This window comes from Lithobates pipiens, unplaced genomic scaffold (genome assembly GCF_037356315.1).
Source record: "Lithobates pipiens isolate NorthernLeopardFrog02 unplaced genomic scaffold, aLitPip1_a1.2 Scaffold_3, whole genome shotgun sequence".
In the NCBI taxonomy this organism is placed as follows: Eukaryota; Metazoa; Chordata; class Amphibia; order Anura; family Ranidae; genus Lithobates; species Lithobates pipiens.
In genome coordinates, this window is record NW_027507790.1 from 38076924 (window position 1) to 38149012 (window position 72089).

At 42.1% G+C, this 72089-nt stretch overlaps 1 protein-coding gene across 8 annotated transcripts; it reads right to left on the reverse strand.

Moving 5' to 3' along the window:
- Positions 1 to 862: 862 nt before the first annotated feature.
- Positions 863 to 55267, reverse strand: MSI1 (musashi RNA binding protein 1). 8 transcript variants are annotated; one of them, XM_077461455.1, is made up of 16 exons: positions 55131 to 55267; positions 52712 to 52752; positions 52415 to 52496; positions 52242 to 52326; positions 38443 to 38484; positions 37635 to 37727; positions 33855 to 33903; positions 25639 to 25721; positions 22733 to 22850; positions 18989 to 19048; positions 18422 to 18502; positions 18066 to 18122; positions 8138 to 8194; positions 7671 to 7825; positions 4617 to 4678; positions 863 to 2316 (listed from the first exon to the last, which is right to left on the reverse strand). In XM_077461455.1, the coding sequence occupies exons 1-15, from the start codon at positions 55187 to 55189 to the stop codon at positions 4637 to 4639; spliced, it is 1104 nt and encodes a 367-aa protein (XP_077317581.1). In that variant the 5' UTR covers positions 55190 to 55267; the 3' UTR covers positions 863 to 2316; positions 4617 to 4636. The 8 variants fall into 8 exon arrangements, with proteins under 8 accessions (XP_077317581.1, XP_077317586.1, XP_077317584.1 ...); XM_077461460.1 differs by lacking the exon at positions 18989 to 19048 and having other exon boundaries at positions 7671 to 7804; XM_077461458.1 differs by lacking the exon at positions 18989 to 19048.
- Positions 55268 to 72089: the final 16822 nt, after the last annotated feature.

The window sequence follows — 72089 nt, forward strand, 5'->3', positions numbered from 1 at the left end:
CCATTTGATAGGCCATACACATAATGTTAGAGCATACATACCAGTTCTTAACAGAACACAGTGGAGGAGATTTACTAAAATTGATGCACTCAGAATCTGGTGCAGCTCTGCATAGTAACCAATCAGCTTCTAGCTTCGGCTTGTTCAATTAAGCTTTCGCAATAAAACCTGGAAGCTGATTGGTTTCTGTGCAAAGTTGCACCAGATTTTGCACAGATTAAATGAAATCCAACTGATTAAATACTGGGCCTTGTACATAATGTATATGGTAATAAATAAAAAAAAAATATATATATATATACTACTATACACCTTGAAAGTTGTTTTCCCATTTGTCTTTCTTTAGCCTGGGTTCACACTATTTCGAACACAGACATCACATGTGATTCACACTGCATTGCTGTACAGATGACATGCGATGTCTGTGCAATGCAAATTCAGCCATACAATTTGTATGGCTGAACTCGCATTGGATTCACACAAAAATGCTGCAAGAACCTTTTTTTTTCCCGCTCTGGAATCGGATCGCATTGGGTGTTCACCATGCATTTCGATTCCTGTCTGAATTGAAAGTTCGCATTGCAATCTGCAAACTAATCTGGGGGTGTCATTAACTTTGTATTGACACCCGCAGTGGTTCGAAGAAGGCAGTGTGAACTGCCTGCGGGAGAGATGCGATGCGGGAGAGATGCGATGCGGGATCCTGCACTGGAATCACTCTGGTTCCCGCGTCGCACATGTGTGACCCGGGTCTTAATGTCTGGCTGTTTACACTATGAATTTTTGTACACAATATACATATATAGAAAAAGGAAATGAGATGGAAGCCATGTTTTTCCAAAATGAAAACAATAACACAGAGTAAAATTCAGAATTTATTTTTTGTTTTGTTTTTATTTTTCATTTTTTTTTTTGCTATCTTAAAAAAATTCCAGTTGCAGTAACAAACATTATTGCTTTGAACTTGCAATACAGCATTGTATGCGCTCCTGTTCACAATTAACTCTTTATGTACCATCACACATTTTCTCATGGAGGAGATAGTGACTACACATCCGGGATTTGGAATGTTTTTTTTTTTTCCCCAACTGTAGGAATGTACCAGAGTGTTTGGATATCCTTGACACTGCAAGGATTCTACCTGACTGCAAATGTTGCCAGGATATATAAATATTAAAGTCTCTTTTAGACTATTGGGCTAATTTAAGGCAGAGTAAAAGCAATTGTGATGTGCAAAGTGCAGTGACACATACTGACCAATCAAATCTCCTTTTTCTCTTAGTTTAGAAATAGTCAGAACAATAGGTAACAAACAATGGTTTTTGACTGGTTGCCATGGGTTACTGTACATCACTTTTTTCCTGGTTAAATCAGCCCACGTATGTATTATATAACTAAGAGTCTAATGCATTGACAATGCTTATTATCACAGTCAACATTTTCTTCTGGTTTCCAAAAGAAACCTGTGCTATGTACGCTTGTCATAAAAACACACACCTTCCTCCGTATTACCAAGAAGGGTGGCACTCAAAGAGTTAAATTGTGCCAAGAATGTAGCCGGCGCTCAGCGATCTCCTGCGCTGATGACGCACCAGCTTATTCCAGTGGACAGAACTCAGTTGTAGCAAAAAAATTTATAAAAAAAAAACCTGTCAATCCATTCAGGTTTTAGGAAAAATATTGCTAAAGTATGGACCCAAGTCGGCAAAGGAGAAGCCGGGGCCAGAAAAGACCTGGAGGTGGCAGAGCAATCAGTCTGCAATATTTACATATTTTACAGAGGAAAAAAAAAAAAAAAAAATCAAACCAGTTTTGAGAAAATTAAAATAATTTCTGTTCTACAAATAGTTTTTCATTTAGCAAAATATACATTTGTCTTGTTCTTGTGCATTGTCCACTTCATGTCATAAAAGCCGAAATTTACATAAAAAATATTTTTTTTTTTTCAGTTAAAAATAAATGAAACACATTCCCAGACAGCTGGACCATATAATCCCTTCCCTCCCTCCAGCATGTTGTACCGGAATTTCCCAGCAACCCACCAGAACAAAAATTACCTAGTTATGAAATATGTTTTCCTGACATCTATCATGGAAACACAAGACTAACAATGAGAAAAAAAGGGAAAAAAAAAATGACGAACAAGGAAAAAAAGGAGAAGAAAAAAACATGAAATAAATAAAATGTTCTGGGGTGAAAGGAAAAAATATGCAGGAGGCACCAGTTACTGTGCATGAACACAAGGTGGCGAGTGGCCATCTGATAATCTGAGAGGAGAGGGACAGCCACAGACATGAAGAGCTTCCAATCTGAAACCTGTAGAGAGATTTGGAGTCATAGTTACATTTTACATTCCTAATAAAAACACTACTAAAATTCACCCCAGATCTACCTAAACCTGTACTGGTTCCGCCCAACATTTAAGTCAAACTATACCCAGTCCAGCTGGAGGTCTGATTTTCTGGAATGTCCAACAAAATCTAATCTACGACTAGGAGATCCATGACTGTGAGTGCTAGGAGTTATTGGTAAAGACTTTAAATTGATTACTTTGTCTAAGTCTGACTCTTCATTTGGGTCAGAAGTCTCAGGATATCTGATGTCTACCAAGCTGTACATTCAGACTCATACAAAGTTAGTAAAACTAAATACCAAAACAAATATAACTCTTTCAAAGTAGATTTCTCTGTAAATTTTACACTGCCTCCTATATTTTTTTGTAACCATTTGAAGTCCAGGTCTATTCTGACACTTCTCTCTCACATATAAAAATCTGTATTTTTCTTTGGTAGAAAATTACGTAGAACCCCCAAACATTATATATTTTTAAGCAGATGCGCTAGAGAATAATATGGTGGGTGTTGCAATTTTCTTTTGAAATGCAATTGTTTTTGAAAAAATACACTTATTGAATGCATAAAAAAAATATATAATACCCAATTGTTTAGTAAAATATAAAAGATGGCGTTATGCAGAGTAAATAGATATGTAACATGTCACACTTTACAATTGTGGAATGGCAACAAACTACGTACATTATATTATCCATAGGCAACACACATTAAGGCCCCTTTCACACTGGGGCGGTGCGGGCGTCGGCGGTAAAGCGGCGCTATTTTTAGTGGCACTTTACTGTTGTTTTAGCTACAGTATGCGGCTGCTAGCGGGCAGTATTAACTCCCGCTAGCGGCCGAAAAAAGGTTAAAACCGTCGGCGGTATAGCCGCGCTGCCCCATTGATTTCAATGGGTAGGAGTGGTTTAGGAGCGGTAAATACACCGCTCCTTCACCGCTCCAAAGATGCGGCTAGCAGGACAGTGAAACTGGAGTGAAAGGGGCCGGTTTCTTCAGGCGCTATTTTTAGCGCTGTAGCGCCTGAAAACCGCCCCAGTGTGAAAGGGGCCTTACACAAGAGGTCTGATGCTAGAATTATTGCTATTGATCTGATGTTCACGTCGATATCTCACATGTGTATTGCGATCGCTGTTTATGTACTGACGTGGGACAGACGCGTGCGTTTGCCTTTACACGTGAACATTTTTAAAATGTATTTCTTTAATTTACATTTTTTTATTTTTACACTGTTTCTTTACATTTTTTTTAATCACTTTTATTGCTATCACAAGGGATGTAAACATCCCTTGTGATAGCAATAAAGTAAGACAGGTCCCCTTTACTGAGACATCTGGGGTCTATTAGACCCCAGATCTCTCATCTGCCCTTAAAAGCATCTGATCAAACCAAAATTGGTTTAAACAAGATGATTTCCCAATCCAAAAATTAATTTTTTACATTCCACCCAAACCGGAAGTGACAAAATACTCGTAGCTTCCAGTCTCTTAGACCATAGAGATGATCAAGGATGTTTCAGTCCACGATCAGCTCTATGATCAGCTAGCAGAATTGCTGGCTTCAGTCCCCGGGCACACCGTTGGCATGGGAGGGCCCAGAGAGGCACCTGGGGGTGTCAGGAGGGGTGTAAAAGCAATCTAGCTGCTAATTAGCCACTCGCTTTTACATAGTAGAGCATCGCCGGCCCCAAAAAAATAAAAAATACAGAGGGCAATGACTGTAGCTGTATAACCACTCAAACTGCCACAAAGTACCAGTATGTTGTTTGGCAGCAAGTGGTTAATAGATCACATAGCTAATCCAACCCAACCAGCTGAAAAAATATTTTAGGGAGAACACTGTATTTTTGCCATCTCAACAGCAGATCTTCCTCCCTGAAGAGTGTGTATGCTACATCATTACTTTAATACTACAGTACTTGCAGAGGGGTATTAATTCACTATTCACTTTGCTTGGGTTAAATCATGGTAGGAGATAAAAAAGGCACAGTTAGTTATAAACTCTCCTGAAAACTAAAAATGACTACTACTTCTATGATTCATGGGGCAAATATTTTCATAGATATAGCTCAATTACTTTCCAGTATTTCTAAAGATGATTACTGTTAAAGGCCTATAATGAGCCTTATTTAGCTGAAAATGGCTGATTATGTAGCCCATTGTAGAGCAATAAACTGAGCAGAAAAGTTAAAAACAATATTAAATGTGTCTTTTACTGTGTAGTTACTGTGTTCCTATGAGCATGGAATTATATGATACTACTTACCTTCACTGTGACCCATAAATTCAATGATATCCATTAGTGAAAGCCGTGGCAATCAAAGGTCCCTGCACAATAAAAGCTCTTATTAAAAATCACATTAAAAAACTATCAATCTAAAAAGTATGTATTGAGTAAGACAGGCATGTCCAAAGTCCGGCCCGCGGGCCAATCGCGGCCCGCGGTCCGGTTTTGAACGGCCCGCCTGGTGTGCTGCGGGATCATGAGCCGATCCCCGTCACTGTGAGAAGCTCCGTCGGCTTCAAAAGTGAAAGTAAAGTGCAGAGGAGTGTGCTGTGCTCTCTGCTTCCCCCTACAGTGCAGTACCCGGCTGAATAAGGAAATGGAATGGAAAGGTACTGTACTACAAGCTAGATTCGTTTTAAAAAGGCTTTATTTATGTGTATGTGTGTGTGTGTGCATGTGTGTCTGTATGTATGTATGTGTGTGCATGTGTGTCTGTATGTGTGCATGTGTGTCTGTATGTATATGTGTGCATGTCTGTCTGTATGTATGTGCATGTGTGTCTGTATGTATGTGCATGTGTGTCTGTATGTATGTGCATGTGTGTCTGTATGTGTATGTGTGCATGTGTGTCTGTATGTGTGTGTGTGCATGTGTGTCTGTATGTGTGTGTGTGTGCATGTCTGTCTGTATGTGTGTGTGTGCATGTCTGTATGTATGTATGTGTGTGCATGTCTGTCTGTATGCATGTGTGTGCATGTGTGTCTGTATGTATGTATGTGTGCATGTGTGTATGTGTGTGTGTGCATGTGTGTCTGTATGTATGTGTGTCTGTATGTATGTGTGTCTGTGCATGTGTGTGCATGTCTGTATGTATGTGTGTGCATGTGTGTCTATATGTGTGTGTGTGTGCATGTCTGTCTGTCTGTATGTATGTGTGTGTGTGTGTATGTGTGTCTGTATGTGCATGTGTGTCTGTGTGTGTGTGTGTGCATGTGTGTGTGTGTCTGTGCATGTATGATTGCATGTGTGTGTGTGTCCATGTATGTCTGTATGTATGCGTATGTGCATGTGTGTCTGTATGTATGTGCGTGTATGTCTGTCTGTATGTGTGTGCATGTATGTGTGTCTGTATGTGTGTGCATGTATGTGTGTCTGTATGTGTGTGCAGCATGTGTGTCTGTATGTATCTGTGTGCATGTATGTGTGTGTGTGTGTGTGTGTATGTATGTCTGTATGTGCGTGTATGTATGTATGTATGTGCCTGTATGTATGTATGTATGTATGTGTGTGCATGTGTCTGTATGTGTGTGTGTGCATGTGTCTGTATGTATGTAAGTATATGCATGTGTCTGTATGTGTATGCATGTGTCTGTATGTGTGTATGTCTGTGTGTATGTGTATGCATGTGTGTTACTTTTAATCCAGACCTCCCCCCCCCATTCTTGTACCATCAGAACTGCTTTTGTGGTGCTTGTGTGTGTGATAGCAGCCAGGATTGCTGCTCCTCTGAAAAGCAATCCATATACAGATCGCTTTTCAGAGGCATTTGAAAGGTGGTAAAGAGGCATTATGTTGCCTCCTCACCACCTGTTTTAAGCCCGTAAATGTAGCATCACTATACCGCAACTGTGCAGTCTACACAGTTGCGGGGTAGTTGCAGTGCAGGCCCATTCACCCTGAGCATACCTCCAGCTGCAGCCACAGCATGTGTACACCCCCAGCTGCTCCCTCTGCAGCTAGAGGGGGAGAAGTTGGGGGTGGTAAAAACAGCTTAACCATGTAGTTTTACTGCCCCTCCAATAAGCCTTGGTTCACATCTGCATGGCTGCATGCTGTGTGTAGGGCAGCCCATGCATTTCAATGGGCTTCCATACCCACAAAAATGCAGGGAAAGAAGTCCCAGAGCTTTTTTTTTTTTTTTTTTTTATTGCGCTGCACCAAAAGCACCCCATGTTTCTAATGTGTGGGGTACCATTAAGACTTAACGGTACCCCTAAAGAACAGAGCATTCGTCTGTGTGTCGGGCAAACGAGCGCAACAAAGGCACGAGAATTTTTGTTGGGCCAGGTATGAGTGCTCGAATGACCGAATTTTAATGGTTCAAAGAATGTCAGGCAAAATGGTCGGCCCTCACACATGTTCACTTCATCGAATCTGGCCCTCTTTGAAAAAAGTTTGGACACCCCTGGAGTAAGATATGATACAAATTTACTGAGATATGACGAATATCATTAAAATATAAGAAACTAAATTCTAGACTTGGTTGGTACCATGTGCAATAATACATGGGTAGAATGTCCATGGTACACTGATCAGTGGGTCTGTTTGTTGGGATAAAAAAAAATATTTTCCAAGTTTTTCTACAGGAAAATGTAAGGACCGTACACACGATTGGAATTTTTGACAACAAACATGCAAATTAGCTAATTTAAGGCAACATCCGACCGTGTGTACGCTCCATCGGACAAACTTTTTCATTTTTCATATGACTTTTGTTGGCTGTGCGAACGGAAAAACTTTTTGACAACAAAAGTTTAATGGAGCAAAGTCCGATCGTGTGTACACAAAACCATCGGACTTTTGTACAAAGTACAAACACGCATGCTCAGAACCAATGCAAAAGATCAGACAACAATACAGAAGTTGAACAAAGGGTGGCGCCGGAGTAATTGAACGTCCTCTTTTAAAGTGTCGTCAGTACGTTTAAACGTCACTACGTTCGTGCTTGTTGCCTAAAAAGTCAGATTCTGTGTATGCAATACAAATTTACGGCCAACGCCCTTTGTACAAAAGTCTACAGTAAAGTTTGTACAAAGTCCGATCGTGTGTATGAGGCTTTAGACTCTCAGATCTCCCAGATTTGGCCACATCCCTGTACAGCCAAATCTGCAAGAGATCAGGACACCAAATCCGAGAAGCATCATGTATCCAAGTCTTGTCATGCATTTAATGTCTAGCTGATATTCAGGAAAAGTTATCTTTGAGTCCACCATGTTGCAACAACCAAAGCATTACAAGGCCTGGACATTCTGAGAGCATTGTTTATGTCTTTCATGTTTATACCAGTTCACATAATAAATCAAATCCACTTACCCCAAGGCTGTGTCCAAAGCCAGTGCTAGGTGCTGGACTTGCTGCACTGATGTAGCTGCTGACTGCCGATTCTTGATTGGCTGCGCCGTATAGTTCGGCCATTGGTCCTGGGCTGCTAGTTCCCAGAAAACCCCCTGTGCGGGTTGGAGTGGAGCCTTGTTTACAAAGTAAAAAAGTAGATCTTACAGAGAGCCCCCTACGCTCTGCCTCCTCCTCCCACGACTCTGTATACATTACCCCAGAAACTGTGCTAAACCATAATTCTTGTCAAAGGCTTTTTATATATATCTGCATTGCTATAGTACCTAGACCCCATTTATACACATTTCCAAAATCATTCATGGTCATAATTAAAGTGTAACTTCTACAAAATTGATTATTTATGTATACAGTTCTGCTGCTACCCAAAGGAGCCCTTATTTTACACAGTAAAGCTAAACTAATGATATCTTTAATAGGCTGATTACCTCTCACCACAGCTGCTGCTGCTGCCGCCACTGGTCCATATGCAGTCAGAGGGATGGCTGAAAAACAAAAGAAAACAGAACTTAGAGCAGAACAAGAGCAGGATCAGAGATTTAGCAAATCTTTATGCACATGCCTTAGATATAGAAAAATCTCTACGTAACAACATGCAAAAAAATAAAAAATAACAAACAACAAATGAGGAAACTAGTGGAGGATCTTCTATGAATAAACATGACATAAGCATGCAGTAATATATACTATATATTGATAATTTACCTACAAAAAAGACTACAGTTCCTCATACTATGCAGGTTTAAAGACTGCTGAATTACTGTAAATTGCTATGGGGATTGTGCCATCATATGGTAAATATAAAACCCTATGCTGTGACCCAAATAATTTAACCAGATGTTTTGTTTAACAGCGTTCAAATTAAAAGCATTTTAAATGTTTACCCTGGATTACAGCACATTTGTGCTGTTTATGGTCCATAAACCCTATTTAAAAAAAAAAAAAAAAAAAAAACAGAATCCAAGATAAAGCTATGACCTTAAGCCAGCCATAGACAAAGCATTTTTTCTTCCCTGCAATCAGAAAGAAAATCGGTCAATTCCCCCATTAGCGCAGTCAGTGTCGATGGGGGAATCCCTCCCGTGAAGCCATTGTGTTCTCCCGGAGAATCAATCAGCCTGCCCATACATGGTTTGAATCTTGGCTGGATCCTGCTGAACTGGCCAAGATTCGAGCCATCTATGGCCAGCTTTATTGTGTTTTCACTTTCCACTTATTAGCACATGCCACATTCCAATTTCTGGTAGAAGTGAAGATACAATAACTACCTACTGACCAGCACAGGTCACTTCCAAATAGTTGCCATCAAATAACAGACTGGCAAGTTTGATACCACTGCCAACTGAAGACATGGGTGTTTTTTTTTTTTTTTTTACATTTTGGACAGAGTGAATAAATAGAACACCTGTCAGGTTTACTGTCCCTGTGACCCCCGTTAGAGAGATTTACCCTCTATAATTTTCCTGGTGACCATTACCATGGTGAGTGAAAATGAAAGAAAATCCCCAATTTTGAGTGATTCCAATTACCACACAATAGTTCTGGTGACTATTTTTTTCTAACAGTTCCTGTTGTGGGTATGGGACAGAAAGTGAAAGGAACCTCCCCAATTGTTAGGGACTGGATTTTTAACCTGGGACCTCTGCTCGCTGAGCTACCTGAGATGACTCTTCTCACTGAGCTACCTGAGATGCTGGACAGCACCCTGTCTGATCCATTTGACAACCCTGCCTTGTTCCTTGACTTCTGCTGAATCTTGAATTCTTTGCTCCTCTCACGAACTTCCTGATTTAAGTCATGTCTCTACACTTCCTGTTTGCCAGATTATTGTGCTCTCTGGCCAATATCTCGGCTCTTGCCTTACCTGCTGCCATCCAAATTCTTGCTACCACTCGTTACTATCCTTTGGCTTGTTACTGTCTACGCTTCTACTACTGGACCCCAGCTTGCTCACTTCCTGGTGAGGCAATCCTGAGGACCATGACCTGGTACTAACATGCAGCAAAATCTCCACCATCATCTGCCAGGGTGACCTGCTTGTTTATCTACCTTGCTAGTCGGTGGGAGTCCCCATACTGCTATAGCTACTGGTTTATGAGCCTGACCCCTGATTGCGACACCAATGGGACATTCAATAGGGGTTATAACCCTCCATTACTCTATTTAAATTGAAAAAAACTAAACAAGTTTTCCTCTTTAGTTCAACTTTAACTCTACTGCATAGAGCAGCGATTCCTAACATAGCAGCATTCATTCTTATGACAGTTAAAAATAAATCTCTAGTATCCCCTGAAGATGTGCATGCACACGAAACGCATTGGAAGGAGCTCTTCTGTCTGCTGCCTTTCTGATGCAGCTTAAAAGCTGATGAGTGTGCAAAGGTGGTGATTTGGAGCAAAACGTGGTGTTGGATGAATTGTTGGATTATTTACCACTAAGAAGAGTCACATGTTGTGCACTTTTTAAGGTCATTCTTTTGTTGGTTATTTTTGTCATGAATATATTATTTAAATTTGGGATTTTGATTATATATTGTTATATTCATTCTTGATCACTTAGGTGCTGCACTTTTGTTTTCACACTTTATTCTGTGGTTTGTACACTTACCTTACTTGCTAGCTGCCTATGTATTGCACTTGTCTGATTTCAGAAGCTAAGCAGGCTCAGGCTTGGTCAGTACTTGGATGGGAGACAACGTTACTTGCTAGCTGCATAAATATTCCCTTTTTCCCTAGTGCTGACTATTCCTTTTGAGTAAAAATAAATTGTGACTTCAGTTCTGCCTCTAAAACTGGCAGCATTTCTGCACCTATTACTATATTATATTTGCTTTATTATGTCCTTCGCTCCCCTGTCCCTCCACTCTGGAAACAAACAAAATGCCCAGTACTTACAGGTATGGAGCATGTTACACACTCCCCTCCACCCACGTGACAACAATGGTGCTTGGTAATTGGGCCAGTGCTGTAACATCAAGGCACAGGGACAGTTCTCAGGCCTGTGTAATCTCCAAGTAACTTAGAGTTCACACAGAAATTTCTTGGTCCCAGCAACTGAACAGAGCAGCAGGGGAGAAAAAGGAAGGTATGTGCTGCTGAGGGGTGACATTACCTGTTGCTTTGCCATGCATGGGCAAATCAAAGGTACACTTTACACCAGTCATTCTTAACCAGGGTTCCGTGTAACCCTAAAGCCGCGTACACACGTAGCCGTCTGTCCGACGTACTTAGTCTGGCGGACGTCCGCCAAACTGTACTTGCCCACACACGGCACTTTTTCAGCGGACTAATACGGCGTACTAAGACCGCCGTACTAAGTCCGCCGTACTTTAGAAATGAACGGACTCGCCCACACACACGGAGGAAAGTCCGCTCATTTCGAGCGCGTCTCCAGGTAGGCGGGGCCCGCGAAGGAGACGTCGCTGGCCCCGCCGCCTGGTATGGACTTAAAGGGGAACCCCAACGCCGAAAAAAATCGGCGTGGGGGTCCCCCCCAAGTCCACAACAGACCCTTGTCCGAGCACGCTACCCGGCCGGCCAGAAAAGGGGGGCGAGCGAGCGCCCCCCCCCCTCCTGAGCCGTACCAGGCCGCGTGCCCTCAACATGGGGGGTGCCTTGGGGAAGGGGTGGCCGCGCGGCCCCCCCACCCCAAAGCACCTTGTCCCCATGTTGATGAGGACAAGGGCCTCTTCCCGACAACCCTGGCCCTTGGTTGTCGGGGTCTGCAGGCGGGGGGCTTATCGGAATCCGGGAGCCCCCTTTAATAAGGGGGCCCCCGGATACCGGCCCCCCACCCTATGTGAATGAGTATGGGGTACAATGTACCCCTACCCATTCACCTGTAAAATAAAAGTACAAAAAAAACACAACACACGAGATAAAATACTTTATTGCACAGCTCCGGGGGTCTTCCGTCTTCGGGGGTCTTCTCGCCAGACTCCTCCGCTATCTTCTTGTAGCTCTTTTGCTAGCGGAGGAGTCCGGCTTTCTTCCTCGCCGCCGGCCTCTTCTCCCGACTTCGGGGGTCCTGTCCCCCTCTTCGGTTCTTCTGCCGGGCCACCGCGCCTTCTTATAGCTCTTTTACAGGCGGTGGCCCGGTCTTCTGTCGCCGCTGCCACCTTCCGTTCTTCTTCTTCTTCTTCTCCTGGAGATGTTGACTCGACGCTCTCTCCGGCCACAATGCCAGGGACGCGCTGCGCGGCCACTTATATAGGGACAAGGGGCGGTGTCACATGGCTTTATGTCACATGGGTTGGTGTCACATGGTGACCCCGCCCCCTTACGATGTCACAGTCCCCATGTGACATCAACCCATGTGACCAACCCATGTGACATAAAGCCATGTGACACCGCCCCTTGTCCCTATATAAGTGGCCGCGCAGCGCGTCCCTGGCATTGTGGCCGGAGAGAGCGTCGAGTCAACATCTCCTGGAGAAGAAGAAGAAGAAGACGAAGAACGGAAGGCGGCAGCGGCGACAGAAGACCGGGCCACCGCCTGTAAAAGAGCTATAAGAAGGTGCGGTGGCCCGGCAGAAGAACCGAAGAGGGGGACAAGGCCCCCGAAGTCGGGAGAAGAGGCCGGCGGCAAGGAAGAAAGCCGGACTCCTCCGCTAGCAAAAGAGCTACAAGAAGATAGCGGAGGAGTCCGGCGAGAAGACCCCCGGAGCTGTGCAATAAAGTATTTTATCTCGTGTGTTGTTTTTTTTTGTACTTTTATTTTACAGGTGAATGGGTAGGGGTACATTGTACCCCATACTCATTCACATAGGGTGGGGGGCCGGTATCCGGGGGCCCTCTTATTAAAGGGGGCTCCCGGATTCCGATAAGCCCCCCGCCCGCAGACCCCGACAACCAACGGCCAGGGTTGTCGGGAAGAGGCCCTTGTCCTCATCAACATGGGGACAAGGTGCTTTGGGGTGGGGGGGGGCCCCCCCTTCCCCAAGGCACCCCCCATGTTGAGGGCACGCGGCCTGGTACGGCTCAGGAGGGGGGGGGGGCGCTCGCTCGCCCCCCTTTCCTGGCCGGCCGGGTAGCGATTTTTTTCGGCGTTGGGGTTCCCCTTTAAGTCCATACCAGGCGGCGGGGCCAGCGACGTCTCCTTCGCGGGCCCCGCCTACCTGGAGACCCGCTCGAAATGAGCGGACTTTTCTCCGGGGCGGGAAAAGTCCGCTAATTTCAAAAGTACGGCGGACTTGCATACACACGGCCGGATTGTCCGCCGAAATGCGAGTACGGAGTGCAAATTTTTGTGCAAACCGAAATTCTAAGTCCGCCGTACTGTCGGGTCAAAAAAGTATGCCGGAGGCTACACACGGGGGGATTGTTTGGCGGACTTGAGTTTGCCGGACTTTTCCACCGGATTGTTTGATCGTGTGTACGCGGCATAAGTTTTCTTTAGAGGATACAAAGGGGTTCCTTGAGCTGTGGCTAATTAAAGAGGAAGTAAACCCTGATAAGTTTACTTCCTCTTTCATTTCCTGCAAGGGCAAAGCATAATGGACTACTATGCATCGCATAGTAGTCCATTATGTGTCACTTACCTGACACAGGAGCCAGCGAAGTCACCGCTGTCCCCTGTAGTCCGGAGCATCCATCTTCTCGGTGAGGTCTCGCAGCTCCGCCGCTGTCATTCGGCAAAGCCGCGATGATGTCACTCCCATGCATGCGGACGGGAGCCGACGCGCGCGGCAGCTCCGTCGTTGGAAATGGCGCGCTCAGTGCGCCCGCGCACCGCTGTCTACGGCGCATGCGCCGTAGACGGCGGTGCCTGTCTTCGGGCAAATATCTCCTAAACCGTATAGGTTTAGGAGATATTTCTTGGACCTACGGGTAAGCCTTAATCTAGGCTTACCTGTAGGTCAAAGTGTGTTGTAAGGGTTTACAACCACTTTAACCTCCCATTTGACAGCTACTGTACATATTTCTGGGTCCAACGCTACTTGGCATAGCCAACTTCATAACACCAGGGATCTTTATCGCTGTCTGTAAGAGTGACATTTTGACTGCCCACTGAAAGTGGGTCATTCTTAACATTGGCCACTTATGGAAGGGGCATTTTTTCCCATTGACCTCCAATAATTAGTTTTTAGCAGGGGCTCCCCAAGACAGTACATTTTTTTCAAGGGTTCCTCTGGGGCAAAAAGGTTGAGAAAGACTGCTTTAAATATTTGCAACACGTTTTAGTTTTCATTACTGTGTAGCCAAGAGCGTGGCATTTACTGTACCCTGACTGCAAGATGCTCTTGAACCAACCAGTGATACGTTTTTAAAACAGTGTCAACTGCTGTCTCCAAGTCAGTTTGCAGCTGGGTTGCGAGGACTGCAGTTACTCCTGGGCAAAAGCAACAACTCTCGCCACAACTTCTAGGACTTATTCACATGACTAACTGTTAGCCCTTGTACACACGGTCGGACATTCCGATGTGTTGTCGGATAATCCGACCGTGTGTGGGCTCCATCGGACTGTTTCCGTCTGAATATCGGACCGACAACATTTTAGAGCTGAGCGATAAAATTTTCCCACAACATGATCCGATCGGACTTTGTCCGATCGTTTGTACAGAACTCCGATCGGACAAAGTGCCACGCATGCTCAGATCAAATTCCTAGACCAAAGCTATTGGCTACTACCCCGTAACGAAATAACGTCATCACGTTCTGAACGATCGGATTTTCCGACAACTTTGTCCGACCGTGTGTATGCAACACCAGTTTCTGACAAAATCCGCCGGACAAAATCCGATGGATTTGGTTGTCGGAATGTCTGACCATGTGTACAAGGGCTAAGAGTGTAGTAAAAGAGTGTAGTAAAGTTAACACGCAGTTTCTGCTAATAGAAAACCACACTGTATTGCATTTCCAGTAGGACTGCTAGCTCTGCCACAATTATGTTCATGATCTAGCATGCTTTAGCACACAGACAAGTTGCTCTACGCAAAGTTTGTAGTGTGAAAACTGAATTAGATTTTCTCATAAAAACAGCATATGTACATAAGACCTTAAAATAAATGGTGCAACTTTAAATAAGAGTATTTCACTAAATTATAGAAAGAATCTGCTTGGAGGCACTCAGCTGTGTGTAGATGTTATCTTCCACAAGGTCACTTGTGAGGAATGTATCCAAGACTGCTTCCTTTAAAACAGCGAAAACATTACTTTTTTTGAGGCTTGGCTTTCAGCTGATGATTTTGCACCTAGAGCATCCCGCTAGTAAACATTAAAATTCTTATTTCCACACAACCCTAATTATTTTTAATTTTTTTTAGTTTAGGGAAGCCTTTAAAACACATCTAAACCCAAGAACAAAAATGTAATGTATTGCAGAATACCAGTGCCTAGCCTAGATGTGTTGGCTGCATTCTTTTCAAGCTTTTTATCCTTTGTTTTCATCTGGTAACCTTACTAGTAACACATATCTTGCCCTAGAGTATACCTTCTCAATCAGGATTCAGTGGAACTCTAGGATCACTCCTAAAATGGATAGTGGTTCCTCGATCACTTAGCAATTTCCCTCTCTCAGATAAGTAACCGCTCACACAAATGATTTTTTTTTTTATCTCTGTAAGGGGCGCTTTTTTCACACTGACCCTTCTCTCACTGACAACCAGTAAAAAAAAGAGTCAGTCGCCCAATTGCCAACAATTTAAGAGCGTACTTTTCTACTTGAGTACCAATCTGGGTGGGAGGGGGGCTCTTCTCCACTATCCCCCAATTTCTTATAGGATTTAAATGACCATCAATGTAAGGGGGCACTACAATGTCCCCTAACAAGAGGGGGTGCTTTTATTCACTAACCATCAAGACAATGGGGCCCTTCTCTATGTCACAAAAGACTACAATTTTCATTCTGTGTTCCTTTTCTGGCCATTGTTAATCATTCCTTTTTTTTCCTATAACTTGAAATAATTTTGTTGTATAAAATAGTCTTAGGTGGACAACAAGCAGACAACTCTTTGTTCCTTTATGCTTATATATTACATATATTCTTCTATATTCTATATATAGCTAATGTACTGTGACCTGAAGATACAGAAATTAGTTTTTTTTTTTTATGGGCATGCATGTTAAAAAGGTTGAGAAAGGCTGTCCCACAGTGAACACGCTCACTTACCAAGCTGTATCTATGAAGGAGCATTAATGACACCCTAGAGCAGGAACTGTGTAAGCCCTTGTACACACGACAACCAAATCCATCGGATTTTGTCTGACGGATTTTGTCCGAAACTGGTGTTGCATACACACGGTCAGACAAAGTTGTCAGAAAATGCGATCGTTCAGAACGTGATGACGTTATTTCGTTATGACGGGACTACGTTCAGGCTAGTAGCCAATAGCTTTGGTCTAGGAATTTGATCATGCGTGGCACATTGTCCGATCAGAATTCTCCACAAAGATCCGATCCGATCGGATCATGTCGGAAAATTTTACAGCCCAGCTCTAAAAATTTGTCGGTTGGATATTCCGACGGAAACAGTCCGATGGAGTCCACACATGGCCGGATTATCCGACAACACGGTCCGGTCGGACATTTTCCGTCGGAATGTCCGACCGTGTGTACAAGGGCTTAGGAATACAGGACACCTCTCCCTTACCATATCTACATAATAAAGGGTAAAGATGTTCTGTATTTCACAGACCTGTTCAGAAAGATAAATCTACTTGAAATAACACACAAGTGTGCGCAGGACCATGTTGGATCTCTCAACCTGTGTTTTTATTAATTTTTTTGCACTTATTGAACTAATATAACCAAAAACTTTCAACTATATATTTACCAGACCAAAGGGGACTTTAATATTGGTGTTTATATACACTTTAAAAATATCCATCATTATCATTTTTATTTTACAGTTCTGTCCCCTATGGGACAACGTTTATGTAATACTTTGTCCCATATTTCAAAATGCGTTATATCCATAGTTACACAAGTGTGCACAGGACCATGTTGGATCTCTCAACCTGTGTTTTTATTTTTTGCACTTATTGAACTAATATAACCAAAAACTTGAAACTATATATTTACCAGACCAGAGGGGGATTTAATATTGGTTTATATACACTTTAAAAATATCCATCATTATCATTTTTATTTTACAGTCCCCTATGGGACAACGTTCCCCTTCCCTTTCTGCCACGGCCAATTTGACAAAAGCTATGAAGAAGTCAAAGATATAGCTTGTCACTTTTTCAAGACAAACAATGGCAAGAGGATTGCATAGACTGGCACACCCTCTTCCCTTTGCATTTTATTTGCTATTACAAGTGTTCACTTTGGACAACTTGCAGCTATGAATTAAACAGCTGTTGCTGAATTGGCCATGGCAAGAGGAAGGCAGGTTGGTACTATCGTTAAAAGGCAGAAAAGATGTAGCTGGATAGCCGCACTCCGAATTATTCAACTTTATTTCAAAAATGTAATTAAAATCATAGCATGTAGGCTGGTAAACAGACTAACTGCACAGCCGCTGACATGTTTCACACCGAACACGGTGCTTAGTCTTAGATGCTATGATTTTAATTACATTTTTGAAATAAAGTTGAATAATTCGGAGTGCGGCTATCCAGCTACATCTTTTCTACTTCAGTTCCTGTTGCAAACAGAGCCAGCACCCTGTGGGATTGTGGAGACAGCTGTTTTAGGAGAAGTCGTTACCTTAGAGCGGTAATTCTTTGTATTTATATAGTTAAAAAGCACTTAGAATCATAGGACAAAATACTACACGTGCTTACAGGAAACCGAATTGCAAGTTTAAAATTCTAATGAATGATCTTGAGTGGAGGTGAACTCCACTCAACCAGTTAATTAAAACATGTGCAAGGTAAGGCTGATTTATAAACAAGCTTTCAATATACTCTATTCTAAAATCCAGTTGTCTGCTTATGGCTATGGACAATAGGGAGTTTTTACAGATAATGGTCTAACATATGCCATTATCAAAGAAATATAAAAGATTATGGGACCTTAAAGTGAATGGCATGGGATAAGAATGGCACAGCAATGTCACATTTCCAGGTAGAGTTCGTCTCAAACCTAACCGGTAGCATTACATTTAACAGTATAAAAATATGTTGCATTAGAAATGTTTTGCTGAACCACAAAATACCACCAAAATGTCTACAGCAGAGATGGTGAAAGCATGTTTATGTACAAGCTCACATATTCTCAATCAGTAAACCATAAATCACTCCAGCATTGTAGAACGTTTTGCCTACACAAGTACAGAATTCAGAAGACAATCCTCCTCAGAGGCCAGCAGTGATGTGGCAGATTCAGTCCCTCCACATGGCTGCCACCAGCTCCTACTCTGCTCATCTTGTTCTCCTCAGCTGTGAGGTTTAGTAAATTAATGGGACTGACCTGTGAGTTCTGGGAGAACGGGGGTGCCCGGGAGTGGGGTTCTCTCTACCCGAAATTCTAAAACGAAATGTGAAACAGCTTAGGAGTGGCTAGATGTCCAGCCTACAGATGTGACTGGCAGTGAGTATGGAATAGCTGTTTAAAACCACCCACTGCCACTAAAATCCAAATAAATATATAGTATTGCTTACAAAACCATTCCATGAATTGGACAGAGGCTGAAGAGCAGAGAAGTTTTTAGGCTAATCTGCCACTAGGTTGACAACAATCCCAAGTTGCATCCCACCAAGGGAAGAAAGAGCATGCACATTATACAAATCGAATTACTGCTATATAATACTGTATTACTGAATTACCTGGAAACTGGTAAGTATAACCAGGGGCTATCCCTGTGTAGCTGCGACTGGCGTATGTAGCTGCTTGGAAACCAGGATATCCTGAGAAAATACACCAAAAAAAAAACAATCATTAAAAAGAGAAAACGCGTACCAGATCTTGGTTTTTACTAGAATAATGTAAATTGTCCAACTGATTACACTCTTGTCCTTGAGTCATTTATTTCCTACAATTTCAGATTAGGCTAGACATAAATGTTCCCCAATCTACAGCTGCCCAGAACACTTAAAGTGTTACTAAACCCAGGACCCTGCATTCACTATATCTGTTCTCCCATAGTACACAGAACATTGAAATGCAATTATTTTAGTAAACATAAGCTGCTAAATACCTTTTCTCATCAGCACTATATAGCTGACTTCTATCAGTGTCTGTTTAAAGCTTGTAGGAGTTTTCATTCTCCTCCGACTGTCCTATGAGGCTGCAGGACCTCTGACTTTATGTCTGGACAGTGCTGATTGGCCCTGTGCTGATCACATGCACCCTCCCAAATAGAAAATAAAAAAAAACTCTCTAGCAATACACACCAAACTGAGCATGTGCAGAGTGCCTCCAAGGCTCTGTTCTATCAGCAGATGGATTGGGGACTGTGGAAGAAGGGGAGGATCAGAGAAGACAGGATCAAATAGGCGTTTTACACAATGCAGAGGATTAACCCCTTAGGTTCCACAGTGAGTATAACAAGCATGCTTTACTGCATATACAGACTGATTTTACTGTTGTGGGTTTAGTAACACTTTAAGCTTAAAATGGTTGTAAATGCATGAAGGTAAAAAACTTTCAGTGTGCAGTTCCCCCCCTCAGACCCCCTAATACTTACCTAAGCCCGGTCTCGATCCAGCGATGTGCATGGGACCTGAGGCTCTCCCTCCTGCTTGGATGAGATGCAGCAGCAGGAGCCACTGGCTCCTGCTGCTGTCAGTCACAGCCAGTGATGCGGGAGGGGGTAGGGCTGAGCCACGCTCTCTGGGTCTTATGGACACAAAGAACTGGCTCGGGAGCGAGCACGCACAAATGCCTCCAAGCAAGCGGCTTGCTATGGGGGCACTCAGCAACGGGGAGGGACCCGAGAAGAGGAGGTTAGTGACTGCTCTGTGCAAAACCACTGCACAGAGCAGGTAAGTATGACATGTTTCTTATATTTTTAAATACATTTTCTCCTTTACAATCACTTTGAAGCCAAGCTCCATGTAAACAGTCCCTTCCTTTCCTGAATGAACACAGAGCAATAGGTACCAATCACTCCTGTGTTCATTGATCACTGCCCTACAACACAGCCCTATTTAGCCGGGGAGGAGACCCGGTCTTTGCCTGCTGCAGGTTTATATTTATTTAGTCCTCTTCCCACCCTTTAACTGAACAAGGAAAGGATCAGCAGAATACTGTTTAATCCATTTCTCTGTCACTCTTGTGCTGCTTCTCCCACTCTTTCTCTGAACTTTGCTATGCAAGCCGCACATTAGACTGCAAGAGGTTAATACCAAGTCAGATTCAGGTATCACAAAAATGCATTACTTGCATTGAAAAAAATCTGTTTAATGATGTACAGTGGAACCCTGGATTGCGAGTAACGTGGTTTACGAGCATTTCGCAATACGAGCTATTTAAAAAAAAAAATCCTGACTCGATTTGCGAGCGTTGTCTTGCAAAACGAGCAGGATTCAAGCCGCTGGGGTGTGCAGTACCGCATTTGGCCAGTGGTGTGGGGGTGCCGATGACGCGGTGCACCTGCACCTCTGGCCACATGCAGTACTGCATACACCAGAGCCCCCACACCTTTGGCCACATGAGGTACTGCATACACCAGTGCCCCCGCACCTCTGGCCACATGCGGTACTGGATACACTAGTGCCCCCGCACCTCTGGCCACATGCGGTACTGCATACACTAGTGCCCCCGCACCTCTGGCCATATGCGGTACTGCATACACCAGTGCCCCCACACCTCTGGCAACATACAGTACTGCATACACCAGCGCCCCCGCACCTCTGGCCACATGCGGTACTGCATACACCAGTGCCCCTGCACCTCTGGCGACATACAGTACTGCATACACCAGCGCCCCCGCACCTCTGGCGACATACAATACTGAATACACCAGCGCCCCCGCACCTCTGGCGACATACAATACTGCATACACCAGCTCCCCCCCGCACTTCTGGCGGCATACAGTACTGCATACACCAGCGCCCCCGCACCTCTGGCAACATACAGTACTGCATAGACCAGAAGTGGCTGTGGATTATTTGAGTTTCCATTATTTTCTATTGGGAAAATCGCTTTGATATACTGGTGCTTTGGATTACAAGCATGCTTCTGGAACGCATTATGCTCGTAATCCAAGGTATGACTGTATTACTGAATACAGCAATGCATTCATTTCTGTCTTTACCTGTAAGGAGTTCCAGTTAAAAAGGCCACACATTGTTACATTCTAATTGTAAAGTAAATTGTAAAAGTTTCTTTAGATTACCTAACAACCATGTAGTTAAACAGCTTACCTAAAGAATCAACTCATTCAGTCAGGTAGGCCATAGCACTACCTGTTAATAAGTCTAAAGGAGATTGTACAATCAGATTGCAATGTGTGTGTCTTACTTAGCTGATTGTAGTTGTACACCACCAGATCAGGGTATTTCTGCGGCAGGTATGGCCAAGTGTTTCCAAGCAGCCAAGGACATGAAGCCTTAACAAATGAATGACAGACTGACATTGTCTGTGGCTGTCTGAATGTTATCACACATGGAGTGATTAGCCACAGTTAGGGTCAGTTGTGCGTCCTTATACGCAGACAATTCACATCACATCTCTACCTAACCGCAGGCAACTGCCTTGCGGACAATGTCAGCCTGCCACTGATTTGTACAGGCATTCTATCTGTGGTTGTACAGAAACACCCGACCGTACCCGCTGCAGAATTACACTGGCCTGGGAGGCGATCAGCCCTAATCAGCCATGTGCCTGGGTCCTTATACCTCAGATCTGGGTGCCAGGTAGACAGTAGTATCAGCCCTCTATTGAGTACTACAAATCACTACACTAATGTCAGTAATGCTATAGGAAAGAACAGCATCCTGAAAGGCATAAGTTTACTGTATACATTAATTGATGCAACACTTTAAAATAAAAATTAATTATCTGGATAGCTTTGACACAAAACAGTTTCTAGCAAGGCCGTAATTTCTCTTCATTAAATATTAATGCCTTTAAATTAAAATCTAATATGCATGCACTTGGCAGATTCATATATAAACCATTTTATCATTCAGAATTTAACTATATAGTAGAGCCTGTAAACATAACCACAGTTAATTTTCTTGTAATGCAATTCCATGTACACATTTGTAAACTCTCCCTCTAGAAAAGATATATATCTGGGAATGTGGTCAGTCTCACTGCAGAGATAAGATCAGTTAGCAACATAGACAGACTATTGTTTTCATTCAGTCTGCCATGGCTCACAGGTTTATGTATAAGTAAGAAATAAACTGGGACTGCATATATAATACCCATATATCACTTCCCTTGTGTACATACATAGTATATTTAAGTTTTTTTTATCTAAAAGACAAAACATGTAAACGGCTATAATTGGCCATACCCTAATAGATTTCCCATTATGCTAACACCATGGATAGACTAATCTCCCTGTCCAGGCTATTGTATTCTAATAGCTGCAAAGGCCAGCTGTCAGAATACCTGAACAGTGCTTGCAGCTAATTTGCTGCAGGCACGGATCAGCTAAACATTTTTGGCCTGACACCTTTGACAAAAGCTGATTAAGTAAATTACTTCTGTCAAGCTGGCAGTGCCATGTGAGTGTGAAAGAGTCCTAAAAGTGTATGGTCAGCTTATGGATGCCCTTTATAAAAGTCAGTTTGTTGTAATATTCAGCTGTGACCAACAGGTGAAATCCTGGCTCCTCTTTTACAATTTAAAAAGTGTTACACCACTCTTACCTACAGGTAAGCCTATAATAAGGCTTACCTGTAGTTACTGTGAATATCTCCTAAACTTGCACCATTTAGGTGATATTCAATGTATCCGCATGTTCAGACGTCATTGGCACATGCGCACTGAAGAAACAGCTCACTCGTGCCGTCTCTTCAGTAGGTGTGCAGTGACGTAATCACGGCTCCAGCCAATCACAGCGCTGGAGCCCGCAAACACGGAAATAACTCCGGGAAAAACATGTTGCCGGTCACAGTGGTGTATGGGGACTGCATTAAACCACATTAAAGACTACTACCCCAACCGCCTTTTACAATCACCTAGCATGCCGATGCCAAGCATGAAAGCATCCATTCCATATGGCATCACTCTGGAGCGTCCCCGTACAGAGCCTGTTGGAGACATCACCTCCTTGGGTTGTGCCTTCTTACATTCAACCTAAAGGAGGAAAACACACCATATATTAAAAACATATCAGTCACATATGTAAAGGATAGCACTTAAAAAAGGGTCACTGTAATTTGTTAATAAACACACAACTATGCCCCTATTTCACCAATCAGCCAAGATATAGTACCAGTTTGGACACTTCTAGGCATAGTATCCTGCACTTTCCTCTACAAATTCCCCACTAAATGTTATGGATTCTGCACCAAACTGTATAAATGTTGAAAAGTGTTTGATATTCACACACTACATACACCACTCCACCTATTAGCTCTTTGTGGTGTCACCCGTTAAAACCTGCACCGCCCACTACAAAATAAGTTATTGAAACTTTACATAAACAGGTTCGGCATCGTAAAGGTCAATTAGTCATTACTATAGTGGAATTTTTATGATGTTTTAGCATCATTAATGCAGAGTGCGGTCACAAAGCTAATGAAAGACAGGACCTCAGACAATCAAATATAGAACAGCAACCCCCACGAGTATAAGGAACATTGGGCTAACATGAAGCAATGCATGTATTTTCATTAAGACATTTTTTTTTATATTGTTACCTTTAGACCCACTAAAAGCAAATGGACGCTCACAGCTCCCGCAGCTATTCGCAGATGCTTAATGTAATCGCTCTTGTAGTGGTCGTTTGCCAGTAATCGCTTCATGAGTGGGAGCGGTCAGCCTCTAACTGCTTCCACCTGCAGCTAATCGCCACGAACCAACCCTGGGTCTCCTACATGTAATCCCTAACAGCTGCATTCACAAGTGGTGGCCCTTGGAATAGCATGCAAGTATGTACATAAATAAGTGTAGCACAAAAGAATGATACAAAAATCACAAATACTAGAAGAATAGTGAAAAAAGTCCTGTCTTAAAGGGACCCTTAAGTCATTAAGGCAAAACTTTTTCTTTTTGGATAGCGTGGTGAGGTATTAGAACACCTGTCAAGTTTTTATTGCTCTCTGTGCTCTTTGTGTCTCTTTTAGGGAAATTCATCCTCTCTATTTATCCTGTTTACCAGTATTGTGGAAAGTGAAAGAAAATCCCAAATCCCAACTTTTGTCTCCAGAACAGGAATAGTGGAGATATCTTCCAACGGGACACTGGTACTGGTGACCCTGGTGACAACCAGGTAATCCCTCACTTCCCGTTGTGGCTATGAGACAGGATGTGAAAGGATGTAAATGCTTAAAATCATTCAAAACGTTGGCTGTTTTGAATGCTGTCGTTTGTTTAAATTTGGCACTTTTAAGTCTTCTGTAAACTGGAAGTGATGCATGATACGTCGCTTCCGGGTTACTAGATCCGAGACCCAATCTAAGCCGATTCTGTCTTCGTTCGGATGTCTGGCCAGCCAGCGGATATGCCGGCTGGTCGCTGGAGCCTCCCGGTGGAACGGGAGAGCCCGGGTGAGCTGCGGAATTGGGGGAGGTGGTGAAGTCCCCTCCCGCTGCTTGGGATAACAGCCGAGCTTCTTAGCTGCATTGGTTGTTATCCCAAGAACGCAACAGGTGTAAAAATGTCCGCGGGCCGGAATGCACGTGAATTCATCACGTGCACTGACGAGCCAGACATTTAGCGGCGGCGGGCCATAGGTTGCCAACCCCTGCTATAGAGCTTCACTTAAGTGACAGTTCTGAGTCGGCTGGGGCTGCTGACATCAAATCCAACATGGTGGCGCCCAGCAGCCGCCATATACCTTTTGGATGTCTACATAAGGGGGACCTTTACAGTTCACGTAAAAATCTTATAGGAAGATTTCTGTTTGAAATTAATAGTATGGTGACAGGATTTCTTTAAAGTGTAAAGCCAAAACTTTTTTTGGATTGTATAGAAAAGTTTTAAAAATCCTTATGAAATAATTTTTGCCTTTTGCTTTCATGACAACTCGAAAATGTAGGATTTCCCCTCGCTTTCTATCTCTGTGACAATGTCTACTAGGACAAATAAAGAGGTGAACCAACCCAGCTGGTCACAAACAGTAATAAAAATTTGTAGAGGATCTAAACCGGGGATAGGCAACCTGGGCCCTCCAGCTATTGTGGAACTACATTTCCCATGAGGCATTGCAAAGCTGGCAGATACAATTACTCTCAGAGGCATGATGGGATGTTTAGGTCTGCAACAGCTGGAGGGCCCCAGGTTGCCTACCCATGATCTAAACGTTCCCTACTTTATCAAGAAAAAGTTTGCCTTTACATATATTGCAATGAGATGGCAAACTTTTGACACAGCCAAGTAACTGTAAGAGCAGCTTGGAGCTTGCATACTTCAATATCCTTTTGTTTTGACACTTCTCTAAACTACACTGTCCAAGTTCTATATGTGATCATGCCTCTGACCCCAGCAGACAACCCTGGCTAATCTCCTTTTTTATGTTTTTGGAGGGGGTTGATTGCTTAGAAAACCTTATCCAAATGCTATCTCTACCCTCATGAATCTATTCCAGAGGTGGTTCTCTAGCTCAATCCATTAGGTCCAGTCTAATGAACAAATGTCACAAATAACTGGGAAAGGTTGCACGCATTTTGCCTGTATTTTCTCTAGTTCTATGACTTCCTATGATCACTGCCTCCATCTAGTGACCAAAATGTTGCATATTTTCTGATTGAGGTATTTCAGAGAAATATACTGGATTCTGACCACTAGATGGCGCTGACGATCATAAAAAGTCATAGCATTAGAGACATTTCCAGGAAAATTGGATGAATGCTTGTCTAACAATTTTTTATTTTTTTAAATAGACCCCTACCTGTTCATACACTTGAATTTTTTTGCTTACCATCTTATTGTTGATCTCATGGAAGTGGATTTCACAGACTTTTTCCACAATATCTTCTCCTTCGAAGGTAACAAAGCCAAACCCTGCAATTATATAAATGAAAAGTGGAACTTAGCCATACTAATTTAAAAACCAAAGGAAATGGTCAACCTGGTGCGAACATCCTGGCTGGCAAAGGTAGGTGAGAATATAAATGTTTGCAAAATCCAGTGCGTTTAGTGCGCTACACAAGGAGCATTGGGCTATACAGTTGCATCTTTTATTTATTATCAACCTTGGTAATGTCAGGAAAGGTAGGGAAACATGGAGGTAAATAATTTTTTTTAATAAAAATGCACATGAGGCGCTAGTACAGAAGCTTACTCCATGGCCTCGTTCACACAGAGGCTGTGGGTGGAAAAAATAGGCAGTTTATCTATGTTTTTGCAGCTCCCCTGACTACCCATCTAAACTGCACAGTGGTGGCTAAAGGGGGTAAAACATAATGCATGTATAATATGTATTACCTTTTCTGGCCACCATTGCACAGTTTAGGAGGGCAGTAAAAACATGGATAACCACGTTTTTATCACCCCTGGCCACTAGATTGTTTTTTAGATGGGCAGAATAGAGTGTCACCCATGTGAACAGTGAGGAAGGGTCTTAATTAAGGTCTTATAATCATCTAATAAAAACACAAAGATCAAAATAAGATATAATCATCCCAGCATTAACAGCGCTAAAAAATAACTAGGAGTATTTAGTGCAATTAAAGGACAAAAAATTACACACACAAACATCAATTCATACAAGTCCAAAAAAAGTCCTTAGGAAAGATGCGGTGCTCCGTAACCCCTCAGAGTCTTAGGGAAGCCTCAAAGCCTGAATATCGTCACTGAAAGAAACTCCGTGCTCAAGTGGTCCTCATTGGTAATGCACTCACCACAAAATTGCCTTGTATCTCCAAATCACTGATTTGGTGACCTTGTGAAGATGTGGGCTATGTGGGGTGTCCAATCCAAGCCTGGACTTTTAGGATATTAGTGCTACCATTTGACCGCTAATTCTCAATATGTTATCCAAATGGCAGGAGCTTATCCCACACTAGGGAGACATCAGGTTTTAGCCTTTCACATTGGTGTTGGTCCATGAAGGATTCAATTCCAGTATAGTAGCCCACCTAATAGTGTTTGGAGATACAAGGCAATTTTATAGCTCATTTGTGGTAAGTGGATTACTAATGGGGACCATTTGAGCACGAGGTTTCTTTCGGTGAAGGTATTCAGGTTTTGAGGCTTTCCTAAGATTCTGAGGAGTCACCGAGCACCACATCTTTCCTAAGGACTTTTTTTGGACTCTGTCACATATGAATTGATGTTTGTGTGTGGAATTCGTTTGTCCTTTAATTGCACTAAATACTCCTAGTTATTTTATAGCGCTGTTAATGCTGGGATGATCATTTCTTATTTTTATCTTTGCATTTTTATTATTTGTTCTATTTATATAATAGCTGCTATAGTGCACCAACTCCATTTATCCGTTTTAGCGCTGGTATCAGTGATACGCAGTGTTACTGATACTTTTGATTATTTTTATAATCAACTAACATTTAAAAAGCAATTCCAAGCAACTCAAAATTGATGAGCTACTGCCGCTTTTATATTACCTCTGCAACTGAGCTAAAATAAGAAAGTCCATTTCTTATACCCTAATATAAGCTCTGCATAATATACTGTGGCCAGATTTCACAGACCATCTAACAGGATTAATAAAAGGACAGTAGGAGCATACTTCCTGACACTTGCGCTGTGTCATTTTCTCTCTCAGCTGTATCCTGTATCACCTAACACATTCAAATTTGTAAGGCTGGTTTAAAACTGATTGGTGTCTCTAATCAGGTTGTTAGACCTATTATTTTTTTTTTTTTTACTTTCAGTGCATTTTTCATCATCAGAAGCAGGCTTGTTCCACCAGATGACTGGCAATTGGGAAGCAATTGGGATTCAGTGGTACTCTACAGCAGGGATATGCAATTAGCGGACCTCCAGCTGTTGCAAAACTACAAGTCCCATCATGCCTCTGCCTCTGTGTGTCATGCTTGTGACTGGCAGAGTCTTGCTATGCCTCATGGGAATTGTAGTTCTGCAACAGCTGGAGGTCCGCTAATTGCATATCCCTGCTCTATAGCAATGCTTGTATGAAAAAGTACCAAGCAAACAGGCCATGTTCCTTGTATACATAGCAAGGAATCATTTTTTGTTTTCACTGTAGCGTGCCTATAACATGATCATATACACCAGTTTGGAAATATGTGTCACCTTACTGAAGTTATCCTAAAAGTTCCAAAATATGTGAGATAACGGTAGTTATACTAAAGCAGCCTTTCTCAACCAGGGTTCTGTGGAACCCTTGGGTTCCTCCAGAGGTTGCTAGGGCTTTCTTGAGCAATGAGCAACTTCTGCCTCAGATGAGTAACCGCTGACAACACTGATCTTTTAAGCTATCTGTAAAGGAAAGGGGGATTATTCACAATGGTCATGGATGTAAGAAGTATTGTTACTAGTGAGCATCATATTAAGCTACTGTGAGCTGTAGATATAGTAATTATTGGCAGGGTTCCTTGAGACTGGAAAGTTATTTTAGAGGTTCCTACGTATGAAAAGGTTGAGAAAGGCTGTTCTAAATGATCTAGATAGACAAGACAATGATTTTTCATGGCTTGGAGTCCCAAGGGAGCCATGGCCATCTAACCAAAGCGATTTATCCTTTTTGCTCAACCACATTTATAGTACATATTTCATTTTTAAATGACAATCTACTCAAATACTACTGGCCGAAATCTGGTGCTCCATACCCCCTGGGGATCAATTATATTTTAAAGGAATATACATGCCAAGGTATTGACAATAACTATGCATTATCCAGGAAGTATTTAATATTTTCCAAAACAGATGTAGGTAATGCCAGTGTACTGTGACCTCATATAAAACGTACTGTCTTCAACAGTTCTGCCATGAGATATGATTTAGCCCTTCTAAAATCGTATTGTAAGTTGGGCAAAAAAGACCTATCGATCTATACAGCAAGACTACCAGTAATGATTATCTCGGTGCTTACCCTGTTCAGTGACCAACAGACAACAAGACTTCCCTTAGGGCTACCCTCTTTGCCCTGCCATGACAACCACCTAGGCTAGTAACAGTGTACAACCTCAGGACTACCTCCCAATGGGATTTGATTTTGGCCCGAGGGACCAAATAATCATCCTGCAGTAGGTGAATAAAGCCAGAATTAATGTTTAGCATTGTTATGTCACCTCTATCATTGCCTGAACCGCTTTGGTTGATTACGCGCAGTGCCTACTGCTATTCTTAAATATCTAGTCCTTCTTTGCACAAATCTCCCGTATAATGAAAAATAGTGCATATCGATGGACATTATCCCATATTATGGGAAAACCCTTTTACAGTCAGACTGCAGCACAGTAAAGCCATCGGTCATGAAGTCAGTAAAAAGTTGTCATGGCCATATGCAATTATGTAACTGTACTCCAGTTTACAAAGGGCCATTAACAACTAATCCGATACTCTACCAGAAACTGAGTCAGAGGCTGAAATAATTCAATAAATACAGATTACAGTACTACAGCAGGCCAGGGGAGTAGTATAGTTATGTCCTATAGCCATAGCTATAAAGCACTCCCTTTGCCATTTAAAAATATTGTTAAAGTCAGGGTGCAAACAAGCAGATGGTTTGGAGATTTTGACGATCATAGGGTTATGTGCAGCCCCCCCCCCCCCATACATGCGTCCGGGCCCCCTGATTTACATACAGGGCGCCGGACTCATGGATTCTGATAGCGGGGGTGTGTTTTTTTGAAGCACGTGATTAGCATCAGAGGCTCTAATAGGCTTCAATCAAGTGTTAGCTCAGGGCGCAGTGCACCCAGTTGTGTGACAATAGTAAATGAATATTCGCTATTGCCACACTGATCCTCCTCACAGCCAATCAGGAAATGGGTCTTGAAACCCGTCACCTGGTTGGCTGAAAGGAGCTGCATGACGGAAGCCGCAGGAGGAGAGGACACAGCTGCCCACAACCCGCCCACTGCCCATAAGAGCCCGCAACCCACCCGCTACCTAGATAGGGTAAAAGTGCCGGGGGGGTGCCGCCAACCAACGGGGGAGGTGGGGGTGGTTGTTGTTTGCCGCCCCCCCCCAATAAAAAACACCAGACGCTACTGGTGATGTGATAACTCTGCCAATTTATGGCCAACAGTAGAAATGGATTGGGTTTTTATCAACTGTCAATATTATAGGCTCTTATATGGTGCCTATTTTTAACAAGAACATATATCACTATCTACTGGACATACCGTATATACTCGAGTATAGGCCGACCCGAATATAAGCCGAGGCCCCCAATTTACCCCCAAAAAACTGGAAAACTTATTGACTCGTGTATAAGCCGAGGGTGAGACATGGCTGTCCATCCCTGTGTGTCCGTCCATCCCTGTGTGTGTGTCCGTCCATCCATCCCTGTGTGTGTGTCCATCCATCCATCCATCCATCCATCCCTGTGTGTGTGTCCGTCCATCCATCCCTGTGTGTGTATCCATCCATCCATCCATCCCTGTGTGTGTGTGTGTGTGTGTGTGTGTATTCATCCATCCATCCATCCCTGTGTGTGTGTGTGTGTGTATTCATCCATCCATCCATCCCTGTGTGTGTGTGTGTGTGTGTGTGTATCCATCCATCCATCCATCCATCCATCCCTGTGTGTGTGTGTGTGTGTGTGTGTGTGTATCCATCCATCCATCCATCCATCCATCCCTGTGTGTGTGTGTGTGTGTGTGTGTGTATCCATCCATCCATCCATCCATCCCTGTGTGTGTGTGTGTGTGTGTGTGTGTGTGTGTGTGTGTGTGTGTGTGTGTGTGTGTGTGTGTCCGTGCAGCCTTGTGTGTGTGTCCAGCCTACCTGTGTCCCAAGCCTCCGTCCCGAGCCGCCGTCGTCCCGAGCCTCCTCCGTCCCGTGCCTCCTCCGTCCCGTGCCTCCTCCGTCCCGTGCCGTGCCGATGGATCGCCGCTCCAGGATCGCCGCTCTTCTCGGCGGCCATTCTACAATTCAAAAGCCGCGCCTCCGCCTCCGCCTGTGATAGGCGGAACACTCAATTTCCCAGCAGCCTGTGTTCCGCCTATCACGGACATCCTCTCATACTCGTCCGTAGTATGAGAATGAGCGGATGTCCGTGATAGGCGGAACACTGACTGCTGGGAAATTCAGTGTTCCGCCTATCACAGGCGGAGAAGGAGGCGCGGCTTTTGAATTTTAATGTCCGCCGTCTGTCTGCTCGATACGCTGATCGAGCAGTCAGACAGCGGTGACTCGAGTATAAGCCGAGGGGGCACTTTCAGCCTCAAAAAAGAGGCTGAAAATCTCGGCTTATACTCGAGTATATAGGGTAAGTGTTTACTTTACACTGTGCCTACATCTTATAAATAATTCATGAAATTCAGGTTTTGTGGAGCCTGTATCTTTACTACAGTAGTCTGTCTGCATATGCTGTGATTGGAGAAGAGGCTGGTCACAGTTCAAGTGACTGGACTTTCCGCTTACTGGGGTGCTCCACATTTATAATGCACATTTGTGCTTTCTAACAGTAATTTTTTTATGGTAATGCTTATAGATGTACTGTGTTTCCATTGCATTTCAGAGGCTTCCCTATCGAACCCAACTGAATAAAAAAACTGGGTGTGGAACATGCTTGAATAGGATAAGCTGGGATCACACAAACCAAGGTAAACCAAAATGCAAAAGAAGCAGTAGTGTGCCCTGCCCTGTTGGGGTCTATTGTTATTAACTAGTGAGTTTGAGGAGCTCCAAAAACATGCTTTTGAACGTGTTTCCAATGTGCAGACACCACTTAACACGAGGACATGCCACTTTGATACTGTACTCTGAGAGAATCAAGGCACGCAAGAACTATGGATACAACAAAAATAGGATAAATGAATGGGAGTATAGTGCAAGGTGAGCTGTGCGAGCTTATATGAGAATACAGTACAGATATTAGAATAGTTTACATATGAAACATTTTAGCATTATTCCTACAAGTTTGTAGATTTTTGTTGCTTCTCAGTTTTGTTCTGTATAAAAAAACAAATTTACATTAAAGTAGAACTATAGCCCACCATTAAAAAATAATAATTTTAACATATTTTATATTTTTTTATATGTAAACATAAATCTTTAATACTCTTAATTACATCCAGCAGGTGGAGCTCTAAGCTATTTCTTGGACATATTTTTCAATATGACCCTTTATCTGCTTTGCTGAATAAGCCTATTGTTTACAACACACAATAGCTCAAGCTGAAGTTTACACACAAGTGAATAGACCAGAGTGGTGACTCCCATTTGCTTGCCTGTCAAGACTGATCTCTAGGAAGTTTCTGTTTCAATAGTTTTTATTTGGTTATTACAAGAAGATAACATGCAAAAGTTCCACCCATTCAGGGGTTAGCTTTGACAATTGTAACAGGGGTTAAGCCCCGTACACACAGGGGGCCAAATGTCGGGAGACAACAGCTGGTTTAAACAACAAAAAAGGCTGACAATCGGTCAGTGTGTATGTCGGTCTGTCCCGGACATGCATGCTAGAAAACCAGCAGCCGAGTGACTCCTGATCAGCACTCTCAGCCAATGGCAGAGAACACTGATCGGAGTGTTCTGGCAGGGGGGTTGTCCCCCCTCGCATGGTTAGCACAGCGGCTCTGACTGGAGCTGTCAGGTTTTTTTTTTTTTTGTGTGCAACCTGCTGAAATGCACAAAAAAAAAAAAAAAAACTGTAGCTTTTGAAAAAGAAGGCAAAAGAGAGAGGATATGTAAAAAAAAAAAAACCCTCCTGAGAGTGGCTATAACAGCAACAGATAGCCATGGTCCAGAGGCTGTAACGACCAGAGGGTCCTAGGGAGGTTCCCAACAATAACGGGGCATCTCCTAGGCCCTGCAATAACCATATAGTAGAATAGTATATGTCTGGTATAAGGGTATAAGTTCAATAAAGGAAGGAACAAGCAAAAGATCTCTATGAAGTTTCAATCTGAGAGAGAAAGACTGAAAGTGAACAGATCCTGCTGTACTCTGTCTCTATCAAAACACAGAGGCTTTTATATATGCACATTTTAAATTGCTTTGGATCTCTGTTTCTATATTTCAATTTTTTTACATGTATGGGGTGTATATATATATATATATATATATATATATATATATATATATATATATATATGAAAAAAATAGGTGGGTTACTTCAGATGTTCCTCTGGTTCTCAATGTAGAGAACACTGATCTCTACATTGAGAACCAGAGGAACATCTGAAGTAACTCACCTATTTTTTTCATATATATATATATATATATATATATATATATATATATATATATATATATGTATATTTAGTTAAATATTTTAAAGTGTTTTCAGAAATTAAAATAACATCTTCAAAAAGAAAAGTCTTCTTTTACTTGTATTTACTTTAAGCCCCATACACACTATCAGATTTTCTGCTGATTTTTGTCTTCAGATTTACCAAAACCATATAGTACAAGGGCCTGCCTGATTGCATACAAATTGAAACTCCTAAGGTTTTGGTAAATCTGAAGCAGAAAATCTGATAGTGTGTATGGGTCTTTAAAGTTACCTAAAGATGTTCCTACACATTCAAGTCAGTGTGATCCATTCTAGGCGAAGCTTTCACTGCTCCAGGATTTATTAGCATTGACATCCTTGTTGTATATTAAAAGGCTTTCATATCAAATTTTACAGAAGAACAGATTCAATCAATGAACATTTCAGTGCTGTGTTCCAAGGTAGATAAACATCACCCGGATAAAATGGGTCAGGTTGATGTGTCTATACGCCATATATAATTGTGTGCTGTGAAAGTCACACAAGTGAGTCACTTATGAAGAACAGCTGCAGGGAGCAGAGGGAGGATGGACAGGTATTCTGTGTCAGGAAGGGAGAGAACAATGGAGCTGTGTCCAGATCTGCAGCTAGGCTCTGCACTGACCACATGCTAAACACTCATCACCAGAAACTTGCATTTTTACACACACAAAACCCTCCGCAAAGAGGATTATCAAATCACACAAAGCAGATCTGTGGAGCCACATTTCTGAGAGCACTGACGTGGGCACACACACACACAAACACACACACGCGAGACCTACCTCTGTGCCTGTTTGTTGTTTTATCAAACATTAGCATGGCATCATCGACCTGTATGAAAATGCAAAGAGAATACACTTAAAAAAAACAAAACAAAAAAAACAACAACAACAAAAAAAAAAACACAGCGCTTTTATTTTTACATTTTTTCTCTTTAAATAGCATAATATCATGATTGCTCTAACGCCGGGGATGCAAAAACAACATACTAAAAGTACTTCTAAGTAAAATAATGTTGAATACTGAACATGACACATGTGGAAGACGGAGGGGAAAAGAGTGCAGGAAAACAAGGAGGGGGGTGTGTACCGCTGCAGTGTAAAGAATAGGGAGTAGAGAAAAAAAAAAAGAAAGGGGCCACATAGTGACTCCAGATTGAAGGGGGAGGCATTGAAATGCATGAGGTGCCCAGAGATGACGGAGAGGGGAGAGGGGGGAGGGGGGGCGAGGGTGCAGGGAGATGTGGCCAATCTCGGGGCTCCCTGTGTGTCCCGCTCGTTTTTTTTTTTTACAGCCTGCAAGATCTATGAGATATTTATTTACTCATCAGGTCAAACAGTTTCTTGCCTTTTTTTTTTTTTTTTTCAAACAAAACCGTTTGGTTCTCTGGAGATTGAGCGGCTCTGGGAGTCCTGTCCTGTTACTATGACTGCAGCTTAGTATGTCCTGAGCCGCAGGGGAGAGGGAAAGAGGCAAAAGCTTTTGTGTGCAAACTGAAAAGATGGGGGGAGGGGAGAGGGCCCCACCAGATATCAGGGGGAGAGAGTGTGAAACACAAGTGAAGGACAGAGTGCTAGGAAGAGAGAAACAAAGGAACCCCCCCCCCAAAAAAAGTGAACGGATAAAATCATCGGCAAAGAAGGAAAAAACGTTTATTTTCCGTGCATGAATTGTGCAGGTGACCTGCTGTCCACAGAGGCTTTCTGCAACACAGTGCGCTTAGGTCATCTATGCACAGTGCATAAATCCTCCCCCCACTCAGTGTACTGTGCTAGATAATCTGCTGCCGATGGCAGAGAAATCCGAGGCATCCAGAGATCTCTCCAACCTCCTAATTAAATGGGGATCTAATCACCTTATAGCAAGGGCTTGTTCGTCAGTGACTGTCATGGGTTTATGACGTGGCGGGGTCATCCTCAGGTGTTACGGATGGGACTCAGGAAGAGAGGGGGCTGGGCTGTCATACTTTGTATTAATCTGATTATCCGTGTTTTAATATGTTTGGCTCATCTAATAATCTGCACATCAAAGCAAATACACCCAGCACAATAAAAGAGCTGAAACATCCATTATTCTTGTGTTCAAGCAACCCCCCCCCCCCCACCTGCATTCTACTGTTGAAATCTCCCCACGTGCTGGCCATTGACGTGGGTGAGAATGCTTTACCAGCTGTCATGGAGACCACAGGTCCCCCAGCAACTTAAAGTGACACTAAACAATATCTTTATTCTCAAAAAAAAAAAAAAAAAAACACATCCACCACTTAGGCTGGATTCACACCTATGTAGTTTTAGTGCTTTTTGCATTTTGCAGATTTGTACTACAGAACGTGTTCCTTAGGAAACCATGTTAAATGTACTGTAGTGCAAATCTGCAAAATGCAAAAAGCATTAAAAATGTATAAGTGTGAATCCAGCTAAAATGTTCTGTAATGTGTTTCTGCAAAATTCAAAATGCACTAAAAAATGCATAGGTGTGAACCAGGCCTTAAGGCTGGATTCATACCTATTGCATTTTAGTGCTTTTAGCATTTTGCAGATTTGCACTACATGGTTTCCTATGGAACACATTCTATAGTGCAAATCTGCAAAATGCAAAAAGAATTAAAAATGCATAGGTTTGAACCAGGCCTTAAAGGCCTTGTTATCTATTTAAGGCTGGATTCACACCTATGCATTTTTAATGCTTTTTGCATTTTGCAGATTTGCACTACAGAACATGTTCCATAGGAAACCATGTTAAATGGACTGTAGTGCAAATCTGCAAAATTCAAAAAGCACTAAAACTGCAAAGGTGTAAATCCAGCCTTACATCATATAATTTCTTGCTGTGTTTTTCTGCCTCCTTGTAATGTCTGAGCTCCCGAACCTCTCCTTTTCCCCCCAACACTTTTCTTTCTTTGGAACATTAGTTGTGGCTATGCACATCTTTAGATTGTAAGCTCCAACGTACTATCCCCCCCTCTACATTGTAGAGCACTGCGCAAACTGTTGGCGCTATATAAATCCTGCATCATAATAGTAATAATTACAAATTCCATAGTGCGTATTCTAGGAGCGAGCTATGTCCCTTCAAACAGTAGAAGAATTGAGAGAGATAGTAGCACAGTGGTTAAGTGGTTAGCACTTCCGCCTGGCAGCTCTAGGGTCATCAGTTCAAATCTCAACCACGGCACTACCTGCCTGGAGTTTGCATGTTCTCCCTGTGCCTGTTTGGGTTTCTTCTGGGCACTCCAGTTTCCTCCCACACTCCAAAGACATGCTGGTAAGTTAATTGGCTGTTGTCTAAATTGGCCCTTTGTGTGTGTATTAATGTGAGGTTAGGGACTTTAGATTGTAAGTTTCTTAAGGGCAGTGATTGATGTGGATGTTCAATATATGTAAAGTGCTGCATAAAAATTGACAGCACTATGTAAGTAACTGAAAAAAAATAAATGGCTACCCTCAAACAGAAAGTTGAACAAAATGGAATTTGGAGGAAGCTGAGAGCAGAAGAAAGCTAATTTTTTTTTAGTTAAAAAATACATACTTTATTTATTGTTTAAGCCAGAGTTTAGTGTCACTTTGGGGAAGATTTACTAAAACTGGTGCACACAGATTCTGGTGCAGCCCTAGTAACCAATCAGCTTCTAGGTTTTAGCCCTGATTCACACCAGTACAATTTTTGCGTTAACAATACATAATTTATTTTTTTAAGCCAGACTTTAGTGTCACTTTGGGGAAGATTTACTAAAACTGGTACACACAGATTCTGGTGCAGTAACCAATCAGTTTCTAGGTTTAAGCCCTGGTTCACACCAGTATGATTTTTGAGTTAACAATACATACTTTTTTTTTTTTTTTAGAAGCCAGACTTTGGTGTCACTTTGGGAGAGATTTACTAAAACTGGTGCACACAGAGACTGGTGCAGCCCTAGTAACCAATCAGCTTTCAGGTTTTAGCCCTGGTTCACACACCAATACGATTCTTGAGTTAAGAACACATATTTTTTTTTTTTTTTAGAAGCCAGACTTTAGTGACACTTTGGGGGAGATTTACTAAAACCGGTGCACACAGAATCTGTTGCAGTAACCAATCAGCTTTAAGGTTTTAGCCCTGGTTCACACCAGTGCGGCTTTGAAATCACGCTACTTCAGTGCAATTTCAAAGGCACCGATCAGTGCGATTTTTTGATGTGCCATTTCATTGCGACGTCATTTAACAGGCAAGGCGCAATGAAATCGCAAAAGAAAAAAAAAAAGTAGCGCCAGAACCTTGGCTCGAGTCGCAACGATTTAAACAGTTCTTTTGCTGGCAGTAGGGTGCGACCTGTCATGTGATTTCAAACTGCCAAATCGCACTGGTGTGTGCCAGGGCTTAATGTCAAAGCATAATTGAACAAGCTGAAGTCAGAAGCCGATTGGTTACTATGCACAGCAGCACCAGATTCTGTGTGCACCGGTTTTAGTAAACCCTGGTAAATTCTGGAGCTTTCATCTAAAGTCAGCAGTGGGCTCGCAGCGTAAACTATGATTACCACGCTCGGAACTACATCCGCCACACCTTAAAAACCGCACACTCACCTTTCCGAACTGCTCAAAATATTGTTTTACATCTTCGACAGTTGTATTCACAGAGAGACCGCCCACGAAAATCTTCTTTGTCCTTGTCACCATCTGTAATAATTAAGAGTAATCAGGTGACATGACTGAAGCACACACTGACCAGGAGGCTACAGGCAGACAAGAACACAGGTGTTGTTCCTGCACATGACATAAGGGATTATTATTTTTATTTTTTTTCGTTGTTTCACCAGGAGGCTGCGTAGTGCATTGAAAGTTATTATGCTGATGCTTGCAGAACAGTAAAATGAGTACTGTATGAGATTTTTCAAAGGCAATAGTTCACAAAAAAAAAAAATCTGACAAAAGCAATCACAGCAATAAATAAAATGAGCCTTGCTTCGAGGGTCTCCCAGCTGCCCCTAATTACCCTGGCGCTAAGCTTCCTGGCTCTGACACCAAGATACCGTCTGTCAACAAACTACTTAAGGGAATTAACCCAATTCTGCCAGTGTTTGCAGGACCCAATTCTGATCCACCTGCTAGTTACTGGACTTAAGCCGATTGCTTTCCAATAGTTACATCTCCCCTCCCATCTCCTCTCCCTGCTGCTTTAACTGCTTGGCATGACTACCTCTAATAAAACGTGTGTAGGAATATTTAGGCTCAACCGTGTTTCCTCGCTTAACAAACACCACTTAAACCAGACTTTGTGAAACCTGTAGCCCTCTAACTGTTCGGAAACTACAAGCACGCGGAGTGGCAAGGCATGAAGGGACTTGTAGTCCTTCAACTACAATATGCCGGCCCTTGCTCTAAGACTCCTTACCTTGGGTTGAGCTCTGCGAGGAAATGCTACTTTAGGATCAATCTGAAAAAAAATAAAATAAAAAAAATATTACAAATATTTCAAATCTGTGGACAGATGTGAGAAAAAAAATAAAATACAACTGAGCAAAAGAGTTTCTACACGAAAAAAAACAAACTACAACCTAAGAAACTGTTTAAAGACAAAAATCGTAAACTCTAGTGAGTAACGTAAAAGATTTGCACGCCCGGTAACACTGCACAAAGAACAGGAGGGCAGACCTCCAGAGTGATAATGCAGGCAAATACAAAGATTGTTATAGTGTGAGAAATGAAATCTGCAAACTGGAACAAAACCTAGGAATTAAAGTCCCAGAACTTGGCCCTGAAACTTCAAGAGCGCCACAAAAAAAAAAAAAAAAAAACGGCACCACGATAGTCTACGGGTGTGTTAAGATCCTAGAAATCACAGATTTTTGAGCCTTGATTAACACACATTTAAAAAAAAAAATAAAAAAAAAAAATCAACAGCATACACAGTGTAAACATTAAAAACAGCCATAAGATTTAAAAAAATAAAATAAAAATAAGCGTCATGTGCAAAGTGTTTGCGTTGTCCATGGCAACCGAAGATCACAGTTTTTCTAGGGCATTTTTTAACGCAAAAGGGAAAAATCTTGGTTTTCAGCTTTGCGCCTTCATAAAATAAATAAATACTGTAATATAAGGATCATATGGTTGTAATATAAAGATAATATTTGAAGTGCTAAAAATGTGAGTGGTGCAAAAGTTCTGCAGAAAATTGACTAATGTAAATATAATATGAAAAAAATAAAAAAATATCACAAGCACTAATGATACAAAGGACTAGGACATATTTCAGTAGAAAATGTATGATAAAATACACTAACTTATTATGATGTTTTCTAAATAAAATACAAAAGAAAAATACTAAAGTGTTATATGCACTTTTATTGCGCTGGAGTGTTAATAAATACATTCTACATATCAATGTGCTTAAGTTCAAACAGTATTGTACCAAAAATAACTGAACGTTAGGAACCATAAGGGATCCCTAATGGAGCCAGATGAGCAATCACTCTTCTCTTAGGAACACATCTAAGGCTGATCCTATGTCAATGTAGCTGCACAGTAATGATCTGAAAAGTTACCATGACAACTGTAAACATACACTAGAAGAGTACCACTCATTGCACAATTTATTGCTCAAGAAAAGACACACAGGTATGTGGGAACCCAGTGAGGGCCATCGCACCATGTGCACTATTTAGGTGACGGAGTATCTACATTCGACCTAAACATTTCTTATAGCACCTGACCTGTGTAGCATAATCGATCCAACTTTAAAAATCCTTAAATACAAAAATACATATTTCTAATAAAACAGAACTTCCTAACCAATCTTGAACCTAACTGCCACTAATCCTTGGCCAAAGCAGAATAAAACATTTTAATACGTCATGATTATATGCAAATATCCATTTTTTTTTTTTTGTCTAAATGGTCATTTGTTGACAAATTTCCAAAAAAAATGTATTTGTCGCAATAAGCTCAAATCACAAAGTTTCAATACAAGAATACTGGTCCTTATTTTAGCCATGTAACTGAAATTTTTACCTCTCATTAAATGCAGTTAAAAAATAACTGTCACTTTTGTTTTCTGGAAAGCTAAAAAGATTTTTCAGCCTGGTGTCTTAGCTTTGCAAATAAGTTCACAAAGCTAACAGACCTGGAAAAGAAGCTTTTAGTTTGAAAAAAGTGACAGTTATTTTCAGTTGCGTCCGATGACCAGTTTAAAAAAAAAAAAGAGAAATCCCTGTATTGCAAGGCAGTTATTGTTCGCTCAAACAATTACGGGCCTGAGAAGTAGAGGCGATGGAATGGTAAACCCTTAACTAGTTCATGGATGATAGGATATTTTTCTACGGGACATGAGGCCTCCTGGTATGACAGAAGCAATCCAAGGGTCAGATTTGGCAGGGAGTAGGCGCACCTCCCAGAGCAGACTTAAACCAGGGAATGTTTGTGCTCCTGGGCATCAAGGGAAAGAAATCAAAACAGGAGATAGAATATCCCAACAATACCCCCTTGTCATGACATTCCTTTGTGCTATTTCAGCAAAGGCCAGGAAGATGCTATTAACTGAGAAAACTGCAGCTCTGAGCAGGAGGGAATGCACCAATTCCACATCACTAAACAGAAGTCACTATTGTTACAGGTAAATGGCACAGACACCTGTAGCATTCAGTAGCCCAGGAAAAGGACAGACAGAGACAGACAGTATGAGTCCATTATAGGGGAAAAAAAATATATTTTTTAAGTCTTTATTCTCAAATGGGTACACTTACACAGATGTGTTCTTCACACAATGGCAGCAAGTTGCCAATGGCCAACTACAAGCTTTGCACATTAAGACTCATCTAACACTCTATTGCCCTTTTTTTAATCACAGAAAAACAGCTTTCAATGGTCCGTCTTTACTAAATCTCTGAAAATCAGTATTTATCTGACAGCTCTACAGGAGACATTATTAAGAAGACTAATGCCCTGTACACACGGTCGGATTTTCCGACGGAAAATGTGTGATCGGATCATGTTGTCGGAAAATCCAACCGTGTGTGGGCTCCATCCGACTTTTTCCGTCAGATTTTCCGACGCACAAAGTTTGAGAGCAGGATCTAAAATTTTCCGACAACAAAATCTGATCGCATAAAATCCGATTGTATGTAGACAATTCTGACGGACAAAGTGCCATGCATGGTCCGAATAAACTAAGAGATGAAAGCTATTGGCTACTGGCCCGTTTATAGTCCCGACGTACGTGTTTGACGTCACCTCGTTCAGAACGATCGGAAATTCCGACAACCTGTGCGACCGTGTGTATACAAGACAAGTTTTGGCCAAAATCCATCTTGAAAAAATCTGATGGATTTTGTGGTCGGAATGACCGATCGTGTGTACGAGGCATAAGGCTGGATTCACACCTATGCATTTTTAGTGCTTTTTGCAGTTTGCAGATTTGCGCAGTCCATTTAACATGGTTTCCCATGGAACACGTTCTGTAGTGCAAATCTGCAAAATGCAAAAAGCACTAAAAATGCATAGGTGTGAATCGAGCCTAAGGCTAAGTTTGGGTGTTTTTTTTAACAGCCCATAAACTCCCCTCTATGTTATCCTATGTGCCCATGCACACATGGACGTTTTTGGATGTTTATCAGCAGTGGAGTTTATGGGCTGTTTTCTGAACGCTATAAAATCGTGTTCAGGAGTCGTTTTTCCGACCACAAAAAAACACCAAACGCTCATAAACGCTCATAAACGTTGATAAACGCCCCAAAAACGTGGCTCACCAGCGTTTAACTTTTTTGATCCATTGAAAAAAAAACGCTAACACGGAAAAAACGCTGATAAACGCTAGAGCTGCACAATTAATTGTTAAAAAATCGTGATCTCGATTCAACCCCCCTGATGATCTCTATTGCAGAGTTTGCCGATTCTTTCATATAACAAGTGGAGAGACTTATCTGCTCACTCAGCTGTCAAAAGAAAAAATCCGGGCAGTCTGCCAAGTTTTTAACATGAAACATTGTAACTAATGCTTCCTCCTTAGATACACTTCTGTATGTAAAGAAAAAATCCAGGCAGTCTGCAAAGTTTTTAACAATGTGTAAATGCAGGAAGTTTAACCACTTAAAGTCTAAATCTTTTTCTGATACTTGTTTCTTAAGTTAAAATCAATATTTTTTGCTAGAAAATTACTTGGAACCCCCAAACATTATATATATTTTAGCAGAGACCCTAGGGAATAAAATGGCAATTGCTGCAATATTTTATGTCACACTGTATTTTCACAGCGGTCTTTCAAACGCAATTTTTTGGAAAAAAATACACTTCAATGAATAAAAAATAAAACAAAACCATAAAGCCTTTAGTAAATCAACCACCTAGTTACATAATGGATATGGCTGGAAATAAACACAGGTCCCGTAGAAAAATATTCCGATCATCTAAGAACTAGTTTACCATACAAAAGGGAATTTAATAAAGCTGGCCATAGATGGGTAGAATTTCAAATAAAAATTCTTAGGAAAAGAAGGTTCTAAGAAAGTTTGCTAATTTTTCTACATAAATGGGTCAAATCGACATTCCTTTTTTGTCGACCGCAGTGATGGGAACATTCAAACAAGCGGGATGGAAAACTTTTCTCGAATTAGCAAATTTCTATGTAGCCAAAATCAAATATTAAAGGCAAAAAAAAAATAATGTTTCAAAAGACAAACAAATGTTCAGACTTTTTGTTCTAAATACTATTCCATCTATGGCCAGCTTAAGACTGGAGCAGCTGTGCATGGCAGCCAATCAGCTTCTACCTTTCATTTTCAGAGCTCAACTGAACAAGCTGAAGTTAGAAGCTGATTGGTTCCTATGCACAGCTGCTCCAGATTTTGTTTGCTTCAGTTTTAGTACATCCCCTCCCCCCATAATATGTGTGTGTGTGCTGCAATTTGAGTCTATGAATACCTATACCCCTGTAGAATGTGCTCATTATAAAGTTTTTTGAATTTGTCAACACTTCTAGCTGTTACCACTATCTGGGGAAGAGAGTTTTCTCTCCGCATCTTTTACTGCTCTAAGCCTAAAGAACCCTCTACTCCATTTCAATTCATAATCCCAACTTCATCAGGCACTTTGGCTTAAACTACAGTCACCATTGATTAATTTGTAGATAGTGGTCATACTCCATTTTAAGTTATAATTCCAACTTCGTCAGGGACTTTGGCTTAAATTACAGTCACCATTGATTAATTTGTAGATAGTGGTCATATTGGTTACATGGTGGATAAGGATTTAATGCTGTACTTGTCCATCTATTGTTCTATTTAACACCATGTTTTTGATACTTTTATAAAATAATATACCTTTATCAAGGATCCTTTGTAAGAATTGGCTACCAACGTCACAAAAAAAAAAAAAAAAAGAACCTAACATCCCATGTAGTCTTTTGAACGAAGAAAGCTTGTACAACTTAATCAACACTTTTAGTGTGTTTCTCTCCACAGTTTTACTGCTCTAAGCGTAAAGAACCCTCTACCCCAGTTCAAGTTATAATTCCAACTTCATCAGGGACTTTGGGTTAAACTACAGTCACCACTGATTCATTTGTAGATAGTGGTCATATTGGTTACATGGTAGATAAGGATTTGATGCTGTACTTGTCCATCTATTGTTCTATTTAATACCATGTTTTTGATACTTTTTTAATCTAATATATCTTTATCAAGGATCCCTTGGTAGAATTGGCTACCAACGTCATAAAAAAAAAAGAACCTAACATCACTTGTAGTCTTTTGAATGAAGAAAGCTTGTACAACTTAATCAACACTTTTAGTCTCACAGCAAACTCGCCATTTGCAATCCAAACTATTTATTGACCAAGAAGTGTATATCCAACAATCGCTGAGAGCAACTCATGTTCATTTCAAACAAAGCTTCCTCGAACTCCCTGAGATCTATTAACATAACCTTCTATCCCCTCCATCTACAGTTAAATTATAATGAAGACTCCACAGCGGATCCCTTCTGCTTTCAACTGCTCTTTGTATGAAACACACACTTGTCCCCTCCCAGGCAACAAAAGAAACTTCCCATCCGAGGAGCTGGGGACAGCAGCATGTGCAGCACTGCTCCCCTCCCCCTGTGTCTGCAGAGACACCGTCCCCAGAGCCCAGCAGCTCACACTGATAAACAAGGGCCCACCGACTGGGACGCGCTGCACTCAGCTCAACGCAACCACTTTACACATGGCTTCTTAAAGGGAAATCAGTGCTGATCAGTTCATGTTTACAAAAAAAAAAATAGATTTTTCCATTTCTCCTTTATATTATTTTAAAGAGCAAGTCACAATTTGACCATACAATCTTTGTGCTATAAATTGTAGATTTACTCAATGTCATATGAGCACCTACCTTATCTAACGCTGACCATCCACTATACAACCTGATTGTACAATCTCCTTTAAACCTAGACAATCCATTCAATTAGTATTAAAGTGGAAAAAAAATGTGAGCAGGCAAGCTCTTTAGTGCAGAAAAGATTTGCAATGGGGGTTAATTTACTAAAACTGGAGAGTGCCAAATCTGGTACAACTGTGCATGGTAGCTAATCAGCTTCCAACTTCAGCTTGTTCAGTGAGGCCTGATTCACACTTATGGCCCAAACACGCAATCCGAAAATTGGACGACAGAACGTCTGATTTTTTTCACTTAATAGTCGCAAGTGGAAACTGATTAGGTTACTAAAGTCACGAAAATTCTCATACGACAGAAGGGGGAAAAAAAATCAGAAGTGATGCCATGTGTTGTAATGTATTTGTATTGTATTTTCGGATGACAACTGTACTGACTAAACGAAAATTGTACGATCTGGTATTGTACGAGGAAAGTTTTCGTGCTTGTCCGATCAAATAATATCAGATGAATTGTTGTGATCGGCTCTCAAAAGCTCTGTACTAACGATCTGATTTTTGTACGATCGCGTAGAAAGCGGTACTGGTGTGCATGGGCCATAAAGCTATAATAATAAGGCTGGATTCACACCTATGCATTTTTAGTGCTTTTTGCATTTTGCATTAAAGAAAGTGTCCCATAAGAAACCATGGTAGATGGACTGTAGTGCATATCTGCAAAATGCAAAAAAGCACCAAAAATGCTTAGGTGTGAAACCATTCTTAGTGTGAATCCATGCAGGTTGTCGTTTGCATATTGCAGGTGCATGTTGCATTCTCCAATACATGCTTTTTATCCATTGAAGTCTATGGAACCAAAAAAACAGAAAAAGCCCCTGGCCTTTTCCATAAAATGCACAGATGTGAACTAAATCCATAGGAAATCAAGTCATACGAACTGTAGTGTTTTTCTGCAAAAACTGAAAATGCGCTAAAAATGCGAACCAGGCCTTAGGCTGGATTCACACCTATGCAATGGTACTGCTTTTTGCATTTTGCAGATTTGCACTACAGTCCATTTACCATGGTCTCCTATGGAACACATTCTGTAGTGCAAATCTGCAAAATGCAAAAAGCACTAAAAATGCATAGGTGTGAATCCAGCCTTAGTGCTTTTTGCATTTTGCAAATTTGCACTAAGGTCCATTTAGTTGCAGTTTGCATATTCCAGGTGCATTTAGCATTTTCAATACATGTTTTTGATTGATTGAAGCCTATGGAACCAAAAAATAGTCCCTGGCTCTTTCCATAAAACGCACAGATGTGAATGTAACCCGTAGGAAACCACGTTAAATGGACTGTAGTGTGCTTATGCAAAACTGAAAACGCACTAAAAAATGCATAGGTGTGAACCCGGCCTTAGTGCTTTTTGCACTACAGTCCATTTAATATGGTTTCCTATACATAGTGCAAATCTGCAAAATGCAAAAGGCACTAAAAGTGCATAGGTGTGAACCAGGCCTCCAGCTTTGACAAAACCTGGAAGCTGATTTGTTTCTTTGCAGAGCTGTAACAGACTTAGCACTCTCTAGTTTTTCGTAAATCAACCCCAATGTCTCTTCTATGATAAAATAAACTCACCTGGTTGTTTACAATCCCTTGCAGAATGTAAACTGGGCTGTGCATGCGCAGCTCAGTGCACATTTCCAGCACTGTCCTAGTGTGCTTGGATGAGTAACTTCTGTGCATGCACGTGAGTGACATCATCCTGTGGCAGCCCAAGACCAGCACCCATAAAAAGCCCAGGAGAAGATGCCGGTGTCGGCGAAGGACCTTATGGGTATCGGGTTGTTGGAATACAGGTCTGTTTTTTTTTTTACTTTGGTTCCACTTTAAATCAGGCACTACAGTGTTTATGGTAGATCTAAAGGAGAATATACAATTTAATTCTATAGTGCTCTCTAGCTCCCTTGTTACCTCCTCCCACACTCTCCTCCAGGACTTATCTAGAACCTCTCTCATCCTCTGGAACTCCCTACCCCTGTATGTTCCGGTCAGCTCCTACCCTGTCTGCCTTTATGCGATCCGTGAAAACTCATTTATTCAGGGAAGCCTATCACACCTCCACCTAAGAACTGTACTTGAGTCACCTCCATCAGATCATCCCATTACTTTTTGTACCACCTCCCTCTTCCTTTAGATTGCAAGCTCCATGAGCAGGGCCCTCTTATTTTTTCTGTATTGCGATTATACTGCCCCCCTTTATATTGTAAAGCACTGTTGGTGCTATAAGTCCTATATAAAGATATAGTTCAGGGATCTCCAAACTACGGCCCTCCAGCTGTTCCGGAACTACACGTCCCATAAGGCATTGTAAAGCTCTGACACTCACAGAGATGACTAGGCATGATGGGAATTGTAGTTCCTGAACAACCGGAGGGCCACAGTTTGGAGACCCCTGTAGGATGCTTAGCCTAACCAATCAATCTGTATCCAATCAAACAGGCCCTTGCAGTTTTTGGTAGCTCTAAAGCCCCTTTCACACTGAAGCGCTTCTAAACCACCAGTAAAACACTGAGCGCTTTTGAAGAGCTTTTCAGGCGCTTTTGAAGAGCTTTCCATTCATTTCAATGGAGAGGGGCATTTTTTTTTTACTGCCCTGCCAGCGCACTGCGCCAGTGTGAAAGCATTCATTGATTTTAATTGAAGCTTTTCAGGCGCTTTTTTTCACGTCTAAGGCTGCATTCACTTCTGAGCATATAGTTTTTAGGTGTTTTTTTCTGAGTTTTTGTAGAGACGTTTTGAGGTCTGACGGTCACCAATGTAAAAAGCAGTAAAATGCCTGTAACCTGCCTAGAAAGAAGTTCAGGTACTTTTTTGAGCTTCAAGGCGTTTTGCTTCAGGCGACAGAAACCTCAGATGTGAACAGGGCCCACTTAAATGAATGGGATTTTGCTTGTTGGGCGTTTTGGAACTTTTGAGATGAGCGTTTAACGAGCTGAAAACGATCAGGTGTGAATGCAGCCTAAAGGAGAAACTGTGACAAATTGTGACATGTGTGGTGAACGTTACAGATTGTTGCTACAGGTTCTTTAAATATGAAAAAAATAAAATATAAAATGCAAACACTTGTAACGCGGTCATGTGATTCTGTAACGCGCCTACACAATTGATTGGCAGATGAGGAGGAAACACTTGCAGCGAATAAGGTCACATCACCTGTACATGATGTGTATCACACAGACAGCTATTACATGCTCATGTACAGAATTACTCCTTCTCGGGATGAAGATACATGTAAAGCCTCAAGGGAGAAGGACTAATCCTGATGACAACCTGACGAAAGCTAATCCTGACACCTGAAAATGTTTTGCACAAACCGACCTACGAGTTTTGCAACAAACTAGATCTGACATCAACGTTGACAGTTTCATTGAGTTATTTGTAACCGCTGACATTTGTTTACCTTGTGTAATTCAGACACAGATGTTGTCCCTATTTGTGATATCAATCAGGAGCCCTTCTAAAATAAAATACTGTGACAAATCATTTCCTTTTTTTTCTTCCTGACCCTCATGTAACCCTTTACAAGGACTGATTTATTAAACAAAAGCATATGACACAGTGGGGGTGATTTACTAAAACTGCAGCGGTTCTGCATAGAAACCAATCGGCTTCCAACTTGTTCAACTAAGCTTTGACACAAAAAAAAAGGATTGGTTTCTATCCAGAACTGCACCAGAGCTTGCACTCTCTAGTTTTAGTAAATTAACCTCCGTGGGGTTGATTTACTAAGTGGAGAGTGCAAAATCTGGTGCAGCGCTGCATACAAACCAATCCGCTTCAGGGCCAGTTCACACCACATGCAGTCCAGTGCGCATTTTTTTTTTTTCTTCATCAAAAACGCATGGAAAGTAGGCTATATGGTTTTCAATGGCATAGTTCACACCAGTGTGTTCCAGTTCCAGAAAAAAAAAGAACATGCTGCACTTTTCCTGCACTGGACTGTACTGGAACGCTATAAAACGCATCAAAAATGCACTGGAACGCACCAAAAACGCACTGGAACACACATGTCTTTATTAAGGCTCCATGCATGCTAGCATTTTTTAAAGCTCCTAAAAGCTGCAGCATTTGTTAACGCTCCTAAAAGCTGTTATTAGCATTTTTTTCTGCTCCTAGAAGCTAAATACAGGCATACCCCACTTTTATGTACACAATGAGGTTTATCTGTGCATGGTAGCTAATCAGCTTCTAACTTCAACTTGTTCAATTAAGCGTTTTTTTTATTTTTTTTTTATTAATTTTTATTGAAGATGATTTGTACAGGCATACCCCACTTTTAAGTACACAATGGGGTATTATTTACTAAAGCTGGAAAGTGTAAAAATCAGGCTCACTTCTGCATAGAAACCAAAGAGCTTCTAACCCCAGCTTGTTCAATTAAGCTTTGGTAATAAAACTTGGAAACTCATTGGTTTCTATGCAGAAGTGAGCCTGATTTTGCACTTTCCAGCTTTAGTAAGTAAACCCCATTGTGTACTTAAAAATGGGGTATGCCTGTAGTGTTATCCTATGACATGGGTGCTCAACCTGTGCCCCCCCCCCCCCAGCTGTTGCGGAGCTACAAGTCCCATCATGCATTTGCTTTTGGGGGTCATGCTTGTTTAACCGACAGCCTTGCAATGCATCATGGGACTTGTAGTCCTGCAACAGCTGGAGGGCCACAGGTGGAGCACCCATGTCCTATGGGGTTGATTTACTAAAGACAAATCAATTGTGCACTTAGCAAATGCAATTGCACTCTGCAAGAGCAGTGGCTCCAGAGCTTAGTAAATTAGAATTAGCAGACGCTCTGCTGACTTTTATCAGCCAATCGTGCAAGAAAAAATGCTGTTTTTTTCCCCCTTGTGATTACGTATTCTTTGGAAAGTGAAGCCTTACCTCATTTATTAAGCTCTGAAACAATTGCAATTGCACTTGCAGGGTGCAGCTGAACTTTGCAAAGTGCACCGTCTAGTTGCCTTTAGTAACCCAACCCCATCTGTGTCCATGCACACTACTTTAGGCTATTAGCTTGAGCTTCGGCTTCTAGGAGCAGAATTTTTTATTTTATTTTTGTAGAGTTTCTTGGAGCGTTTTTCCAGCAGAAAAAACGCTGAATGCTCCGAACTGCTTCTAAAAGCTACTATCAGCTATTTTTCCCCTTCATTTACTGCAAAAACACTAATAAAATGCCAACGCTCCTAACTGCTCTTAAAAGCTACCAAAATGCTACTAGAAGCTGGGACAAAATTGCTATTATCTGCAGTTTTCATCCAGATTTTTGTTGTAGCTTTTTATGAGCTTATGAAAAATGCTATTGTGTATGGAGCCTTAAGGTTAAGAAAAAGGTGAGGGGGGGGGGGGGGGGTGTACTGGAATGCATAAAAAATGCACCAAAAACTAATCAAAAACCCGCATGCGTAAAGCAACTGGAACGAATCCGGACTATGTTTCTATGGTGTGAACTGGCCCTTAATGTTATTTTGTCAAAGTTTAATTGACCGTTTTGTTCTTTTTATTTGATGAGTTGTACTATTTAGCAGTTTGTGTTATCTGTATCTGTAAGCCAGAGAATGCACAAAGGCTATGTTCTGTACCTATACAGGCATACCCCACTTTTAAGTACGCAATGGGTATTATTTACTAAAGCTGGAAAGTGCAAAATCAGGATCACTTCTGAAAGAAACCAATGAGCTTCCAGATTTTATTACCAAAGCTTAATTGAACAAGCTGGGGGTTAGAAGCTCATTGGTTTCTATGCAGAAGTCAGCCTGATTTTGCACTTTCCAGCTTTAGTAAATAATACCCCATTGTGTACTTAAAAGTGGGGTATGCCTGTACAAATCATCTTCAATAAAAATGAATAAAAAATAAAAGAAAACAAGCTTAATTGAACAAGTTGGGGGTTAGAAGCTCATTGGTTTCTATGCAGAAGTGAGCCTGATTTTGCACTTTCCAGCTTTAGTAAATAATACCCCATTGTGTACTTAAAAGTGGGGTATGCCTGTACAAATCATCTTCAATAAAAATGAATAAAAAATAAAAGAAAACAAGCTTATTTGAACAAGTTGGGGGTTAGAAGCTCATTGGTTTCTATGCAGAAGTGAGCCTGATTTTGCACTTTCCAGCTTTAGTAAATAATACCCCATTGTGTACTTAAAAGTGGGGTATGCCTGTACAAATCATCTTCAATAAAAATGAATAAAAAATAAAAGAAAAAATGCTTAATTGAACAAGTTGAAGTTAGAAGCTAATTGGCTACCATGCACAGATACACCAGATTTTGTACTCTTCAGTTTTAGTAAATCAACCCCAGTGAGCTGTTACCCCAAGCAACCAATCAGAAGCTAGCAAAATGACAGTTGAAGTATGACAGGATGCCATTGGGAAACACCTCCTCTTTCTTTGGCTCTTATTATATTAGGATTCATTATAAGCCTAATGTGGTCATTACTTTATATAATACTTGTACTGTCACTGATGCATAAAAGCTCTGCTCTATTGGCTAAATCAAAATGGTTTTATACAACAAAAACATGCAAACATAACTGTGCAGTACTTGTATGTTATCAGTTAACTTTACTGTTTGCTATATATATGTCTTAATTCAATTTACTCAGCAAATTAAAAAATAAACCCCATAACAAGGTAAGTCCAGGTCAATGTTTTCAGCAGTGATAATTTGCACACAATATATGAACTTCATTTGCCATACTGGAAATAACAAATCCAACCATATAAAACGAGGCAAAAAAAACATGCATATTGCTATTTAGACCCTTTGACAACCCACTTCTTCAAAAGCAAACTGATAAGCGCTAAGTATCATGGGCAATGTAGTTTATAGATGCGAGAGTAGTGATATCTGCCTCCAGAGGATGTTAACATATCGGTGAACCCAGCGCTTTACCAAATAAATAATTAATTTAACCAGAATCAACCACGTTCTTCATAAATGACGTATCCTTATGGAGAGTTCAATGGCATAACAAAAAGTTAGGTCACTTGTCTGTACCTGTTGCTGATCTAGGTTTTTTTTTATATATTTTCTTTAAATTACAAAGCACAGATACTAATCGGCAAAAAGATCACAAACTACCAGAAATCACTTTTAATAAACAAATAATTTTGTGTCGAAAAAAAAAAAAATAATCATAAAGCAAAACACACAAACATACAAATCTTAGGAGGAAAAAAAATGATAGAATAAATAACTAAAAAGCTAACAGACATTAATGGATATGTGACAAAAAAAGCATTTGTACAAACTGACGACCTTCTAACATCTGGTCTCCAGTAATCAACACAGCAGTCTATCTAGATTCTGTTTAGTAAACTAAAGTGTGGCATCACTAATGGGAATGACAAAACCTATACAACACAGTATCATACCTGCTTTCCCCCACATGCTGTCTAATATGCTTGCCTGCTAAATAAAAAAGATACTTTACTTTTCAAACACATCACCAGCAAGTCGGCATTATCTACAGCAGTTGACATCACAGGGCCTCTAACGCTGTAGTTCTCCTCTAAAACTCGCACTGCGTGCGCTATAAGTAAACTTGGCTTAAAAAAAAAGATCAAACTGTTCTTTTCGCGCGTGCCCCTGCGATTTTTTTCCAAACGTCGTGGAAGCTTCGTTTTTTTTTTTTTTCGGTAGTAGACCCTAACTTCAATATTTTAATAATTAATAATTTAACAAAAGCGAGACAATCCGATAAAAAGTACAGTTGACCCACTTCAGAAATCGTATCCTTCACATGCAGCAGCTAAAAGATTCTTGATGATCAAGGAAAAGATGAGTGTCTTACCGTCTTGGAGTCAAGTTCGTGCCTGGATTGTGCCAAAACTTTATCTACCCCGGCCTGGTCCATGAATGTGACAAACCCAAATCCCCTGGTGAAGAGCAAACAAATAAAATAAGGCTTGCCGATCGAATATGCAATTCAAAACGCATTGTAGTATACGTGATATCAAACCTCACCTGGATCTTTTGGTCAATGGATCTCTCATAACAAGACACTCCTTCACGTCTCCGAATTGACTGAAATACTCCCGCAGGCCCTCTAGAAATATAAGAAGCAGCCTATCACAACCAAGCATGGCAGACAGATCCCAGAATGCAATAGAAAATCCAATCCCTTCATGTCCAAGCGGGAGGAAAGGGAGAGAGAAAGAGATGGATGGAGGATGCACAGATGAAGGAGGAGGACAGCAAAGGGTGGAGAACGTGATGGGGAAATGGAGTGCGACGCTTCTCCAATACAATCACTGTGCTCACCTTGTGTAGTCTGCCAGCTCAATCCCCCGATGAACATTTTACTGCAAAGCCAAGAAAATGGAGAAAAAAATAAATAAATAAAAATCTGCAAAAACAAACAAAAGCCACGTGCTCTTCTATAAGAACACACAGTAGGAATACATACAGTACATATAAATAAATATTTAGATAGAGAGATACTGGAAGGTCATCAAACAAAGCGACATATCTAGCTGTAGCAAGAAACTTCAACAGCTCGTCTATGCCATAAGCTTATTACGGCCTTCAAATTCAATACCAATTTTCCAAGACAAATAGGAATTCAATTGTGTATAACGAATGTCAATGCAATTTATGTTTCTAAGATATATGCCCTTTCAGTCCATTGCCCCCACAATGTCATCCAACTACTGTGCAAGGTGATTTCAGCAAAAAAACACTTTAAACGAAGACAAAACTTTAAGAGACGTGTAAGGGTCACCATCTGGATTCACGGTACAATCAACTTTAGATTTCCCAACACTGTGTAATATGAGGACCTATCTCATCCTTCTAGTCAATTCGTATCCAATCAGGCAGGGCCTTACACTACATAGCTGTTGGTAGAGCTACAGAAGAGTATAATGTGTGGGGTGAGATAAATTGAGGCTTCAATATTTTTTTTTTAATAGTAACTAGCGCATTCATTTTTTAAGCACAAGAATTTTTATTAAAAATTAGATGATACAACAGGCAACCAGATGTGTGTTTTATGACCCAATCATCTAATACAAGTACAGAATAAAAAATAAAAAAACAGCAAAATAATGGATAATATATTGTTGCCACCGAGCCACCAAGTAACTCAATAAGAGTCCTAAAAAAAACATCATATATATTAATAAATACTAACCATACACTATATAGCCTAATTTAACAATCTATGTTAGATCTGCCATCAACTGTAGTGTAGGATACTACCCGATTGGATATAAATAGAAAGGATTGTTTTAGGTTTGTCTTCCGATTACATCGTTTTGGTAACTTTAAAGAACATTGTACAGAGCTTGTATAGTGAATGGCCAGCCTAACTCCGGCCCTAAACTCACAAACTGATTGCATGCTGTCCTTTAGACCTACCAACTACTATGAAGTACAAGATACTACCTGATTGGATACTAACGGAATGGATTGTTTTAGGTTTGTCCTTCGATAACATCATTTTGTATACTCTAAAGAAAATTGTTCAGAGCCTGCGTAGGGAATTGCCAGCTTAACTCATCACTTAAGCTCACATTGCAACTTTAGACCTACCAACATGTAGACCCACCACCTCTAGACCTATCAAACTTTAGACCTACCAACTTTAGACTTACCAACCTTTAGACCCACCAATTTTATACCTACCAAACTTTAGACCCACCACCTCTAAACCTATCAAACTTTAGACCTACCAACTTTAGACTTACCAACATTTAGACCCACAACCTTTAGACCTACCAATTTTTAGACCCACTACTTTTAAACATACCAACCTTTAGACCAACCACCTTGAGACCTACCAACCTTTAGACCTGCCAACCTTTAGACCCACCACCTTAAGACCCACCACATTTAGACCAACCACCTATAGATCTACCGAACTTTAGACCTGCCAACCTTTAGACCTACTACTTTTAGACTAACCATCTATAGACCCACCAACCTTTAGACTCTCCACTTTTAGACCTACAAACCTTTAGACCAACCACCTATAGATCTACCACCCTTTAGACCTACCAACCACTACATAGTACAAGAGCCTGCCTAATTTTATATAAACTGAATGGATGGTCGAGTTCGGTCCACCTATTAAAAGGATTTGGTAAATGTAAAGTTGATTGTGTGTCCAGATTGTATGGTGAGATGACAAGGTGCCCTTTAGGGATGCAGAAAGTTTGGAGTTGAGGTGATCCCCACGATGTATGAGAGATGGGGGTGATTTGGCTCCCTGGTTCAGGCTCCATAGTGGAGATCTCATGATGTGTGGACAGTTATTTCCAGCACATGGAATGTAAAATCTCAGATCTATGAAATTGGAGCAAAGCTCAAGTCATCAGACCCCTGATCCAGCCTATGGAATGTGTGGGTACCATGGATCCGGTAAGGGGGGGGGGGGGGCAGAAAGTGGTCCAGGGGACACGATGGTGACAAAGACACAGTGACTTCTCCCGATCGGTCAGAGAAAGTTCACCATGGGGGGGAGTCCAGCGACCTGGAACTCTCCATCCCTCACCTCCCCCCCTCCACCGACCGCCAGGCTCCCAATGTGCACCTACACACGGCCAGGCCCCCCTCCAAACTTGCACGGAGGCTGTGCCCAGGTACCTCCCCATCTGATGCCCTTGTGAAGCCCACCCTGGCATAAAAGAACATGGAGGGAAGGCGGCACATGGCCGAGGAGGGGGACGGAGCGCCTTACCAAGGATCGTGCGCAGAGTCCGGGGGCGACAGTCCGGGCTGGGGCGCTTCTGTCTCCATTCGGTCTCTGGCGGCTCCTGAGAACGGAGGCAGCTCCCGGGACAAGAGGATGGAAGGGGGTGTGTTCTCCCCGCCTACTCCCGCCCACCCACTGATCATCCGAAGACCTCACCGTGCCCAAGCTCCACCTCCCCGCCCCTCCTCTTGCCCTGGAACCCGCCCTGACACCTGCCCCCACTCCCCCCCCCCCCCCCCCACTGAGCCAGCTTGCCACTGACTGTCCCTAAAGCCACTGGAAATGCGGTGGGGGTGGGGAGGACATTCCACCCGGACCTGCATATAAAGCAATTACTGGGAATCAGAACGGCTATAAAAAGGATAACCTTCTCACCATGATGAGCGATCATCTACATAGGAAATCACAGGCATAGGCGGGAGGCACATATATGACATCACCTATTGATGGCAAACTAATGACAAGAAAATGGGTAGAGAGCTGTGCAAGATCAGGATGGTGTACACAGCACTCTGTCCTGGGGGGATGGCCACTGGGGGGTTCACTAAATCTGTACACTCACTGGGGGATTTACTAAATCTGGAGCAGCTGTCCATGGAAACCAATCAGCTTCTGGCTTCACATTGTTCACCTAAGCTTTGACAATGAAAGCTAGAAGCCGATTGGTTGCCATCAGTACACTCAACTAAATCTGGAGCAGCTGTCTATGGCAACCAATCAGCTTCTAGCTTCACATTGTTCAGCTAAGATTTGGCAATGAAAGCTAGAAGCTGATTGGTTGCCATACACAGCTGCCCCAGATTCTGGCTGCTCCAGTCTTAACTAAGGATGAGCTCAGGCACGTTCGCATGGTCCACGCGCAGAGCCCGACAGGAAGTAGGCGATTCGCTGCGCTAATCACGGGCAGTGAGACATTGCCCCGATGCGTAGCTGCGGAGATCGGGCAATGTCTCACTGCCTGTGATTAGCGCAGGGAATCGCCTACTTCCTGTCGGGCTCTGCGCGTGGACCATGCGAACGCGCCAACTTCCTGGCGGGCTCTGCACATGGACCATGCGAATACGCCTGAGCTCATCCTTAGTATTAACCACTTCAGATTTACCCCCCCCCCTTCATGACCAGGCTGTTTTCTTGCTTTATTTTAGCTGAATTGCGCAGTCGTGCGACAATACCCAAATAAAATGTATGTCCTCTTTTCCCCACAAATAGAGCTTTCTTTTGGTGGTCTTTGATCACCTCTGCGGTTTTATTTTTTTGCGCTATAAGCAAAAAAAGACTGACAATTTTGAAAAATATATGTATTTTTTGTACTTTCTGCTATAAAATATACCCAATAAAAAAAATGTAAAAAAAATCTAATTTCTTCAATATGTATTCTGCTGCATATTTTTGGTAAACAAAATCCCAATAAGCAAATATTGATTGGTTTGCACAAAAGTTATAGCGTCTACAAACTATGGGAAAGATTTATGGAATTTCTATTAATTATTTTTTTTTTTTTAAATATTCAAAAAAGATTACTGCGCTAATCTACTAAATAACACAAGTAAAGCCGCTACATATGAATGTGACAAAATTCCTAAATGTGAAAGAGCAAAAAAAATTTAGCGCTAAATAAAAAAAAGTCAAACTGTATAATAAAGTGCATAAATCACAAGTGATAATACCAAATATTATGTGAAAATATATGAAAAAACATCGGCATATGTCAACCGAACTAAAAAAACATGAGTCCGTGAGGAACTATACAGACATGAAATAGTCCAGAAAAAATCAAAAAAGAAGAAGAAAAAGTCTTACTATTAATGGTGTCAATCAGCGACTTATAGCAGGACTGTGACATTGCGGCGGACAAATTGGACGCTAAGTGATCACTGCTAAAAATATGCACTGTCACTATACTAATGACACTGGCTGGGAAGGGGTTAAGATCAGCGGCGATCAAAGGGTTAAATGTATGCATAATCTGTGCTTGGTTACTGTGTGGGAGGTGCTTGTACTATGGGAAGGCAGAGATCCTTGTTCCTGCTTTGTAGAAACACAGGATCCCTACCTTCCCTACTGACAGAATGGCAGTCTGGCTTATTTACGCCGTTCTGCTTGTGTCCCGAAATATCGTCGGGTCCCGGCAGACATTGAGTCCTCCGAACCTGCTGATTGGCTCTTGCTGTGTCCAATCACAATGGGAGCCGGTCACCTGTGGCACGCGTGCGCACCCCAGACCCAGGAGTGCAGGATAACATGCTAGGTAAGTGATCCTGCGCAGGAGAGCCGCCTTGCCGCCGTTTATATATCGGCAAATGGTTAAAGTGGAACTTTCATTTAAAAAATATTGCAAACAGGCAGGATTTTTAATACAGGAAAGACATATTGGGGTTGATTTACTAAAGGCAAATAAACTTTGCTTTACGAGAGAAATTGCACTTTGTAAGAGAATGTTCCCCAGAGCTTATTGAAGGAGGGTAAGCTCTGCTCACATCCATCATCCAATTGTATGTAGGCAAAATTGATTGTTTTTGTTTTCCTTGCTTGTGATTGGGTATTCTTTCCAAACGAATTTCCACCAGGTTCACTACACTCTGGGGAAGATTCTGTTACAAAGTGCTACTTTCCTTGCAAGGGGAACAGCCTGTTTGCGTTTAGTAAATCAATCCCACTATGTCTCTTCTGCATTAGTCCCCGTTCGCACGGCTGTGACTTGTCGTGAGATTTGACAGGTCAAACCAAGTCGCACCCTATTATCAGCAATGGAAGTGTGCAAATCAGTGCGACGCCGACTTTAGGGTGCCACACCCATTTGAAAAAGCAGTACTTTTGGCAATTTCAGGTGTGACTTGCATAAACATCTGTGCATGAAGTCGCACAGATGTCAGCCAAGTCGCACCTGAAGTCACGCTGACGTGCGCGTTTGAATTTGTGCAATTTCAAGTGAGGTCGCACAATTTCAAAGCTGCATTCAGTGTGAACCTAGACTTAAAGTGGTTCTAAAGGCAAAACATTTTTTACTCTAAAGTCTTACTAAACCTTGCCACAATGATGTTAACAACAAAGATTAGGATTCTGAGAGTCAAACTGATTAGAATTTACTAATAACAAGAATCCTACTGAGTGGCAAAACAAAAATAAATAAATAAATAAATAAATAAATAAATAAAGTCTTACTAAACCCAGGACCTCGCATTCACTATATCTGGTCTACCACAGTATACAGAACATGAAAATGCAATAGTTTTAGTAAATATAAATGGCTAAATACCTTTTCTCATCAGCAGTATATAGCAGTCTTTAGGTTTCTATCAGTGTCTTGTTAAAGCTTTTACAAGTTTTCATTCTACTTTGACTGCCCTATGAGGCTGAAAGACCCCTGACCATCTGTCTGGACAGTGCTGATTGGCCATTTGCTGATCACATGCTCCCTACCCCCCCCCCCCCCAATATTAAAATAAAATACATACCAAATTGAGCATGTGCAGCTTACCCCCAAGGCTCTGTTTTATCAGGAGATGGTTTGGGGACAGTCGAAAAAGGGGAGGATCAGAGAAGACAGGACGAAACAGCCTTTTTACACAATGCAGAGGATTAACCCCTTAATGAGTAAACAAGCATACTGCATATACTGACTGATTTTACTGTTGTGGGTTTAATAACACTTCATTGCTTTCCCTGCATTAAGGTAAAAAATTTTTCCAGTGGTAGTATTGCCCCTCCACTGCCATAAATACTTACCAGAGTCTTATCTCTATCCAGCGCTGTGCCTGTCTTCAGCAGCAATCTTCTCTCTCCCTGCTCTCACAGGACACAAAGGCAGCAGAGGGAGCCTTAAAGTTTCTTACCTGCTTTTCCGCCCTGTAGGCTGAGCATGCACAGTTGAGTGTACAACTTCAGCAATGCTGAGATGAATAAACTCCTGCGTATGTGTGGGAGCGATGTCATCTTGGCTCAGCCAATGAAAACAGCTGGAGATTGGTACCCGTAAGCGGACCAGCCGGAGGTTGCAGCGGCCAGCAGGGAGCACTGGGGCACCATTACGCTGGAAAGAAGGTGAATATAGTTTCACTTCAAGCTGGTCATGCACTAGTAGAATTTCACTAGAAATATTGAGCTTTAGGAACGTTCAACTTTCTAATCAATCGTGGGGTCAAATCAATGTTCATTTTCAACCATTGTGATAAGAAAATTTGAAAGCGCAGGATAGGAAATTTTTCCTGAACCCACGCATTTCTAACAGCATATGTCGTTTTTGTTCAGGAAAGTCCATTCATTCCAAAATTGAATGTTAAAGGGGTTGTAAACCCTCATAGTTTTTCACCCTAATGCATTCTATGAGAGCGCTTCTCCAAGGTGGTTTCCCAATGCAGAGAGGAGCTACTAGCACCATTGAGGGACCCCAGAAGAGGAGGATCGGGGGCCACTCCGTGCAAAACAAAGTGCACGGTGGAGGTATGAGATGGTATGACATGTTTGTTTTTTATTGTTTTTTTTAAACAGGAGGGTTTAGTAACCCTTTAAAAACAAGCATAATTCTGAAGTACTTTCAACAACATTCGCCAAGCCATTGAATGTACTGAATTTTTTTTAAATCTTGTATTGTTTGGCCAGCTTTAGTAAATTCCCCTGGATGTATGATAGGTGCAAGGTACAGTAACCTATAGCACACATTCAGTACCTCTCCATCTATATGAGCACAGCAAATGAAAATCTACCTGGATGGGATGGATCTAGGTCAGGGGTGCTCAACCTTTTAAAGAATGAGGGCCACTTAAACCCTCGTGGTTTTTCACCTTAATGCATCCTATGTATTAAGGTGGAAAAAACACCTGGCAATCACTGGCCCCCCCCCCATTTTACTTTTTGATTTTTTTCCAACAGATTTTGGCCTAAACTGGTGTTACATACACACGGTCGGACAAAGTTGTCGGAAAATACAATCGTTCGGAACAAGGTGACGTTTGTTGCGTACGACGGGACTACGTAGAGGCTAGTAACCAATAGCTTTGGTCTAGTAATTTAATATGAGCATGCGTGGCACTTTGCCCATCAGAATTCTCTACAAATGATTGGAGAAAGTCCAATCGGATTTTTTTGTCTGAAAATTTTAGATCCTACTCTCAAATTTTTCTTTTTTTCCATCAGAATTTCCGACGGAAAAGGTCCGATAAAGCCCACACACGATTAGATTTTCCGACAATATAATCTGATCAGACCTTTTCCGTCTGAATTTCCGACCGTGTGTACAGGGCATAAGGCTCAGTGCAGCTAACCCGCAGGAAAGCTGCACCTACGGATCAGTGTGAACGCAGCCAAATAACCCTTTTTTATAAGTGCTAATATGCCTATTGCAAAAGCGCCAGGTATCTGAGGTTTAATACACTGATCTTTTCCTCTTCCAGCTTCTGCTGGCATCGCTCTCCAGGCTGCTAGAAAGGTCCCAGGCGAAGTGCACTTGTTATCACTCCACATGGGACCAGAGCTGGCGCTACAGAGGAAACATCAGCTTATGCAGCTCCTGCTCCCTTTGTGGCCACTAGCTTGTTCCACTACCGGTGCCAGGGCCAGCTAATACACTCTGATGCTCTGGAATGATGGGTTGGGCCACCTGTTAATCGCGATCTGGGCTTACCCACCCGCCATCCCAGAGCATGAGCATGCGCTTCCCTGGTTTGAGGTTGCAGGCCACATCAGAGGGCTCCAGGTTTAGCATCCCTAATCTAGGTACTTGCCACTGTTTCACTAAATATGTAAACATACTTTGGCATCCTTTTGTGAGTTTAGTTCTCATTGTTCCCTGCTATCTCGATGAACTACAAAACCTTTTCCCCGTTATGGAGAAGAGAGGGAGGTGTTATGTAGTGCTAACACACTCCCCTTCCCAACATGGCAACATTGGTCAGTACCGTTGTATCTCTAGGACAGGAATTGTGTTAATGGCAAGATTACCAGGTTAAAATAAAGGCTAAAAAGTGCAACAAATACCTAGAGCAGCCACCATATCTGAAAATCGGTAAGCTGCAACACTGTCAATGTTTTTCTTGGGTCTGACTGCCACAGCTTCTGGCAGAGGTCTACAACCTTTCTAAACAAAGGGGCAATTTACTGTCCTTTAGACTTTAGGGGGGCGGGACTATGGCCATCATGAGTAGAAATTGTCCCAGCATCATGCCCCATTTTTGGTGTCAGTGGGAACAATAGTGCCTCATTATTGAGGTCATTGGGAGGAATAATGCCCAATCTTTGGTGTCATTTAGAGGAACTGTGCCCCATCATTGATATCAGTGGGAGGAATGGCCCCCCATCATTGGTTTCATTGGGCCTCATTGTTGGTGTCATTGGACAGAATGGTCCCCCATCATTGGTATTATTGGGCCCCATTGTTGGTGTCATTGGGAGGAACTGTGCCCCTTTGTTGGTATCAGTGAATAAAATACTGCCCCAAGGATCAGATAAAAGCAAGCAAAGGGCCGCGTTCGACCCCCGAGCAGCAGGTTTAGTGGAATAATGCATGTTTATATCTAGGTATTGTAAAGTAAAGTATTGTAAAGTAGGAAGTACATCCCTAGTGTCTGTCACCTCCTGGTAATAAACAATATCATTAATCTACATAATCCAGCCTTGCTGATTAAATATTTCCCTGAGAACAGTCAGCCCGGGAGTGACTGAGGTTCACCTACAGGCATTCCACTGTTTCCTGATCTTGCCATAGCCAGCTGTATTTAGTGATGATCCTCCTCTCTAGGGGCTCCTTTGGGTCTTTACTCAACCAATTCACAAGCCATACCACTGATCTGACAATTTCATGTGATAATTAGGCACTGTGGGGTGAATTTACTAATGGAAAATAGACTGTGCACTTTACAAGTGCAGTTGTACCTCTGCAAGTCCAGTTGCCCCTGGGCTTAGCAAATGAGATGAAGCTTCACTTTGCAAAGAATGAATAATGACATGCAAGGAAAGTTAAAGAAATTTTTTTTTATTTTTTCTTGCACATATTACCCTTGTCCTTATTAGTAAGTCAGTGGTAAGGGAAGCTAATGATAAGAGAAGTGCTCTACTTTTAAGCCAATGTGTAAGGCAATCTCCTTCAGAGAGAAGGTGATGGGCAGAATGAAGGAGGCATAATGTCCTCATTGAGGTGGAAACAAAACACAACTTTATGCATATAGGAAAACTTTGGTCTTAAAGCGGGAGTCCACCGGGACTCCGCGTTTTTTTTTTTTTTTTTTAAAAGCCAGCAGCTACAAATACTGCAGCTGCTGACTTTTAAATAGTGACACTTACCTGTCCAGCGCGCCCGCGATGTCGGCACCCGAAGCCGATCGCTCGCTCGGCTGCCGGGTCCCGCCGCCATCTTGGGTATGGGAATCAGGAAATGGAGCCTTTCGGCTTCATTTCCCGGTTCCCTACTGCGCATGCGCGAGCCGCGCGGCGCAATCCGGACGGTCCCCGCTGCCTCTGGGAGCTGTGTGTTTCCCAGCAGGCAGCGGGGCACTTGCTGAAGGGGGCGGGGCATTGCGGAACGGGGGCGTAACCTACGCTCGTTCCGCAGACAGCTAGCCCGGAAGTGGGTGCAGTTACCTGGATTATCCAGGTAACTGCACCCCCCTCCCCCCTGAAAGGTGCCGATTGTGGCGCCGGAGGGGGGGAGGGATCAGATGAGCGGAGGTCCATTTTAGGGTGGACCTCCGCTTTAAGAGGATCTTATACTTTTGAAGGCACGTCTTAGTAAAAGAAGCAATTGAATGACACAGTCTAGACAATAATAAGTATAAAAATAAGAAGTCCAGGTCTTGCTGAAACAGAACTGACAATGCTGAAATCAGCACCAGGCGCCAATCCATGCCTGACTGAAGAAAACCTAGAACCCCAGCAAACTAAACAAGCCGATGTTTAAATCTGAAAAACATGTACCACCTTAAGTAAGCCTTGCACATGCAATGATACCTATTGCAAGAAGATCCTACAGTGGGGTAGACAACCTTTTGAGCACAATGTAGCGCAAAATGTTTTCAAAGAAATTGAGCGTGCCGATTTTATAACAAAAAAATGTCACATTCTCAATCACGAAAAGGATTTTTTATAAAGTGAACGCTGTAAACCACTTGTGTGGTGAGAAATTAACATCCTGCCCTCACGCCTCAGATCAGCTCCAATTCATGCACCTTCACATCTCAGATCACTGTCTCCCTGCTCATCTGCCCCACCACTATAACCCCCTGTACATCTGTCCCACCACTTTAACCCCCTGCACATCTCCCCCACCACTGTACTATCCTGCTCATCTGTCCCACCATTGTAACCCCCTGTACATCTGCCCCACCACTGTACTACCCTTCTCATCTGTCCCACCACTGTAACCCCCTGTACATCTGCCCCACCACTGTACTACCCTGCACGTCTGCCCCACCTCTGTACCACCCTGCTTTTCTGTCCCACCACTTAAACCCCCTGCTCATCTGCCCCACCAATGTACCCCCTTTCTCATCTGCCCCATCACTGTAACCCCTGCACATCTGCCCCACCACTGTACCACCCCGCTCTTCTGCCCCACCACTGTAACCCCCTGTACATCTGTCCCTTCACTGTAACCCCCTGTACATCTGCCCCAGCAGTGTACCACCCTGCTCTTCTGTCCTACCACTGTAAATCCCTGCACATCTGCCCCCACCACTGTACCACCCTGCTCTTCTGTCCCACCACTGTAATCCACCTGCTCATCTTCCACATTAATGTACCCCTTTTCTTATCTGCCCCACCAATGTACCTCTCTGCACATCTGCTCCACCGCACCTTCTCATCTGTCCTAACACTGAAAACATCTGCTCCTCTGCCTGACTACTGTAACCCACTTTCTCATCTGCCCCACCAATGTACCTCTTGCACATCTGTCTCACTTCTGTACCCCGCTGCTCTTCTGCCCCACCTCTGTTCCCCCTGCTCATCTGTCCCACCAATACACCTCCTTTCACATCTGCCCCACTGCTATACCCCCCTGCACTTCTGTCCCACCGGTGAACCGCCTTCTCATCTGCCCCAACACTGAACCCCCCTGGTCATCTGTCCCACCAATACACCTCCTTTCACATTTGCCCCACTGCTGTACCCATTTCTCTTCTGTCCCACCGCTGAACCGTCTTCTCATCTGTGCCAACACTGAACCCCCTGCTCACTTGTCTCACCATTGTAACCCCCATCACTGAACTCCCCTGCTCTTCTGTCCCACTGCTGAACCCCCTTCTCATCTCTTCCACCACTGTACCTCCCTGCACATCTGCACAACTGCTGAACCCTCCTGCTCATCTGTCCCACCTCTGAACCCCTCCTACTCATTTTCCCCACCAATGTACCCTCCTGATCATCTGCTCCACTGCTGTACCCTCTTCTCATCTATGATATGCAGAGTGGTGAAAGGAAGCAGAGATGAGACACATCTACCTGTCCTGGTACACTCATCCTGCTGATCCAACTCTAGCGTATGTGATGTATGTGATGTATGTGATGTATATGATGTATGTGATGTATGTGATGTATGTAATGTATGCGATGTATGTGATGTCACATACAAGCATCTGGAATGTATGCGCAATGATGAGCTCAGGTCAGGGGCATTTTTTGAAAGCAGTGAGCCTGTGTACAGAATCATAAGTTGGGCCCCGCAGCTGAGAAAAAGTGCGGCGCTCTACGCCAGAGGAAAAGTTGGGTGGGATTTTAATTGCGCTGAATACTGGCTGTGACTTAAAGGGACACAGAGTGCTGGGGTTCAGTAGTAAGTGACCCAAAGGTTCAGGAATAATTTCAACAAAGTTCCCAGACGCTCGACACTAATTCCACAAACTGTCACCTGATTTTGGTTTTCTCAATTACAGTGAAATCCCTTCTTTATGAGATTGGTAGTGGCAACCAAGTGAATCATCTTTCTCCAGCTGGTGGACAGGGCTAGCTGGACTGTGATTGGCTTTAGCAGTGGCCAATGACAGTCCTCCTCCTCCTGGAAAAAGGGACCCCCAGCAGAACTGCACCCAATCTCTTCCCCGTCACAAAAGCTGATGATTGTAGCTACAGCAAAGTAATCAATGTTTCTCATCTTTTCCAATGTGTGGGGGCACAGTGCCTCCCCCTCAGTGCAGGTGGGGAATTCTGAAATTGCAATGCCTTAGTGTCTCACTGACACTTCCCTGCACTGCTCTGCTTATAGGAAGGGAGTCGAGTGCCGGCAAAAGAGGCTTTGTGTGCCGGGGGTTGCCTACCCCTGTCCTACAGTCTTGATCGAACAGAACAGAAAATACTGTATTTATTGGCGTATAACACTCACTTTTTCACCATGAAAATCGGGTGCAAATAGCGTGTGCGTGTTATACGCCAATACAAAAATGTAAGTTTTTTCCTGAAACTATCCCCAGCCATCCCCAGATGATGCCTGTTTAGGAGAAACGCGTCAGTAAGGGCTTGTTGATGCCACTGCGTTGCCAGATTTTAATTCCATGCTTGTATTTGCCTGTAATATGTGAGTACCCATTTACTCTTTTAATGTTAATAAAAGTTTTAAACGGTATTTCACTATGAGGCTGTATTTTCTTTTTGGCCTATAATATACGTGGAAGAATCTCTGTCCTCAGTCACCCCAAAAGGAGGATAGCCATTTCATCTATTTTTGGGTCATCTCTCTGTCTACTCTGGTACCCATGAGAAGTTACAAGTTTGCCATTGGATTTACATCAATAAACTTGTGTGACTCACTAGGTATATACCTAACTGGGTCCATAACATCTGGTAAGCCTCCTCTCAAGTGGTGGTGGATTTCTGCAAAGCATTCACTGAAGTCACTATGACTTCTCAAGATATTGCACTTTGTCACCATATTGCTTCACTTATGGACTCTTAACACGTTCACTTTGGTGGATATGCGTATATAAAAAATATTTTTTTTTTAGTATATTTGGATATAGTGTTGTCTAAAACATAGAATCATTAATAGTGTTAATTTATGCGTGAGTTTTTTTATCACTATTAAAGTTGATTGTATTTTATTATATATTTTTTAAAATGGTAAAAGATTATATAGATATTGTCATATATATAATCTAAGTGCTGCACCTTTTTTATTATTTCACCATTTTGTTTGTTGCAATGTCTGCGGTGCTGGCAGCTATTATGTATTTATTTGTTGTTTGTGGATAGCGCATTTTTTTCTCACTTTATATAAATTTTCCTGAAACTTCCCTCTTAAAATGAATGTGCGTGTTATACACCGGTGCGTGTTATACGCCGATAAATACGGTAGATGTCCTACCTTCTTTGGACACTTTCTGAACATGCAAGGTCATAGCCAGTAGGTAGGGATATGCCTTTTTGCCTTGATTAATATCCAACTTCTTAGCCCTTGTACACACGGTCGGACATTCCGACAACCAAATCCGTCGGATTTTGTCCGTCGGATTTTGTACGACGGATTTTGTCCGAAACTGTTGCATACACACGGTCGGACAAAGTTGTCGGAAAATCCGATCGTTCAGAACGTGATGACGTTATTTAGTTACGACGGGACTACGTTCACGCTAGTAGCCAATAGCTTTGGTGTAGGAATTTGATCTGAGCATGCGTGGCACTTTGTCTGATCGGAATTCTCTACACATGATCAGAGTATGTCCAATCGGAGCATTTTGTCAGAAAATTTTACCAACAAGTTGGAAAACTTGGTCCGTCGAATACTCAGACGGAAACAGTCCAATGGAGACCACACACAGTCGGAATATCCGACAAAACGGTCCGATCGGACACATTCCGTCGGAAACTCTGACCGTGTGTACAAGGGCTAAGAGATAGCAGCACAAACCTTAGGTAGATGGTTGGATTTTGTTTCCCCTAGAGAATGCTGGGAGAAATAACATTTTACATGCCTAATTTTTTTTTTTTTAACACATAGGATAACAATCAAGGCAATTCATGAAAACAAAGTTAACCTTGCACTGACATTTTGAAAAAAGGATTATTGGAGTCAATTTTATTCTAGTTAATGAGTGAGGTTTTTCAATCAATTCTCGGGAGACAGCTCATTATACTATATGGCACATGCTCAGTACATCCGCTTAGAGGCCCCAGCAGAAGGCTGTATACCTTGCAGGAGATCTTTGTATTTCTGAATTTCACTTCTGTGATCATTAGATATGCTCCAGTAGAGGAAACTTCTAGAGTATATGAAGAGTTCATGCAGTTATATAATATTCAATGGATAATGGGCATGTCAAAATATCAATGTAGGATCTACAGCACAAAAATCTGTCACTGCACAAGCAACAGATGTCATCAAAAGATCCAGGCAGCCCCTGTTTGTATGAAACATGTAATCATATACAAGGTAATTTCCATTGTAAACTCCCCTGCAATTGGTTTGTTACCTGACGAGAACACAGATTGCTCTGAATAATAAAAGTGTATGCATAGGCAAAACATTTTTTTTCTTTTTGCTGGAGTAGAGAAGGGTTTAAACTCCTGCTGTTTTTTTTTTTCTTTCTGTGTCCTGTTCTAGAGATTTCCCTTAACTGCCTGTCCCAAAGACAAAAAAGAAAAATGAGAGAAAATTTCTATGAAGCAATTGGACCAGTGGCAGCCTGTCCATGCGTCAGACCCCCTAATCTACATATCAGGCCACCGGCTTATGGATTCCAATGCGTGGTGGGTGTGTTTTTGAAGCACGTGGGTGTTTTTTTTCACACTAAAGTTCCTTTGGACCATGCTGGAGAACACCACAGCCCGCCATCTACACTAGATCGGGTAAATGCAGGACCACCGGCCAGCCAAGCTGGGGGGGGTGGTATTACCACGCCGATGGCCGCCACTGAATTGGACCATCCCTTCTTGTTCTGGTGACAACTCTAAGGCCCCTTTTTTTACATAGGATGGACTCCATTAAGATCATCAGGGCATCTGTCCACTGATTCCCTGCTGACCAGAGCAGAGCGGGCGGGTGACACATCAGTGTCCACACTGTTTTTGTAGCGTGGACATATACAGAGCCCGCTCTGCTCTATGGGCATCTGGCAGTAAACGGACTCCTGCTGTCTCCTTACACCTGACTGCCCTCTGATTTGCCTAGATGGAGGGGGACAGATCTCCTGCCTTTTTTTTAAGTGAACTGGATCTGACTGGATGTAGGCAGGTGTAAATGCACACAAATCTAGGGGTCACAGGTGTCGCCATTGCCACCCAGGCCCCATGCTACAGGGGGCTCTCACAGTCTCCCTGTACACCTGGATAGGAGGGGCAGCAGCATGTGGAGAAACAAAACCCTCCTGCAGACGCTGAATGCTCCTCCTCTCCCTCACGCAGACATTCAGTGGCTAGAGGAGGGAAATGGAGGGTATTGGCTCCTCTACATGTCGCTTCTGCCGGCTCCCTATCCTAGTCCTGCTGCCGCAGGCCCCTGTGTACATCCCAGGCCACCCCTCCCCCCCCACGCAGCGCTGACGGGTTTCCCCTCCCACCTCCTGCCAGTTGCTGTGGGGGATCTGTCAGGATGGAAGGGGCCAGTAAATGTATAATTTATTAGCCCCTTCCTTGTCTTAACCACTTAAGCCCCAGACCATTTAGCTGGCAAAAGACCAGAGCACTTTTTGCGATTCGGCACTGTGTCGCTTTAACTGACAATTGCGTGGTCGTGTGACGTGGTTCCCAAACAAAATTGATGTCCTTTTTTCCCACAAATAGAACTTTCTTTTGGTGGTATTTGATCACATCTGCATTTTTTATTTTTTGCGCTATAAACAAAAAAATAGCGCAAATTTTGAAAAAAAGGCATTCTTTTTTACTTTTTACTATAATAATTATCCCCAAAAAATATATAAAAAAAAAACGTTTTTTCCTCAGTTTAGGCCGATACGTATTCTTCTACATATTTTTGGTAAACAAAATCGCAATAAGCGTTTATTGATTTATTTGCTCAAAAGTTATAGCGTCTACGAAATAGGGGATAGTTTCAGTGATCAGTTTCAGTGTCACTAGGCAGAACAGGGAAATGCTTGTTTACATCAGCATTTCCCCATTTTTCCTCTCTGTGAGACAATTGCGTGTATTCCTGTGAACATGGAGTCTGCGGGACCCGTGATCACACTCAAACATTATTAAATATAATAATATAAAATGGTAAAAAAATTATAAAAAAAAATAAAACAACAAAAATAAAAAAAGACTGACACCAGTGGCAGAACTACCAGGGTTGCAAAGGTCACACTTGCGATGGGCTCTGGCGTTCTTCCACCATGAGGGGGGACCCCAAGAAAGGTGGCCCCCTGTGGGACCAAAATAAAGGATCCCACAATGGGAGTAAAGGGCCCCAGGATCAATGGGAAGGGCCAGTAGGGCACTTCATGGTTTCTTGCACCGGGCCCTGAAGGTTCTAGTTAGACCTCTGCAATGGTCCATAGGGGTGAATAGACGGTTTGATCAGTTCCGCCTGAAAAAACTGACAGGCGGACCTACTCGAACCCTTCATGCGAAAGGGGTCTAATACATTGGATTTCCCATAATTTTCTATTGTGGTAACAATGGTCATCAGGACAATTAGAGAGGGTACATTTATGTGTCCAAAATACAGACAACAACAAGGGGTTCTATCTCTTCCCTACTCCTCCCTACTCCAAATCTAAAAGGTGTAAGCACACCCCCTAAGTGTACATACTTATGGATACAGGATGTAAAGCACACCTAGGGCATGTGCTCCATCTGATGGTTGTTTAGATTTTTATTGCGAGGGATGGGCCCCCCCAGGGTAGCGGAAAGGTATCTGGACTGCAGAATGAGTGGCCATTGATGTTGCAGCCCGCATTAATATTAACGTTCGCAGCACAAAAGAAAGCACACACTTTGCTAAGTGCCATTTGGAGAAGCATCAGGAGGTAAAAGTTGTGCTGACTGTCCCCTTTCAAATCCCATGTGTACAGAACTTTAGTGTAGACCTTAGCACAATCGTACCATGAGTGTAGATTACTGCAGAAAAATTGTGTGTCCTAGATAAGAACATTATAGTTCTATTATAAAGTGCTAACATATTTATTGCACTTTTAATAAGAAAAATACAGGAGTATGTGTGTTCGTACAGCAGCAGGAGACTGCTATGACCTCAAGGTAGAAGGCCTTTTATCATAATTTCACTCCTTTGCTTCTGGCAGCAGTAATAAAATGTTTTTTTTTTCTACTCAGAAGTTCATTAGTTCCAGCTGTAACGACTTCAAGTGAAACGCACGCTCTATGATATCACCTGAATGCTGGGGACTATTTCGTATCTGGCAGGGAAATTCAACAAACATAAAGAAAGCCAGTTCCTTAGACTTTCACACTTAGGGGCCTATTTATAAAAGCTAAAAATTAATTTTATCTGTAATTTCCATAAGGGTTCAACATTCTTTTTATTTCCTGCAATTTTTTTATTTTTTTTTACACAGCAGTTCTATGATATTTGTTCAAGTTTTCAATTTCAGACGATTTGCTGTAAAAAAAAAAAAATCATTGATTTGCATTATTATCTTATTTTTAAAGGACCAAAAATCATGCTATTCATGTTTATTCTCCGGTTAGAACTCCATGTTAGCCACTATATTTTTTTTACTGATTCTTTAAGTTATTGTAAAACCAAACTTGTAACATGTTTTATTTATTTTTTTATTTTTTTAAATCAGGAAGGCTGGCAACTCGGATGCTCTTAAATAAAAGTACTTTATTTGTGACATAGGTAAACAGGTACAGGCTAACTTGTAAAATGTATCTATATTCAAAAATTTTTACTTTGAATAAACTAGGGAAGCATAAGAACCTTCGCAATTTATTGTTGTCAGTATACCTGTTGGGGAGATTCACCCTCTTTTTTTTTTTTAAACAATTTTTATTGCGCATATTGACATGTTACATCACATACAATATAAGTATTAGGTTGACATACATTACATTAATTGCATAAAATTGTCTCTTCACATGAATAATATCAACATATTCTAATATTAGCTCTCTTAGGTTCTCCTAGACTCCCCTTTAATTCCTCCAACATGAGTTTTGCTCTTTTATTTTTTTAATTAATCCCAAAATAAAGTAAATACGATGTCGGAACGTTCAACATCAACCCTAGAAACATAATTTCAAACATAGAAACAGATGACTTCCCTCCCCCCCAGTGCTAATCTTTCCAGTTTAGAGTATTGTATGCATCCTCTCATCTATCGCATTACTGGTCATTTTCCTCTTTGCCTACGTTTAGCCACCTCCGGCGCTCCTCTCTCCCTCATCCCCTAAGGTGTTTATGGAGTCAGTCCACCTAAACCATACCTTCTTAAACTTCTTGGGGGCTCCCCTTGCCTCATATGTCATCTTATACAGGGGTACATCTGCATTTATTCTTTTTATCTATATTTCTAGAGTGAGTTACTCATCATGAATCCATCTTTGGGCGATCAATTTCCGCATTCCGAAGTACAGAAGTCTGAGAAACAACTTTGTATGCACGTTAAGCTCTTCTTGATCAAAGACACCCAACAGACACCTTATGGGAGAGCATATATTCGGAAAGGTCAAAGTGGTCAGATATGAGCTCGGTCACCTGGGACCACCATAGTGGCCTTATCTCAGGGCAATCCCATATCATGTGGATAAGCGTTGCCTCGGTTCCCTTATTATGGCACTCTGCAGTATACCTTCTGTGCATTCTGAATAGTCTGGTCGGATTATAGTATACCTGAAGTAAGTATCGAAGCTTTATAATTCTATCTGTTGGAAGAGATAACCAAGACAAGGTATATATCAAGCACCTTCTGCCACAGTTCCTCACTCAGTTCTGGTATAATCGTTGTCCATCTCAATCTAGTCCTAGCAGTCAAATCAGATCCTCCCAGTCCTATCTCTCTATAGTATATGGATATATGTCTAGTTGGTTCTGGATCAAACAGGACCCTTTCCAAAGCCGTGTTT

Excerpts from the sequence above, each read along its gene's own strand:
- MSI1 (XM_077461455.1), bottom strand. The coding sequence starts at position 55,189 with ATGGAGACAGAAGCGCCCCAGCCCGGACTGTCGCCCCCGGACTCTGCG. Across the intron at positions 52,753-55,130 it reads GACTCTGCGCACGATCCTTG|TAAAATGTTCATCGGGGGAT; the intron begins GTAAGGCGCTCC and ends TTGGCTTTGCAG. Across the intron at positions 22,851-25,638 it reads ATGAGATCAACAATAAGATG|GTTGAATGTAAGAAGGCACA; the intron begins GTAAGCAAAAAA and ends TTCCTCCTTTAG.